This window comes from Mesoplodon densirostris, chromosome 16, assembly GCF_025265405.1.
Source record: "Mesoplodon densirostris isolate mMesDen1 chromosome 16, mMesDen1 primary haplotype, whole genome shotgun sequence".
Classification (NCBI taxonomy): domain Eukaryota; kingdom Metazoa; phylum Chordata; class Mammalia; order Artiodactyla; family Ziphiidae; genus Mesoplodon; species Mesoplodon densirostris.
In genome coordinates, this window is record NC_082676.1 from 86,769,834 (window position 1) to 86,837,138 (window position 67,305).

The 67,305-nt window shown below is 63.8% G+C and overlaps 2 protein-coding genes across 4 annotated transcripts; one reads left to right on the forward strand and one right to left on the reverse strand.

Moving 5' to 3' along the window:
- Positions 1–4,989: 4,989 nt before the first annotated feature.
- TTYH3 (tweety family member 3) lies at positions 4,990–33,995 on the forward strand. Of its 3 annotated transcripts, XM_060120119.1 has the most exons (15): positions 4,990–5,303; positions 20,797–20,966; positions 21,178–21,289; positions 21,432–21,652; positions 21,950–22,045; positions 22,208–22,280; positions 22,554–22,629; positions 23,708–23,763; positions 24,491–24,583; positions 25,273–25,365; positions 25,786–25,922; positions 27,576–27,749; positions 28,337–28,412; positions 29,115–29,215; positions 30,846–30,932. In XM_060120119.1, exons 1-14 carry the CDS (start codon positions 5,181–5,183, stop codon positions 29,181–29,183), a joined length of 1,569 nt encoding a protein of 522 aa, XP_059976102.1. In that variant the 5' UTR covers positions 4,990–5,180; the 3' UTR covers positions 29,184–29,215; positions 30,846–30,932. The 3 variants fall into 3 exon arrangements, with proteins under 3 accessions (XP_059976102.1, XP_059976101.1, XP_059976103.1); XM_060120118.1 differs by lacking the exon at positions 29,115–29,215 and having other exon boundaries at positions 4,991–5,303; positions 30,846–33,995; XM_060120120.1 differs by lacking the exons at positions 29,115–29,215; positions 30,846–30,932 and adding an exon at positions 31,816–33,995 and having other exon boundaries at positions 4,991–5,303.
- A 5,731-nt stretch (positions 33,996–39,726) lies between these two features.
- On the reverse strand, positions 39,727–47,990 carry LFNG (LFNG O-fucosylpeptide 3-beta-N-acetylglucosaminyltransferase). Its single transcript, XM_060120446.1, has 8 exons — positions 47,471–47,990; positions 42,897–42,945; positions 42,282–42,381; positions 42,025–42,178; positions 41,832–41,917; positions 41,236–41,401; positions 41,029–41,114; positions 39,727–40,847 (listed from the first exon to the last, which is right to left on the reverse strand). The coding sequence occupies exons 1-8, from the start codon at positions 47,897–47,899 to the stop codon at positions 40,781–40,783; spliced, it is 1,137 nt and encodes a 378-aa protein (XP_059976429.1). The 5' UTR covers positions 47,900–47,990; the 3' UTR covers positions 39,727–40,780.
- Between the last annotated feature and the right edge of the window lie 19,315 nt (positions 47,991–67,305).

Here is a 67,305-nt window from a genome sequence, read left to right on the forward strand (position 1 = left end):
GGGTGTCTCTGCGACTCCTTTTCATCCGGTGCCAGTCTCCCTTCATGTAACTTTGGGGCTACCTCCTCTGGGGCGCTGCTTTGGATCTGCCTTGGGCTTGGGATGCAGGGACCAGCCTTGTTAGTACTGAGTGTGAAGTAAGGGTAAGGAGGCTCTGAGAGAGACCACGGGTGCGTGCTGGTACTCAGCACAGCATCCTTGGCAGGCCAGAGGCCATCCCTACTGATTTCCTGGTTCCCAGGGTTGGGGGGCGCTCTCTGGATAAGCGAGGCAGCTGGATAGGTGATGCTAGGCAAGCCAGAGGTGTGCACGCCATTCTGGCTGGGTCTGTTAGGCTGGCTCCCATGGCCTGCTCAGGGACCACACTGGCTGGCATCTCTCCCAGCCTCCAGAGCCATGGGGCAGTTCCACCACGGCCAGCTTGAAAGCAGCACTCCTGTGGCTTTCCTGTGGCCAGGTGTCTGTGGGGACCGGGCGCTAGGCTGGCTGTGCGTCTCAGCGGGAGCTGGGGAAAGCCGGCATCCGGCTCTGCCTTCTCCCTGCCGGTTCTCACGAGCTCTGTCTCCATGGAAAATATGAATCTCGCTGGCCAGGGTCCAAACGCAGGGGATTCCATTGTTCTGGCTTCCGACCCACGGGCTGGCACCCATCCCCTGCCTGGCCTTTCTCCCAGCGCCTACAGGTCTTGGGACAAACCATTCAAGAGCCTCAACCCAGCCACCTTCCTGGCCTGGAGAACAGACCCTGGGGAGGTCCTGGCCTGGCTTGCCTCCTCCTTTGTTCCAGATGCTTCTACCAGATGCTTCCAAGCAGCTCAGTCCTCAGTGCTCACTCCTTGCAGACTTTTTCATCCCTGTCCTTCGCTCACAGACTCTACTTCACAGGAGGGAGGGGAGGGAGGGAAAGGAGGGAGGGGAGGGAGGGAGGGAAGGGGGGAGGGGAGGGGAGGGGAGGGGAGGGAGGGAAGGGAGGAGGGGAGGGGAGGGGAGGGAGGGAAGGGAGGAGGGGAGGGGAGGGAGGGAGGGAAGGGAGGAGGGGAGGGGAGGGGAGGGAGGGAAGGGAGGAGGGGAGGGGAGGAAGGGGAGGGGAGGGGAGGGAAGGGAGGAGGGGAGGGGAAGGAGGGGAGGGGAGGGGAGGGGAGGGAGGAGAGGGGAGGGAGGGGAGGGAGGAGAGGGGAGGGAGGGAGGGGAGGGAGGGGAGGGGAGGGAGGGAAGAAAGAAGAAGGAAGGTGGTCAGGGAGATACTGAATGAGGCCCTTGCACGTGTAATCGTTTGTACCTGTGACAAAATGTGCATAACCATTTCAACGTGGACAATTCGGTGGCATTAACTTTGTTCACAACGTGGTACAACCTTCACTACGTACTTCCAAAACTTTTCATCCCCCAGAAAAGAAACCCCTCACCCATTAAGCAGCCCCTCCCCTTTCCCCTCTCCCAGCCCCTGGCAACAACTAATCCATTTCCTTTCTCTATGGGTCTGCCTACTCTGGATATTTCAATGGATCATACAGTTTGTGGGGTTTCGTGTCTGGCTCCTTTCACTGAGTGTTGTGTTTTCAAGGTCCATCCATGTTGTACCAGGCGTTGGTGCTTCAGTGCTCTCTATGGCTGAATAGTATTCCACCGAGTGACGGTGCTGCATTCTGTCGATCCGTTCACCAGCTGATGGACACTTGGGGTGTTCGCACCTTCTGGCTGTTGTGAAAAGTGCTGCGGTGTCATGTCAGTTTACATAATGCTCGCGTTGCTATGAGCTAAGCAGGACTCTACCCATTTTAGCCATGAAAAGGCTGGGGCTCAGAGGCCCTGTGACTTGGAGTAGGAGACAGTTAATTTAAAAAGAAAAGAAAGGAAAAGACCTGGGCTTTGGAGCTGAGAAGACCTGGGTGAGAGCAAGAAAAGAACAGTGTCCAAAGATGGAGCATCCCGGGAGCTGGGCATACGGCCTGGCTTTCCGCACATGGCCTGGACCTCATGACCTCCCCAGGAGGTGGGACTATTTTTAGTCCCATTTCAAATAAAGGAAACCAAGGCCCATCTGCCTGCTGCTTGAATGTGTCCATTGGGGGCAAGTTTCTTCACTTCTGAGCCTCGAAAACACCCTCATCACCCGCTCTGTGATGTGGGAACCTGGCTGAGGCCGGAGGAGAGCGTGGGTGTGGGCACTGAGGGTGACTCAGCTGGGCCTTCCTGCCCACGCAGGCCTGGCCCTGCTGGGCCTTCTGGGCTCCCCGGCTCTGGGTCCCCATGGTGGAGGCGATGGGAGGCTGTGGCTCCTTATCGCTGCCTGGGCTGCTTCCTTAGCTGGGGGAAGATTAGCCGTTTCTCCATCGGCCGCCTCCCCGAGTCACACTGCAAGGTCATTGAAGGCATGTCCCTTGGCGTGCTGGTCAGTGGCCAGCACTGCAGACCAAGTCCTCTCCGACTTCTCCAGCCACTGGAGCCCTATTTCAGGTCATGTAGTCTGCGGGCAACGGCATGAGGCTGAATCCTGGTTCCCTGACTGGGTGGTGATTCTTGTACCCCCTGAGCAACAGTGGGACCCGGGCTTCGGCTGCCCCATCTGTAGAGTGGGGCTAAAGTCAGTTTCCAGCTGCAGGGGACCCAGGACAGGCAGGAAGAACCACTGCAGCTCCAGCCAGTGAGTGCCAGGCAAAAGGAGGGGGGCGTGGGGTGGCGGCAGGCCTTCCTTGTGCCCCACCCCTGCCACCTGGCATTCTCTAATCCTCCGGGTGCCTGGCCGCAGGAACCCTGTTGTGCAGATCAAGGACAGGAGTAAAGATGCAGAGATCGCACCGCTGCAAGCGTCAGACCCCAGGGCCCCTGGGTCCTATTGACCCACAGGAAAGCACAATTCTCCAGGGGCTTTTCAGTTCCACGGGGATTTTCTCACCAACACTGGACCTCAAGCAGCAGTAGGTTTCAGGCTCAGGCTCCACCAGTAGAGGCTTTGGCGGTGCTTTTCCAGAACTGCATGTTGTGGGTCCCTCCTTTTCTCCACCCTGGACCTCCTTTATCATTCTTTCTCCATGGATCCCTGTGGGAAAATGTCTCACCCACCAAACACGTTGCAAATATTAATCAGTGACAAGCTCCTTTGCCATTTTGTGCAGTCAGAGACACAGAATGCCTGCCAACCGGAAGCTCTGAACAGCCTGATGTATGAGTTTCCTGTGGCTGCTATAACAGGACCACACACTGGGCAGCTTTATCAACCGAAGCGTCTTGTCTCTCAATTCTGGAGGCTGAAGTCTGAGATCAAGGTGTCAGCAGTGTTGGTTCCTTCTGAGGCTGTGAGGGAGGGTCTGCTCCAGGCCTCTTTCCCAGCTCCTGGTGGCAATCCTTGGGGTTCCTTGGCTTCTTGACACATCACTCCCATCTCTGCCTCTGCCTTCATATGGTGTTTTCTTCGTGTCTCTGTATCTCTGCAACGCATGTTCAAATTTCTCTCTTGTAAGGACGCCGTCATTGGATTAGGGCCCTCCATAATCTCCTATGACTTCATCGTACCTTGATCACACCTGCGATGACCCTATTTCGAAATAAGATCGCAGTCACAGGCACCAAGAGTTGGGACTTGTACATATTTTATGTGGGGACATAATTCAACCCCGTACACCCAAGTTACCATTTCATATAATGTTTGGGTCTGGTTTTCTGGCCCTACCAGAGGAAAACGCACAATTTTGTGAAGCTTCTTGGAACGTGGAAAGGAGCTCAGGGCTGTTAGTCCCCAGCCGGGTGGTGTCTGTGACTCATCGCAGAGTGGAAACCATAGCCTTGCAAAGGCCTCTTTCCCCACCTGTCCCGTGCTTGCCTGTCTGCAGGAGGCCCACTGGGGCTTCCCAGACTTATCACAGGAAAACGGGCAAGTCAGGGCAGTCAGGTGAGCAGACAGACGGGCCTCTTGGGAAGCCACTGCCCAGAGCTGTCCTTGCCTGCAGGAACCCAGCCCAGCCACAGAGCTGGTCGAGCCCAAGCATGGCAGACGGCAGAGTCCCGGGTGTGGAGACCTGTTTCTCAGAATGCAGGAGGTCCAGAAATGATGCCCCCAGGTGGTGACGAGCCAGAGCCAAGAGGATGCACCCATTGCCCCTGGGGTACACAGAGAGGGGTGTGCTGGGCCAAGCACCTAGAGCGTTTCCAGCCTCCTCTGTCTATTCATGGGGTCCCCATCTCAGTCACACACATGAAGATGCCCCATTAGGAAGTGTGGCTGTGTGGCTTCCAGGTCCATATTCAGCCCTCCCTGGCAGCTGCCTGAATTTCTAGGCTCAAGGATGCCAGGACAGGGCACTGTCTTTCTTCTAGGTCTTGATAAAAGACCCAACCTTCCCCAAAGGGAAGTGAGTTTATGCCCACCCCTCACACCGGCCACTTACTGGGACTGGGTCACACTCTGATGCTCTGAGCATTTTACAGTCATTGTATTCCCTATTTACAGACGAGGATATTGATGCACAGAGAGGTTAAGTGACTTGCCCAAGATCACACAGCTCTAGGTCACCAAGCCAGGCTTTGCCTCCAAATCATCCGTATTTTACAGACAGGCCACTGGGTCCCTTGCCCGGCGCCGCAGTCTGCGTGTGAGCCACGGCTGCTTGCTGAGGAGCCAGCCCAGCCCCTCCAGGCAGTCCCTGCAGAAGCTCAGTGAACGTGCAAAGGTCCAACCAACGAGCGAGCGCCCGGGTGAAGCGCAGCTCCACGTGCAGCGGACGGAGAGCCCGTTGCCGGGATTGCGGGTCCTCAGCACCTTCCCCGCCAGGCGCCCCTCGGCCTGGGGCAGGGGCCCTAGTGGGCGGAGCCTCGTCCAGCGTGCCAATGGCGGGGCGGGAGCAGGGAGGGGCGGGGCGCCCGGGCGGGGGGTGCGGGAGGCGGGGCCGGCGGGCGACAGGCCAATGGCGGCGCGGGGGCCGGGCGGCGGGCGGTGGGCGGGGGCGCGCGGAGGCGGCGGCGGCGGCGGCAGCGGCGGCGAACAAAGAGGCGGCGGGCGCGGGCGGCCGACCGGAGCCGAGTGCAGCCGAGCCGGGCCGAGCCGGGCCGAGCCGGGCCGGGCCGGACCCAGGAGCGCGCGGGCGATGCGGGAGGCCAGGCCGGGGTCGGCGGGCCCCTGATCCCTGCGCCCCAGGCCAGCCAGGGAGCCCCGCGGCGGCCGCGCGCTCCAGCCGCCGGCCCGCCATGGCCGGGGTCAGCTACGCGGCGCCCTGGTGGGTGAGCCTCCTGCACCGGCTGCCCCACTTTGACCTGCACTGGGAGACCACCAGCAGCCAGTTCCGGCCCGAGGACACCGACTACCAGCAGGTGACGCGGGCCCCCTGGGTCGGGGGTCAGATCTCGGGTCACGGCCCCTCCATTACGAGGGTCACGGCCCCCCTCCCTGCGGGTCACGATCCCCCTTCCCAGGGTCACGGCCCCTTCTTTCTTCAAGGTCTAAAGACTCCCTATCCCCCACCGACGGTCACGGCCTCCTCCTCCTCCGTGGGTCCTGAGCCTTCCTCCCTGAGGGTCATGGTCCCCTCCTCCTTGAGGGTCTAAAGGCTCCCCACCCTCCATGGAGGATTATGGCCCACTCCTTCTCGTGGGTCACAGCACCCGTTCTTCTGGAGAGCCTCCTCCTGGGTCACAGGTCTCCCCTGCTTGAGAGTCTAAGGACCACCCGCCCCCCCGGCCCAATTCCCCATAGAGGGTCCACAGCCCTGCAGATTCTAGCCTTCTCTTCTGGAGCCACTAAGAGCCTCCTTTCTGGGGTTGGGAGGAGCCACCTCCTTGCCCTCCACGAAGACCCCTCTGCCAGCTGTCAGTGCCTGCTAAGGCTCCTGACCAGGGATGGCCTGGGGGTGTTGCCAGGCAGAGCTCCCTACCCAGAGGACCCAGGGCCCTGAGACCACAGCCAATGCCTGAGAACATTGGGTGAAGCCAGGTGGGGATTCCTTACCCCTCACCCCCAGCTGGGGAATCCCACTCACTGCCAAGCGTTTGGTGGGTGAGTGGTCTGGGTAGGTGCCAGCCCTCCCTGGCTGGTAATGACCCCGTGCTGGGCGGCCAAGCTGTGGGATGTACACACAGTGCCTGCCCAGAGACCTGGCTGCCTGTAGCCCTGAGGGAGGGAGGCCTGGCCACAGGGACGCCGGATTGGCCTCAGTCTGGAAAGCTGGAAAAGGGGCTGCGCCTGGGCAGAGCTGGGGAGTGGCACGGACCCTTCACAGCCCTCTCCCCGAGTAACCAGGCTGTACCAGTGGAGCCCTAGGTCTGGGGTCATGCCAAGCCCAAGCGCCACCCCTGCCACTGAGCCACTGCTGTTTGAGTGCAGGGCAGGGGACCTGGCTGTGGACATTTCCTTCCTGCCTGGGGATCCGGATTCCACACACCCAGTGACTGGGGTGCCTGGTCACCCAGAACGCCTCTGAGTTCCTCTTTGGTGATGAATGCAGAGCCCCAGGGTGGGGTGGGAACGACTTTGCTCGTAAGATGGCCTGGGAGTCTGGTATCCGTGGACTGTGTCACCCCTCTCCAGTTCAGAGCTCTTTCCTCTTTGGTCTCCCTTGTCCAGAGGTGGAGAACCGGAAGCACCCCAGCTCTGCAGGGGAGCCTGCCGCCCCAGCCTCAGTGCTCACATGGTGCCCGGTCCCCCAGCCCTGCTCATCTGTCTCTAAGCAGACTAGAAAGGGGGCTAGGGATTGGCCCATGCACACCCAGGGACAGCAGGATTCTTATAAAACTGGACACCCGTGTTCTAGAAGCCCAGCCCTGGGGGGCTGACCAGTGTGAGGGCAACACCACTCCTCCGTGCACCCCAGGAACTTCACCTGGGGCGGCTCTGCCACACCTGTCCCCGGGGCCCTGCTTCCACAGAGCAGGACAATGTACCTCACTTTAGCAAGTTCTCTGCCACTTGTCAGTTCTGAAGCTCCAGGGGTACCCGGGGTGTCTGTGACCCACGTGGAGCTTTCCTGCTGGCCCGTGGGCTGCCACCTGCCCATGCTGCCCACCACGGTTGAACTGACTGCCATCCCTCCTGCCCTCCGAGGCGCCCGGACATGCGGTGGGAAGTGAGCGAGGGGCCGATGCCTGCGGCCTCCAGGCCCCTCTGCGCTCAGCCCGGCCTCCCGCAGGGCCCTTTGCTCCTGAGAGGGCCCTGGTTTCCGCCGCGGGGGAGGTTCTGACTCACTCTCTCCTCCTCTCCCCGCTGAGCAGAATTAGCTGCTGAATAATTCACGGTGTGGAAAGCAGCCTGGCTCCGTCCCCCGCCACCTCGCTGCTGGCTCAGGGCTGTGGCGCTAGCCGGACCTGGGAGGACCTGGGAGTCGCCCTGCTCCTGCCCTCCTGTGCTGGTGCTTTTGGGCAAGCACTTGACCTCTCTGAGCCTTCACTGTCTCATTCCTGAATCTGGGCTGGTGCACCTTCTTCGCAGGGCTGGTAGGGAAGTGAGGGCCCCGTGCTCCTGCTCTGTGTTGGGTGTGCAGCCTAAAGAGCTCCCTTTCTGGGTGGGTGGGCGATGATTTGGCGTGGGCCCTGGCCTAGGGCCTCTTCCTGCCTCCCCTGGGGGAGCATTCCTAGCTGTGGGGGGATGGCCGCCCTCATCCCGATGGTGGGTGGTGGGCCCCGTATCCTCCTGACTTGGGGCACCCCTCTTGGCCTGGGAGCCTGTCTGTGTCTGGCACCCACCTGGGCTGCAGGGGCCTGGCAGTCTTCTCCCCACATGTGGGCTGGGCCAGCTGGGGAGGGGCTTCTGCTTTTCAGGCCGCCCCGGGGAAAGGGGGGGCCTGACGCCGGAGTAGAGGGGTGGTATGGCCTGGGGAGACCAGCTGTTGACCTTCGCTGTTTCCTGCCCACACCATCCACTGCTGGGAGCCCGGTGAAACCCACTGGGAACCCCGTGGGCCAGACCCTGTTTGGGGCTATCGCTAGCCTTTTCTCACACAAATCTGGAAGATGAGGACAGTCGTCTCCATTGTACAGATTAGCAAACTGAGGCTTAAAGAGGAGATTGGCTGAGAATCACATAGCGAGTGGGTGGTAGGGCCGGAATCCTGCTTCAGGCCCCTTGCCCCTGCCCCTGCTAGGAGCCAGAGTCAGCCTTGGGGGACAGGGGCTTCCTGAGTCCCCAACGGCTGGCCCCCTGCAGGGGATGTGACTGGGGGGTTAGGTGCTGATTGAGGCTGTTCTGCGGCCTCTCAGAGCCCTGGCTGGCCCTAGGCTAGGGGCTTGGAGCCTCTGCAAGAGCAAGGATCGGGTTTTGCATCCTAAAGGCTTGTGATTTCTCTTGGCTCCGTATTCCTGAGGACCCCACCCTGGAGAGGAGGGGCTCCCTGGCCGTGACTTCTGTCTCCTGGGGGCTCGTGCTGTTTGCTGAATGGACAGACTGCAGGAGGGTGCTGCTGCGCGTCCTGTGGGGCCTGATGGGATCTGCGGGCTGGCAGGTGCTGGAAGGGGCAGGCGGCTTCTGGGGTCTGCTCGGTGCCGCCCCACCCCCGCACCTGCCTGCTTGGCTGCCGGTCCGGCTCCCCTGGGACTGGGCTATTGCCAGCATGCCAGGAGCTCCCCAAACCTGGGGCAGCTGATGGGCGGGACGTTCGTCTTACAGGGGAGGGGTCGCAGGCCCAGAGGAGGCAGGAGACTCCCTGGTGGTTGCACAGCCTGTGACCTGATGTGGCTTGAGGCCAATCTGTCCTCCATGGTGAAGGTCAGGGCTGTCATGGCTGCAGGCGGGGGGTGGGGGGAGAGTCTCAGAGCCCTCTCTGCAGACCGGCTGCGGGTGCCTGGCTGCGGGGTGCCCAGCCTGGGCTCGAGTTCTGTAGCTTCCCACCTGTGTGACCTTGGGTGGGTCCATCCACCTCTCTGGGCTTCACCTGGTGGGGATCTGCCCCCTTAACTCCTACCAGCCCTTTCCGACTCCCCCCTCCCAAGCCTCCCACACCCCTGGTGTCCGGAGGCAGAGGTCACACGCACTCTCCGCCCTCAGTCCCTCTCGTTGTCACTCACTGTCTCCACCAGTTAAGGGGAGACTGGAAGCTGTGAGCCGGAGAACAGTGCAGCCTGGTATGGTGGTGCTGTGATCAGGTCAGGCAGGACTAGGCCTGTGGAAGTCCAACAGTCAGGGAAGGCTTCTTGTAGGAGGCGCTACTTTGCCTGCCATGGAGGCGGTGAGCCAGCCTGTGAACGACCAGAAGGCGAGGACCTGCCTGGAGCTTGGCATGCAGTGGGCACACCAGCTCACCTTCCACATCGGCCCAGTGTGTGGGGCCCGTTTCCCATTAAAGCCCTGAGTGCTTGGATGTTCCCATCGAGACCCTAAAGATAAGACCTAGGTGGTTGTGCAGAGACCTTGGGGAAGAGCGTTCTAGGTGGTGGGAACTGCCTGTGCAAAGGCCCTGAGGCAGAGAGAAGCCTGGCCCTCAGCCCAAAATAAGGGAGTCCCTCTGATCTGAACATGCTGCTTCAGAGCTGGTGAGTGGTCTGTGCCCGGGGTTGTGTGAGGCTAGCCTGGAAGGCCACTTAGGCAGGACCCACAGGAGCCAGTAGTCTCCTAGCAGAGACCACAGCACCCTGGTGTAATGCTGTGACTCAAGCAGGGTCAGCGTGTGCCTGTGAGTGAGGCTGGCTCCGTTGGCACCATCTCCACCATCAGGAGGAAATTCACTTTGGTTAAAAACAGCATTTATCGCCTCTCTTCTTGTTTATGAAAGTAAGACACATTCGTGGAACACTTGGAAAATAGGAAAGAGTGTGGAGACAGGAAAAAAAGTCCCTCTAGCTGGAGTCTGTCCACGCGCTTGTACCTGGGGAGGGGTGCCACCTAAGACTAGAATTTGTCACCTGCTTTTAAACATCATGTCTTTTGGACCATGTCCTTGGTCCATGGTTCTTGGTGCTTGCCCAGCGTCCCACGACACCAGTCAGGATTCTGAGGCTGCAAGTGACAGAAACGTGCCAAATGTAACAGAGCACATTGAGGGGCTGCGTGGAAGCTTCTAGAGCACGCCCTGCGTGGACAGCAGCTGTGAGGGTGCAGGGCCTATGCATTGGTGGGGGGCGGCAGGGAAGCCCCTGCTAGGCAAAATCAACTTTGTCTGTTTCGCTCTTAGCCAGTGCCCCGGCGCTGGGGAGAACTGACTGTCACGTGGCCCTTTGGCTGGGAGGTGAGGCTGCTGGCTGCCTCTGCCACCAGGTCTACACCTGCTGAGGGGTAGGGGTTGGGGCCAAACTCTTGCCTGGCGCTGGTGTGGGCTCTGCGCCGCCAGGCCCCATCTTTGGGCCTTTCTGGGGCTCCTGGTTTTCTCGGGTCTGAAGATGCGATGACCAGCTCTGTCCCCAGCACTGTACTGCCCTGCCTGGGGGACAAAACAGCTGGGAGGGCGCCTGTTTTGGCTCTGACCAGGGACTCTTGGTCAGGCTCTGGGCTGGGTGCTCTGTGGCTCTGACCCCCAAGCTACAGCTGCTCTACCGAAGAGGCTCATGGCGTTTGTTTAGTACGCTGTTTGTTTCTGGGAAGCCAAACAGCAACACTACAGAAGTTAAACTGAGGCCCCTGCCCAGCCAGCATCAGTGGGCTGGGAGACACGGACAGGCTTCAGCTCCAGCCCAGCGCTGCCCTGCCTGCGGCCACAGCCCCTGTGCACTTTCCGAGTCTGGTCCCCCCAGCAGGTGCTAGTCCAGGAAGGCTCAGAGGGTGTTGGGACCAGACCCCCACTGGCCAAGGTAGCTCTGCTGAGTCCTTGGCTGGAGAGGAAGAACCGAATCTGATCCAGCCCAGGGACTGGATCACAGAGAGAGAAAGTGCCCCATGTGGCCCCTGAGGAACTGGGGCACGTGACAGAGGGCGGGTGCAGCAGGACCCAGGAGTGCTTGGCTGCGCCCATTGCTGCCTCCTGGGATCTGCGGGGAGCCCACCCTAAGCCCTGTGCTGGGCCGGGACACACACATGGCCCCCAGGCGGCTCTCAGGGGCTTCCCAGGATCTTGGGGAGGGTGAGGACCCAGACCCACGGTCGGGTTGCTGCAGCTCAGCGTGGCGAGGCTCTCAGGGCACACACCAGGCACCGTCGCCCAGAGCAGGGAGCCGCACGCTGCCAGAGGTGGGCGGTACTTTGCAGAGGACACCTGTGGCTAAGGTCCCAGGCCTGCCTGGGGGTCCCTGCTGCAGAGGGGATGCAGATGCCCCAGAACTGGGCCTGCACCTGCCCTGCTGGACTCCCGAGGGCCCGTGCGCCGCGGACACCTGCTGAGGCAGCGTGTGCCACGGACGGGGCTGCTGGAGGCTGCAGTGGGCCTCCAGGCCTCCAGCCCAGTGTCGGGCAGGACAGGGCCTGCGCCTGGTGCCAGCTGGCCCTGAGGCTGCTCGGGTTCTTGTCCAGAGTCGGGGCAGGCGCCCGGTGTGCCCTCAGGGAGCAGGGCCAGGGGAGGGTTAAGTGACTTCCTGGGCTGGGCCTGGCGGAGCTGAGGGGTGCCAGGGTCTGCACGTGGGCTGGGCAGGCTGCTGGGGGGGCGCCGCCTCCCTTCACACTGCCCCCCACTCAGGGCCTGGGCTCTTCATGTGCCGCTGGGCTCGTGCACACACGCAGGCTGCAGCCCCAGCTTGGTGCGCCCCTCCCCCTCCTGGGAGGTGGCTGGCTGAGGCTGGGTCCCCTCAGAGGGGCAGGTGGGCTCTGGACGGTAGGTGTGCCAAGGGCGCTTGGTTTTGTCCACAGCACCCTCTAGGGCCAGGCGTGTCCTGTGTTGGCCGAGGGCATGGGGTGAGGCCGGGCTGCCCAAAGCCTGAGTGGCCCCTTGCTTCTGCCTCTGAGAAGAGCGCCAGGCGCGGTGCCACTCTGCCCGGCTCCCCTGCTCCCCTGCTCTGGCCCCGTGCACCCTGGGCTGGGTTCCTGACCGTTGTGAGGGGCCCTCGAGACTGCTGACCCCCAAGTCGGGTTGGGCTGTGCCCCCGGGTGGAGACGAGCCCTGGGCTGGGCTCTGGTCTGGATGATGGATGTGACTGCCCGTCTGGTAGCTCCTGGCTACATCTGAGGCCTGTCGCGTGCGCCCCCAGGGGTGGCGGGTGGAGAGGCGCTTGCAGACGGGCTGGTGAAGAGCAGAGTTTTCTGGGTGTCAGGCTGGGGGACGTGTTAGGGCGCCGGGACCGAAATAGACATGCTCGCGGCTTCGAAGGCCGCACCGGCGCCGTGTTCTCTGGTGTCTGTTCCCTCCGCCAGCAGGCGGGGCGTGGGCGGCAGGAGAGGGGGCCTCGGTGTCCTTCCACGTGGCCCACAGGCCTGGAGGGCAGCAGGGAGTGCTGGGCCTGCGGGGTGACCGACCAGAGCTTCTCTCTGGGGCTTCACCCAAGTCCCGCCTCGCTGGGCCTGTGTCCCGGTGATTCCTGGCGGGGCAGGGTGGTGTGTGCCCGTGAGGATGGGAGGTGCAGCTGGAGTGTGTCTGTGTGCAGCCTGGTGGCCTGGACCTAGGACCTCAGGGTGAGGGGACTTAGACAGAGAGCTGGACCCTTCCCGGGCTGCTGCGTGCTGGCCGCTGGCTGTGCTTTCTCCAGGCATGGCCACGAGCTCACCATCATGGAATTCGTGAAACCCAAGCCTGGCTCGGTGGAAAATCTGTTTCTAATTTCTGGCCGGCATCTGGGAGCCACAGCCAAGTGTGTTCGGGCTGGGGAGCAGCGGGCTGCACACCCGGCTCAGCTCCACGGCCCTCAGCGCCCAGCCAGCCTGGCCCAGGGGGTGAGGGGGCCTCTTCTGGAACTTTCCTCAGGAGGCCTGTGCGGGCTCACACCCTGTCTCCATTACTCAAGTGTGGGGGCCCTGGGTGTCCCTTCTGGCCCCAGGCCCCTGGCCTGGGGGATGGGTGCCACCCCTGGCCTGGGGGATGGGTGCCACCCCTGGCCTGGAGGATGGGTGCCACCCCTGGCCTGGGGGATGGGTGCCACCCCTGGCCTGGAGGATGGGTGCCACCCCTGGCCTGGGGGATGGGTGCCACCCCTGGCCTGGAGGATGGGTGCCACCCCTGGCCTGGGGGATGGGTGCCACCCCTGCCCTGGGTGGTCTGGGGACCAACAAGGCCGTGTGTGTAGCTTGGCTCCAGTGGGTGCTGAGGCAGAGGGCCAGCGCTAGGGGAGGGGGCAGTGCCATGTGGGGCGCGTCCTTCCCAGCGGGAGACCCCAGACGTAGGAGCTGTAGCAGCAGCTCAGCCTGGTGCCCCTCCCCTTTCCTTTCCCAGGCCCAGGGCTCCAGCCAGGACATCTCTGGGTTCCTAGAGGGTGCCTTGGGGTGTGGGACACTGCCAGCCTCCTGGATGCCCTGACCTGGTCTCTTCCTCTGGAGAAGGGCCTTTGGCAGCCCCAGGGCTGGGGTGGACAAGCCCCAGAGGCACTGGAGGGGTCCATGGCTCCGCCTTCCCACTCCACCCCTATCTACTGGAGCCGCCGCTCCGCTGTCAGGGGCTGCAGGCTCAGGCCTGACCCCTGCCTTGCTCACAGCTGCCAGGGCCCCCCAGGACGTAGGTCTGCAGCCTGGACCTGGTGCTGGGCCCTCACTCACACTGTCCCTCTCTGGGAGTGCTCACCCCACACCTCACCGTGCCCTGCTGGCACCCGCTGACCCTGTGATGGCAGTTTAGGGCACCCCCTGAAGCTTCTGCACCCCTCCCCCGATCTCCCTGGTTCCCACAGTCTGTGCTTCCACGCCTGCACTGCTGGGGTCTTGGGAGATGCCAGCCCACCAGGAGCTGTGTCTGCGGGTCCCATGCCCCCCATTCCCAGGACCAGGCCTGGCACTGAGTATGGACACCATGTGTGCTAATGGTCCTCAGTCTGGGGCCAGCTCCGGGCCGGAGGCCCTGTGCGTGGTGAGTCCGGCCTACTACTCCAGAGAGGCCGGTGTGACCCACGTGAGGACACAGGAGTGCGGGCTGGTGAAGTCCCAGGTCCCTGGTGGAATTTGGACTTGCCTCCTCTTGGAGCCTTGCTCTTTACCAGCTGGCCAGGCCACCTCTCCCAGAGAGTTGGTACAGGGGGAGGGGGGCAGGGCCCGAGTGGTGTGGGGCAGCCCTTCTCCAGGGGCTCCCGCTCTGGCAGGCACACAGCCCTCCCGAGTCCCTCGAGTCCCTCTCATCCGCCCGGCAGCGGTGGGACCTCAGCCTGCGGTCACGCCCCCGGGCTGGGATTCCGGCCCCACCCCACTAGCACATGACCTGAAGGAAGAGCCTGATCTCCCGGAGCCTACCCGAGTCACCCCTGGACTGCTGGTCCCAAGTCTCCCTGCCAGCGCCGGCGCCTGGGTGCACGTGATTTCCCACAAGGAGGCCCCGCCACTGGGACGGCAGGGTGGCGGCGAAGCGGCCTCTGGCGCTGTGCTTGGGGCAGCCATAGGCCCATACTTCCCATCAGAACCTCCGTGAGGGTCTCCCCGTGGGGCGGTGTCTCCCCAGCCTGGCTGCGGGCTCGTGGTGGCCTGCAGAGGGGCTGAGTGGACAGGCCAGCTCTCGGGGTCAGTTGCTAGTGGCACGGCCGGGGTGCGTGTTCAGCAGGCAGTGTGTCCGTGCTGCTGATGTGCTCCCCGCGTGTGGCGTGCTCCCTCGCAGGCTTCCATGCCACGTGCTGCCAGGACGCCTAGCTGAGCTGCCTGTGCAGGTGACACATGGAGGTGCTGCCCCAGGGTCACGCGTGGCCCTGCCGGCCTGGTGGCCTGGGGCCTCCTGGTGCAGCCTGAGCCGGCACTGTGTGGTGCACGTACCCGTGCGCTGACGGCCCACATCTGGGCTGTGCCCACGAGCAGAGCGGGCGGGGCGGGGACAGGCCTGCAGCCTTGTGCTCTCTCACGCCGTGGCCTCCCGGCTGCGATGGGGCTCAGCCTCTGCCGCACGGGCTTTTATTAGTAAGATTTGGCGACACACCATGGCCCTCCCCTTCCAGGGCCGGCTGGATAGCCCCCTTGTAGCCCGACTGCCAGCAAGTCTGAGGCTGAGCTGGGGGTCCGCTCACCCTGTTGGGACCACCCACCTGCCCAGGGAGCCCGCTGAGCCTCACAGGGACCACCTCTGCCCTCGGGCCCCTGTCCCTTGTCCCCTCGCCGGGGCTGGGAGGACCTGCTGGAGGCCAGGGACTTGTTGGGTCCCCTGATAGGCCTCAGATGTGGGCCTGGGCCTGAACTGGGATGGGGTGAGGCTTCAGACCCTGAGCTCTGGCTCATCAGGTGTTTCCAGAGCCGGTGGGGACTTTCGGGGCCTTAGGGCCTGGGGGGAGCGCCTGGACACAGGGCCGGGCAGGGGCCTCCTCGGTGGATACATTCCACGTCAGGGGCTGCAGGGCCTTGGGAACGGTGGGGTGGTCTAGGGCTGAGAAACAGCAGCCGGAGGGCCGGGAGGGGTGGGTGGACAGGGCCCCCCCAGCCCAGTGCACGTGTGTCCACGCCAAGTCCTCACAGTGCAGTGCTTGAGGCGCGCTCAGGTGGCGGGCGGCCAGCGCTGTGGCCCGCGGTTGGGATACGGGCCCCAGCGCCTTGTCTCGCCTGACTGAGTGCTGACATCACTTCCATCACAGACGGAAAATTCCATTTGGTCAGAGCCCAGATGCTGATCAAACATTTCCCATTCAGAGGGGACGCCAGGCTGTTGAAAGGGAAGGCGGGGCCACCACGGGAATGCCAGGGGAAGGCTGTTCTCTGGACGAGGGCAGAGGTCAGGCCAGGCCCCCCGGGCTGGGCGGGAGGAAGCAGCTGCCTGCTGCCGTTCGCCCCAGGCCTGGCTCCTGCACCCACGTGGGCCCTGCTGGTCTGCAGCACTGGGCTGGGACCCTGTGTCATCCAGGAAGAGGGTGCTGTGACCTCTCCACAGGGCTGAGTGAGGCTGTCCTGGTGGAGGCCCCACAGCCTGCCTTCTGGGGCTGTGCCAGGGGCCCACAAGCAGCCCGGTGGGGTCCAGGTTTAAGGTTGGCCTCGTCCCGGAGGAAGCCGTCCTGTCAGAGAGAAGACTGCCCCAGCCTGTCAGAGCTTGGGGTAGGGGGCCCCGTGTTTCTGAGTGTCCACTGTGGGCCAGGCCTCAGGGCCAGAGGGGGCACCACCTCAGCTAAATTGATGAGCTTAGTGAGGCCTTTCCAGCACCCCCTAGGGGAGGTGTGGGCAGACAGACCCAGCGCTTAAATGGTGGAAACAGGGCCCTGTCCTCACAGTCAGGAAGGGCTTTCTGGAGCTGGGCAGACAGAACAGGAGGGCAGGGGGCGGAACCCCAGCTGCCCGGACGCCTGGCTTCCTGTGTGTTGGGCTAAAGAGGTGACATATAGCACCTGGGTCTCTGCCTGTCCTTGCCTTCAGGGAAGCCTCTGGAAGTCACTCCCCTGCCCTCAGGTACCCCTCCCGGAGCCCCGGGACACACTCTCACCCTCAAGGCCCTGGACCTGGGGCTCCCCAACGCTGGGCCTGCCTTGCCCCTGCCTGTCACTTGTTCAGCCCGTGAGGCAGGGGTGGGACAGGAGGCTTCTCCCCCAGGGCTGTGACTTTTAGGGCCCCCAGGTGGGTGGCTGTGCCTGTGCGTTAGGCTGCCCTCGGCTGGCTGACGCCTCTCGCCGCTCCCCGTCGCTGGCAGGGGTCCTATGCCCAGGTGCTTGGGAACCCCTCCCCGCCGGCCCCCCCAAGACCACAGAGCTTCCAGCCACAGGCTGCTGCTGGCACTACTGCTGGGAACTCAGGGGCGGCAGCTTCACGTGCGTGTGCGTGCGTGTCAGGATGTGTGTGTGAGTGTACATGTGTGGGTGTGAGTGAGCATGTGAACACATGTGGGCATGAATGCGCGTGGGTGGGCGTGAACGTGCACACGCTCACTTTGTTGGTGAGCAGCCTGGACTCCCCTCCAGCAGCTGGGACACCGGCTCCCTGTCCCCAGCCCCCCCGGCTGCGTGGGGAGAGCTGGCCTGGGAGCAGCACCCTGAGGGCTCCCCACGGAGGCACTGTTCTAAGTCTTTATGGGCATTAGCTCATTTCATCTCATAGCAGCCCTGCTAGGTAAGGGAGTGACGCCACTGTCCCTGTTCTATACGCGGGAAAACTGAGGCACAGGGCCACTGACTCACGGTCACATTCTAGAACCAGGCAAAGCAGCATTCGAACCCCAGCCCTCTGGTTCCCCTCGAGACCAGCCGCCCCTCTGGGCTGGGCAGGAGCCACTCCCCCACACCTCTGTCCAGCAGCAGGCGGTTCTGCCTCCTGGTGGCGACCCCCGGGGTGTCCCTCCCCTCGACCTCTGCTCCTGGGGGACTGGGCACCAGCAGGGACCGCAGCATCACCATAAGCCGGCCCTTCACCCACGTGACAGCTGGGAGGGACTGGGAAATGTCACATTCCCAGAAGAGGAAGCAGGGCCTGCGGGAGATGCACTGGCTCTCACGTGGCAGAGCTGGGAGCAGGCCAGGGGCCTCCCACGGCTGAGAAGAGCTACTGACAGGTTTCTGGGTTTGTGTTTTAATTATAAAGGTAGTACGGTTCGTGGTTTAGAAAAAAAAAAAAAAGATAACCAAGAAAAGAAAAAATAAGAACCTAACAAAAAGCAAACCAAATCAAAGCTGTAGGAGATCCAAGTGCGCCTCCCGGGTGCCCAGGCCTGGCACAGCGCCTTCTGGGCACTGTCAGCTGTGGTGGCCTCTGCCCAGAGTGCACTTCCCTGACCTGCTGGATGAGGATGTGCCCTTGCAGACTTGCCCTGCTACTCCTGCCTGTTCTGCTTTTTCTGTTTTTCATGGCCTGGCTCACATCCAGCAGGCCCCAGCCCCTGCCTCCTGCAGCAGCCAGGCAGCCCCGAGGACGGGGGCTATGCCTGTTGGGTGCCTACCAGGCCCTGGCACCTGACACGTTTCCCAGCAAAGCGGTGAGCTCAGCTGTGCCCCACCCCGGCCTTGCCCCAGGTGCTAGGATCCTGCTTGGCCAGTGACGCTTATCTTACCTTAGTTTTCTCATTTGGCAAACTGGAGTGGGGGTCCTGGCGCCCCCCGGGCGGTGGTCTAGGCCCGCGAGCTCTTTGACAAGCCCCGATGACCGTGTGAGCCCTGGCCTCACGCGCTGCCAGGCTGGGTGGACTCGGGGCCCCAGCGGGGGTGCCGCCTGCCCTGGGCCCAATTCCCTGGCTTCCTCACCCCAAGAGGGGTTTCCTTGAGGGAGTGTGTGTAGGTGCGCTGATTTCAGCATCAGCTCCAAGCGAGCTGTGTTCCGCACGTGGGGCGGGTGAGGGGATCAGGCGGGAGAGGAGGTGGCGCGAGGTGGAGGGTGGGCCTGCCGGCCTGAGGACCGTGGTAGGTGGGCTCCGGCTGGGGCAGGAGGGGCCGAGCTGGGGCTGGCGGACCGGCTTGCAGAGCCTCGGGGGCCAGGCTGGTGAATCAGGGCTCGTTGCTGGTGGAGATGTTTAGGCAGGCGTGTGGCGTGGTCTGACTGAGGATTTAGGGGAGCAGCCTGCAGGCAGGGGCGGCAGGGGCTCATCTGCCCTTTGCCTCTGACCTGTGCGGAAGGGAGCGGCAGGGCCTGCGGCCGCTGTGCTTAGTCGCTAGCTTGTGTGTGTGAAGACAGCCCAGGAGGCCATGCTGTTCCTTGCACCCTGATGTTTGCTGTGGGGTGGGGCGGGGCTTGTGGCTGACACTAGGCCCCTTAAGGTGAGTCCGCTCCCCCATGACTGGCGCCTGTCCCTCTGACGGCCCTTAATTTCCACCGGAGACCCCCTGCTGTGGCCTGGCTGGTGTCCCTGTGTGAACTTGGACCACCTCCCTCCCCCGCCCCCCCGCCACTGGCCTCGGAGTCCCCTCTGTGACGTGAGCACCCTGGGACCTTGACAAGGTGTGCTCTGGAGCCAGCACCCTGGGCCCGCTCCCTTCCCCCACCCAGCTGGTGGGCCAGGGTGGCCAGGTCCTGTCAGACCCTCCTGCCTGTGCTGCAGCTTCATGGCGGTGCCCCGGCCTTTCCCAAGAGGGTGCCCCACCCTGGGCCTCACACCGGAGGGCAGAGGCGCAGCCTCCAAACATAACATGTGCTCCCAGGGCACCCGCATGGCTTTGGATCATGGCTGGAGGTGCAGGCCCCGGTCAGGGGGAAGGTGGGAGAGCCCCGCCTTGGGTGTGGGAGTCAGCCAGGGATGGAGGGCTGGGCAGGCTGGCTGCTGGGAGGGCAGGGGGTGCCGTCCTGCATCTGCTGCCTGGCAGCTGTCTCCTGGGAGACAGCCGCTGGGCACCAGGGCTGTGATCCAACGGTCCCAGTGCCTCTGTGGCTGAGCCTCTGGTCCCAAGGGGGCCCCGCAGGGGGCAGGCAGGCCTGGGGCATTCCACCCCCCGGTGGCTCCCTAGGCTCACGGCCACATCGCTGGATGTCAAGACGCGAAGAGGGTGTTTCCAGGTCCCCCTGAGGCCTGCTTGTGTAGTAGTGCCAGCAGGGGCAGCTAAGGGGTGTCCATGGTCACACCACCGTGGGGTGGGCACCTCTCTGTGGTACTTACTTGGACCCCCCCCCCCATGAGGTGTACATGGTCAGGGCCAGCCTGCTGCCCTGCAGCCCTGTGTCAGCTGCCACTCTCAACCCAGCAAAGCACGTGTGGGCAGAAAGGCTGTGATGTGGGCACATGAGTTCTTCCTCCTTACCTCCTCTGAAGCTGGTTTTTTTTTTTTTTTCTGCGGTATGCGGGCCTCTCACTGTTGTGGCCTCCCCCGTTGCGGAGCACAGGCTCCGGACGCGCAGGCTCCAGACGCGCAGGCTCAGCGGCCATGGCTCACGGGCCCAGCCGCTCCGCGGCACATGGGATCCTCCCAGACCGGGGCACGAACCCGTATCCCCTGCATCGGCAAGCGGACTCTCAACCACTTGCGCCACCAGGGAGGCCCTGAAGCTGGTTTTTTAATTGGTGAAATGGTGGTGAAGCCCTGGGCCAGGCAAACTGAAGAGCGTGGTGCCCAGGCCAGGCCGGGCTGGTGCCTGTTGTGACAGATGAAGGCTCTGGGCTGTGTCCCTGTTACTCTGTCCACCCGAGGCCCCAGCCCAGGACTGAGCCCACAGCGCGGGTCACCGCTGGATCCAGTCAGTTGCTTTCCGTGGGGGACGGTGGCCTCAGTGACAGAAGGGTGCCGGGGGGCACTTCCTCGTCCCCTGGTGCCTCTGGGAGGTGGTTGGAGAGGGCTGGCCCTTCGGGCCGCCCGAGGCTCAGGGGCTCACGGAGGCGGTCAGATCCAGAGCAGTCTCGGCACGCAGGGTGAGGATGGTGACGCTGCTACCGGCCCCACACCCAGGGCCCTGCAGCAGGTGTGGGTGGCCTTCCCCGAGACTCTGTGCCTGCCTCTTGGGGGAAGGCAGCATCAACCCGTTTACAAAAGAGAAAACTGAGGCTCGGAGAGTAAGGGCCTTCCCTGGCCACGTGGCCAGTTAGCAACTGCGCTGGCCCTGCCCAGGGTCCCCCGCCAGCACCTCCTCACAGCGCCTGGGCCGGAACCCCTGTTCAAAGATACGTGCCTTGGGCTCTGGGGCCCAGGAGGTGGTGGGCTCCCATGGGGAGCACACAGGGCCTGGGCAGGGTTAGGAGAGGGGATCCTATGGTCTTGCCCACCCGGGCCCTCCAAGTGGGGCTTAAGAGTCTTGGTGTCTAGGAATGAACACGTGAGTCTGGGGTCCAGAGTCTGGGTGACCATAGGCACATCACCCAGGTGCTGGGAGCCTCTATCCCCAGTGCCGGGGGAGGGCTCAGTGGGAGAGCGTGCTGGTCCCTTGGCCCAGGCGCAGGTGGGACTCGCTGGTACTGCAGCTGGGGGCAGAGCCAGGGCAGGGGCCCCACCTCCAGCACCACTTCCCAACCTCCCGCAGGCGCTGCTGCTGCTGGGGGCGGCCGCGCTGGCCTGCCTCGCCCTGGACCTCCTCTTCCTGCTCGTCTACTCCTTCTGGCTGTGCTGCCGGCGGCGCAAGAGCGAGGAGCACCTGGATGCCGACTGCTGCTGCACCGCCTGGTGCGTCATCATCGCCACTCTGGTCTGCAGGTGAGCGCGCGGGGCGGGCCGGGTGGGGGCGTGGCCAGCGCGGGGCGTGGCCAGACTGGGCGGGGCGGCAGGACGGAGGGGCGACTGGGCCGAGAGGAGAGGGGCCGGGTGGACCGGCCGGGGCCGGGGCGGGGCAACTGGGGGTGGAGCGGGCCGGGGCTGCCGGGGCGCTCCCGGGCCTGTGCCCTCATGCGGCACCGCCCTGTCCCAGCGCCGGTATCGCCGTGGGGTTCTACGGCAACGGGGAGACCAGTGACGGCATCCATCGGGCCACCTACTCGCTCCGCCATGCCAACCGCACGGTGGCGGGGGTCCAGGACCGCGTGAGTGGCCGCATGGGACGGACCTCTTTTCCTGCTCCTAAACCGCGTGTGTGCGCGTGTGCCCCAGTGTGTGGGAGCGAGGCGTGGGCGTGTGTGGGAGCCGGCCGGTGCCCCAGCTCACACCACCCCGAACCTGGCGCAGGTGTGGGACACCGCAGCTGCCCTGAACCGCTCGGCGGAGCCCAGCCTGCAGAGCCTGGAGCGGCAGCTGGCCGCCCGGCCAGAGCCCCTGCGGGCGGTCCAGCGGCTGCAGGGCCTGCTCGGAACGCTGCTGGGCTACACGGCTGCCATCCCATTTTGGAGGAACCCAGCCGTGTCTCTGGAGGCGCTGGCCGAGCAGGTGGACCTCTATGACTGGTACAGGTGCGGCCCTCTTTCCTGCCTGCCCCGCTCGGCTACCACTAGTCTCTGTGGGGCAGTCGGCGCCCAGCTCCCAGCGCCTGAGGTCTTTGGGGGCGAGGGGCTGGGTCCACTGGTGGTCACTGTGGCAGGAATCCCCCATGGGGACATACGTTACAAGAATGAGGGCAGTCTCCATATCCCAGAACTGCCTGTGGACGCTCCTCTGGGCTGTTTGCCTGGCTCTGCCCCAGCTCCCCCTTTCTGCTGCCCTGGGATTGGGTCCCCTGTGCCCGGCCCATGTGTACGCTGTGCCCCCAGGTGGCTGGGCTACTTGGGCCTGCTGCTGCTCGACGTGGCCATCTGCCTCCTGGTACTGGTCGGCCTCATCCGCAGCTCCAAGGGGATCCTGGTCGGGTGAGTCTGTGGGCCCTCGGGGCAGGGGGAGGGGGTGGGGTACCTGCAGCGCCATGTCCCGAGTCAGCCCTGTCCCACCCTCCTGTCTGCGGGTCCAGCCTGGCGTGGGGTGCAGCCCTCACCCCGGCCTGGAGGGTGCTGACTGACTCTCTTTGCCCCAAGGGTCTGCCTGCTGGGGGTCCTGGCCCTGATCATCAGCTGGGGCGCACTGGGCTTGGAGCTGGCCGTGTCTGTGGTAGGTGATGGAGAGGACAGGTGATCCCCGTCTGCTGGCCGAGCACGGGGGTTGGGGTTGGGGGACGCCACACTCATCGCCCCTCCCCTCTTCCCCTGGGGACCCGTCACGGGCACACAGCACGTCAGTCCCCGCCACCCGCAGACTCACGCCACCTTCCTGAGCCAAACGCAGACCCTGGGGGACCAGGCTCCACCCCTGAGAGCTGAGGGGTCTGGGGCGGGGGGACGCCCAGCTCAGTCATCCCATCCTCCTTGCCTGCACCCACCCCAGGGCTCCAGCGACTTCTGCGTGGACCCTGACACCTACGTGACCAGGATGGTGGAGGAGCGCTCGGTGCTGAGCGGGGGTGAGTCTGTAGTTGTGTCCCAGCCACACGTGAGTGCCAGCTCCTGCCTGTGGGGCCACGGGCCATCTGGGTCAGGCCTTGCGCTGGCTCCGTTGACAGGTGGCGAAAGTCAAGTGTGGGGCTTTCTTATGTTTCCGACATAAGTTCCGTAGGAACCCAGATCTTGGCGGCCAAGTATGGGTGCGGCGCGGAGAGGCTGCCCTGGGCCGTGATGGACCTTACTCCTGGCTCCCATCATGCACTGGATCCCAGAGAGCCACCAAGAAGGGACCAGAGAGCACAGGGCGGGGGGCAGGTGTTAGGCAGTTGGGGTCCAAGGCTTCTTCCCCAGCTCTGGCTGGCCTTGAAATCTCTTAGGTTTTCAAAATCAGAATTATAAGTGAATCCCCATCTCTGAACGTTAGACACTGAATCAACAGCTGTTTTAATGGGGATGAGCAGGCCACCTGCACGCTCCGGCTTCGTGTCCCCTCTTTGGGGTGACATTCTGGCCTAAGAACTGTTCTGCCCAACTGGCCTGGGAGCAGATGCCTGCCCAGGTGACCTCTGACTCCTTGCCCACCCCCAGTGCCCTGTCTGCTGCTCCCCAGGGAGGGGAGATATGAGGCTGCCCCCCCAAGAGAGAATTGTGCACATTTCAGGGACATGGCTCAGAGCAGAAGGGCCTCGGCCCTGGCCCCAGGCTCCCTGGAGACCATGTCCCCCCTCACACCTGCACGCTCACAGATACAGACAGGTGCACACGTGTACACGCACACACATATGCAGACGTGCGCATAGACACCCGTGTGTGCAAACGTACAGGTGTTCACAGATATACCTACATACATGACATGCAGACACAGCCATACATGCAGATAGGTGTGGGCACACGTATATGTGCACACGTGCAGATACGTGCATACACGTAAAAAATATATACAAGCAAGCACACGTATGTTCAGCATACACGCAGGTGTGGAGACACCCATATACACGTATACGCAGACACGCATGTGTAGATATAGATCACATGCAGGCGCACACAGGCACACGCGGACGGCTGGAGTGGCTCAGCCGCCCTGACCTCTCTCCACAGACATCCTTCAGTACTACCTGGCCTGCTCGCCCCGTGCCGCCAACCCCTTCCAGCAGGTGAGAGCTCGGCTGCTCCGGCCCCGCAGAGCATCTGGTCCCCTGGCCCCCGCCCCCAGGTGCCCACTCTCACACCTCGTCAGGCCCCTGGGGCCCCAGGAGCTGTCGGGAGGCAGGTGGGCGAACGCCACGTTGACATTGCTACCTGCGCCCGGGGTTACCACCCTGACGGCCTCAGCACAAGCCTTTTGGGTGGCCTGCTTAACGCCCACAAATCCCTGGGACTCCTTTCATTTCTCAGGCTGCCCCAGCCATCCCTGTAGGGCAAAGCCGATTGCCTGGCGGGTGTGGGAGGAGCCCAGGGATGCCCCATGGAAGCAGGGGTCCTGTGCCTGCTCTGTGGAATAACTGGATGGATGTTGTCATGATGGAATTTGAAGGGAAGCCATGTAGCCCACTGCCTGTCATTCCATGTAACTGTGTGGCCCTCTGGGGTCCTCAGCACTGTTTATCTGCTCTAAAGACGCTGTATTTTCATTGTGTTGCCTCTGGGGTGTGTGGTCATCTGGGGGGCCAAGGAAAGGTGTCCCACAGGCCCACAGAGCAGACTGCCGGGCACAGCCATCCCACCCCATGAGCTCGTGGCCTCACAGGCTGGACGCCCCTTGGGCCGGCAGAAGCCAAAGGCACTGGAGCTGGCCTGCGCCGTGTGTGGGTGGGGACCTCGGGGAGGGAGAGATGGCTGCCCCCACCCCCGCTGGAATCAGCCGGCCTCTCTGTGGAGCAGAAGCTGTCGGGCAGCCACAAGGCTCTGGTGGAGATGCAGGACGTGGTGGCTGAGCTCCTGAAGACCGTCCCGCGGGAGCACCCGGCCACCAAGGTGAGGGGTTGTGGGTGTGGTCAGTGGAGCCAGTGGGATTCCTCTTCTCGTCACGAAAGGGAGGTGGGGTGCGGACACTGCTCAGGCTGCCTCCCGGGGGACCCTGCTGGGGGGTCTGGCCTTCTCTCCCACCTGCCATCCTTCCCTTCACATCCCCGAGGATTTTTGGTAGGTTTTACAATGCAGGCACATACACACACACTCACACACATGCGCGCACACACACTCACAAACATGCACACACACACATACACTATAGGGCCAGTCTCACTCTGCACAGAGTATCTTGGACAGTGTTTTGTCCCTTAAGATATTCTGAAAATTTCCATTGTCTTAAACTGTTCCTTAAAACGTGATCTTTAAAAGAACCAGGCCCGTGTCAGGGGACACGCAGGCGTTTGCTGTTTCTCCCGTTACAACGAAGGCCCCGCCCTGGTGGCCGCGTTGGGCAGGTGCTGTGCATCCCACTCTCCTCGCTGTCCTCCTCACGTCTTCAGCAGCCCCCTGAGACCAGGGCACAGACTTGGGGGTCCCCCTTTCTCAAAGCCAAGGGTCCTCAGGGCCTTTGCCGGGACTGGGGGGCGTCAAGGGGGTCTCGACGGCAGAGTGTGGGGCGGAGGGAGGCCTGTGGCTGGTTCAGGACCCTTTCCGGAATGTTGTGTCGACCTTGTGTGGTCCACGCCCTCCAGGACCCCCTGCTCCGAGTCCAGGAGGTGCTGAACGGCACGGAGGTGAACCTGCAGCACCTCACTGCCTTGGTGGACTGCCGCAGCCTGCACCTGGTGAGAGCCATCTCCTAGAGCCGGCCCAGCGCGGGGAGCGGCAGGGAGCAGTGGGGAGCAGCTAGGGGCAGAGGAGGGGGAGGGGGGGTGGCTAGGGGAGGGGTGGGGGAGGGGAGCAGCTAGGAGGGGTGGGGGAGGGCAGGGGAGGGGAGCAGCTGGGGGCAGAGGAGGGGGAGGGGGAGGGGTGGGGGAGGGGAGCAGTCACAGGGCCTCTGCCCAGCCTCGAGTCGGGGGCGGTGCAGGCTGCTGGGGGCTCCCTGTGCACACTCCATCTCACCCTGTGCTTCCCCGTCTCCCTCTCTCTCTCTGTCTCTGTCTGTCTGTCTGTCTGTCTGTCTCTCTCTCTCTCTCTCTCTCTCTCTCTCTCTCTCTCTCTCTCTCGGTGTCCGTGTCCCCGTCCCCATTCCCGCCTGCCCTCAGGACTACGTGCAGGCCCTCACAGGCTTCTGCTATGACGGCGTCGAGGGCCTCATCTACCTGGCCCTCTTCTCCTTTGTCACAGCCCTCATGTTCAGCTCCATCGTCTGCAGTGTCCCACACACCTGGCAGCAGAAGAGGTGAGGGGCTCAGGGAGGTCCTGGAACCTGCCCCAGGCCACCCAGCACCTGGGGCCGTGCCTTCTGGACACCCCATGTCGTAGCCAAGAGAGAAGGAGGAAGGCCTCCTCACCTCTTGACACTCCCGGGGCCTCTGTAGCAACAGCCCAGAGGCGCTCCTGGTCCGGGCGACACTCGAGTCCGGAGTAGACAGGGAGAACCGGGGTCCCCTGCCTGCTGCTGGCTCTGTGCCCACAGCCCTCCCCACTTCTGACTGGCTGGGCTCAGGATGTCTCATCCATCCCCCCACCCCTGGGTGCAGGTGTGCAGTGCCGTTGAGGGGGGAGACCAGCTGCCTGGGGAACTCGGAGCTTCTGCGGGAAGCGCCCCACATGGCCCTGGCCTCCGTGGCCCCCTCAGCTGGGTGACCAGGATGGCAGCTACCTCCCATGGGCCACTGTGTCTTGATCCTTGGAGTAGTGGTGCTGGTGGGCCCTGCCTCAGTCTCCCTTGTCAGTACTGGATTGAATGGTACACGGGTATGCCAGGCCCGCCTTCCTTGAGCCCCTGTGGTGTGTCTCCCATTTGGGCTGTGGCTGTTTCTTGGTGGCCCAGCTTGTTTGGCAAGTAGCCCAGTTCAGATCTCTTCCTCTTGTCTGGATTTCTACTCTATTATTTTCTGTTGGGATGGTGTTGCTGCTAGCGGTGGCAGTAATGGTGACGATGATGCTAGTCACGGTGGCGGTGGAGGTGTGGTGATTGTGATGCTGAAGAGGGTGAGAATGGTGATGGCAGTGGTCCTCATGGCCGTGGTGATGGGGGCGGTAGTAGAGATGGCGGCCGTAGGGGAGCGGCTAAGAGCACATCCCTGGAACCTCATGGCCTGGATTCAGATCCCAGCTGAACCTTTGCTTGTTGGGTGACCATAGGCAAGTCACTTAACCACTCTGGGCCTCAGTCTCCCTGCCTGTAGGATGGGGGTTGGAAGAGTACATCCTCTTAGCGTGACGTGAGCACTAGATGAACCACTGCATGCAAGCGCTCGGCCCTGGGCTTGGCTGGGGATTGGCACTTGGCCAGTTGCTGCGAGCCCACTTGTCTCACCACGAGGGGCACGGCGGAGGGACCCTCTGCTCAAGGCCGCCCAGCCGGTGGTGGGGAGGTGGGACGTGAGCCCAGGCCTGGCTGGCCTGTACCCTCAGCACCAGGCAGCCCAGTCCCAAGTCCCGTCCAGACCAGGCAGCGCGTGGGGCACCACATACCAGAGCACCAGAGGCCTGGCCCGCAGCTCCCTCGCCTCGCCCTGCAGCGGCCTGGCCGGAGTGGCGGGCGGGAGCCAGAGGGCAGCGGAGTCTGGAGGGCTGGGCTCAGGCCTCCCGGGGCGGGCTGCGACAGCAGAGCCCAAAGAGCACCCTGCCTTCCAGGCACCTGGCCCTCTGTGCTCCCCTAGGAGGGGTCCTGTCCCTTTTTTTTTAGACAGTCGATGTCCGTGTGTGCAGGCTGAGGTGCAGGTTCCTTGGTGTCCCCGGGTGACTTACCCACAGCCCCATTGTGGGTAGGTGACAGAACCAGGATTGGAACCAGCTACGTCTGCACAAGAGCTGAGCCCCTGCGGGTCTTGTAGCTGGCTGCCTCACGCCAGGGCCTGAAGCTGTGCTGGGTCCCTCCCTGCAGGGGCCCTGATGAGGATGGGGGCGAGGAGGCCGCCCCAGGGCCGAGGCCGGCACACGACAGCCTCTACCGCGTCCACATGCCCAGCTTGTACAGCTGCGGCAGCAGCTATGGCAGCGAGACCAGCATCCCGGCCGCAGCACACACTGTCAGCAACGCCCCGGTCACTGAGTACATGTGAGTGAGTCGTGCTGGGAGCGGGTGGGGTGGCCCAGGTTGGGACGGCAGACCCAAGCCCTGGGATAGGCTGCCTGGGACTCAGTGTGGCTGGCATGCACGGCTGCCGGGGCTTGGAGTGGGGATGCAGCCCCACGGCAGCGAGCAGGGACTTGAGCTCCTGCAGCGGGGAGAGGTGGGGCCTTGGATGGCGGAGGGGCCTCCCCGGGGGCTGTCCGGGCTCTGGGTGGGCTTGGCCTGCTGCTCCCACATGCCTGGGTCGAGGCCACAGGGAGGCCACTCTGTCAGATGGAGGGTCTGCGTTTCGTGCAGGGAATGACGTTGCCAAGGGCCCTGGGCCTGGCCGCGTGGTGGGCAGGCAGCCAGCGGGGCCGGGCCGAGGCTGGCAGGTGGCCACCACGGGCCTGCTCGGAGCCCTTCACTGTGTGCCAGGTTCCCAGGACCCCAGGCCCTTGCTGGCGGGCAGTATGCAGAGTGGTGGGGAAGATGCATGGAGTCGTCCTAGCTCCAGAACGGGCCCTGTTGGCCCAGGGCTGGGACTGCCGTGGCCAGTGGTCACTCACAGCCCCCTCTTCCTCTCACCTCAGGAGCCAGAATGCCAATTTCCAGAATCCCCGCTGTGAGAACACCCCTCTCATTGGGCGCGAGTCCCCGCCGCCTTCAGTAAGTCTTGGGGCCGGAGGGTGGGTAGGGGCCCCGCCCCACCGCCTTGTGTCCGCTGTGGCCTTCACAGGCAGTGCAGGCCCTGCAGGCGGCTCCGAGCCTTCAGTGCCAGGGCTGAGGGTGGATCCCAGCCAGGGCTCTCAGGCAGGCATCTGGCCTGTGTAGACGGGGCTGGGTGAGCTCACAAGCCCCTGTGAGGGCCCTTGCATCTCTTCCCACCCCAGCCCTGCTTCCTCTTCTTTTCCTTCCTCAACTTCCTGGACTCAACCCAGGTCTCGTCTCCTGGCTCTTCCATCTGTGCCTGGTGTCCCCTCTGGTCTTGGGAAGGAGATACAGAAAAGGGGACAGGGTGGGAAAGGAGCTTGTAGAGAGGCCGGGGCCCCTGGAGGGCTTCCTGGAGGTGGTGGGCCTCAAGGAACAGGGCTAGAGAGGCTGAGAGCCACCTTGCTTCAGAAATACCCGCCTGCACATGGGGCGGCCCCGTCATGCCCTGCAGCACAGAGCAGGCCTGGGGTGCCCTGGCCTCGGACCTGGCCCTGGCCCAGGCTGTGCGGGTTCTCAGGCCGTGTCATGCTCGGGGCACCCTCCTGTCGGCACTCTGGTCTGCACCCAAGGCCTGCTGTGGGCCGGCCCCCACCCTGGCGTTGAGGCCACCCTCTCTCTCTCTTTTTCCTGCACTCCTCCCACCCCGGGCCCTCCTAGCGCTATCTGGCTGCCCTGGACTCTGGCGGCCACACGGGCTGGCAGTTTAAGCCCATGAACAGTGCCTGAACGCTGTGGTGGCTGTGTCCTCAGAGTGACAGGTACTGACCCACCTGGGTCCCCTGCCCTGCACCGCCTGCGCACCCACACCTCCGTGCCTCACACCCTTTGCTCACTCCTAGCTCATCAGACAGGTCCCAGCGCTGTCTCGGCTCAGCGCCCACGGGGCCAGCTTGGGGCAGTGCAGGTGGGTGGGCTTTGTGGCCCCTAGCCCAGCCACAGAGACCCTGGCCCTGGGCTGTCACCCTCACGTCAGGGGCGGTGAGCCCCTGCACAGAGCCCCCTCTTCACCCCTGGCCCAGCTGCAGCTGGCCACTGCCCATCTGTCACCTCCCAGCGAGTCGGCCACCCAAACCCGTGTGTGCGTGCACGCCTGTGCCTGGCGCCCTGGGGTGCGGCCAGCAGGCCCGGCCCTCGAAGGGCCGCCCCACGTGTCCGGAAGTGCACGCAGGTGCGTGCAGAGGGGCACGCGAGCCACTGCGGCCCTCCTCACACGGCGCCGCACGCCTGCTCGGGCTCATCAGCGGTCTGGGCTGCTGCCCACCGTGCCCCACCCCGTGCTGCATGTCCCTGGAATGACATGGCTCCCAGTGCCCGCTCATCCTCCTCCCAGCTCGCCTTTGTGGCCGCTGACGGGCGCTCACAACCTTCTACCTTCCAGGAGTCCTGGGAGGGCTCTCGGGGCCCAGGGGAGATCGCCTGTCCTGATCTGCACAGTGTGGTGTGTGGCCTCGGGTTCGGAGCCCCCAGGGATTGCTGGGGGCATGTGGCTGCGGGGTCAGCCTGCCAGGCTCCTTCCCACTGGCAACCCTTGGCACGTGCCTTGGCTTTTGTCCCCCAGATGGGCGTGTGGCCCCTTGCACACTGCTTGGTTTTAGCACACGTCTCTTCCACGTGTGTTCGTTGTGAGCACACGTGCACATGCATGTGTATCAAGTGAGGCCTTCATGCTTCAGGTTGGACAAGAGTGGCCGAGATGTGCTGGCTGTCCCCGTCCCCAGCTGCCTTTGTCCCTGCGTCCGTGACCCACAAGGAACCCCAGTTTGGTTCCCATCTGAGTGGGTGGCACCATCACCCCAGCCTGAGGGGCCTGGGTGGCTTCAGGGTCCTCCTTCCCTGGGGCGACGGGGCAGAGCTGCTGTGGAGCCTTCTCACTCCCGTGACCTGTGGTGCCTGCCACTCTGGGCCGCTGGGGACTGTCTGTGCCTTGGACACAGCCTGAGCCCACACACTCCTTCTGGCCGCCCAGCCAGGATCCCGCAGCGGGCGGAGGCGGCATGCCGGGTGCAGCGGGGAGCCTCCAAGCTCTGGTTCTCACCGGGGCAGAGCGCTGCCCGGCCTCATGCCACATGCCCAGGTCGGGAGCAGGGGCTGCTCTGCTCATCTCCCTGGGAGAGGACGCTGGTCCCTGTCCGGAGCCTGGGGAGTGGCCGGCCAGACCTCTGACCACCGGGCCTGTCACTGCCCCCAGCCCCGGCCAGGGCTCAGGAGTCCAGGCCCTGGACCAGCTGGCCCCTCCCGGAGCCCCTTCTCCCAGGGCTCTGCCAGCTGTGCCACTGTGTGGTCCTGCCCCATCCCACCCCGGGGTGCTCCGGCTCACCCCATGGAGGCCCTGCCCTGCTGTGCCCAGTGCCCGCTGACCACCTGCCCCCTCCCCTTGTCTCCCCGCAGTACACTTCCAGCATGAGAGCCAAGTACCTCGCCACGAGCCAGCCTCGCCCCAACTCCAGCAGCAGCGGGCACTAGACCGCCCGACAGCCACCCGCCCCACGTGCCAACCGCCCTGCTCCTCCCCGGGCCGGCCTTGCTGCTTACACCCGCGGCTGCCTGCCGCACCCTCCGCGCCCACCCCGCGCCTGCTGCCGGTGCCTCTGTGGCCACTCGCCCCTCTCCTCCCCTTCCTGCAGGGGCGTGGAGATGCCCGGCAGGCTCCTGCTGGTGGTGACGCAGGGGCTCCGGGCCCACACCCTCTCCTTGGCTCACACACCTGGACACCTGGGGTTGCTGCTAGCGACGCCCGGGCCCTCCTGGCCCCCAGCCCCACGCCCCTCTTCCTCCGAGGCTTCGGGGGTTTGCAGAGCCCTGCCGTCTCCTCGGCTGGCAGCTGCCCCGACCCATCCCTCCCACAGCTCTGACGCTTCTCCTGCTCCTCGGATGCTTCTGTGCCTCACCTCTTAGTTCGTAGGCAGCACGGTGCTCCCGTGTGCTGGGCATCTGGACAGACGGCCGTGTGGACCCACCCGCCTGCTTGTCTCCCATGCGTGGAGACCCTCTTGTGGCGCCTTCACATGCCTCTGCCGCATCTGTAACTCCTTCCTTCCCTCGCCCCCCACCCCACCCCAGGCTCTCTACATCGGGTCCCCACTTTCTCTGCTTCCCTCCTAGCAGCGCTCTCTCCCTCAGCACCCACCCTGCTTGTGGCACCCAGCCCTCCCCGGCGGCAGGAGACAGCAGGTGCCATGCGGAGCCCAGGCTGCTCATCGAGTGCTGGCCGCCCTCTTGGTGCCAAGACCCCTCCCCCACCCCAGAGACTTGACAGCTTCATCCGGTTCATTTTTTGCACTAACCATATTTGTCATCTCTAGGGCAGGTGGGGTGGCGGGCCGAGTGGCACCCCCTTTTCGGTTCCTTTTCCATCCAGGACAGGCACAGCGTCCCAGAGCCGGCTGGGGGGCTGGACCCAAGCTGGCTGTGAATGTGCCCTCGGCCCCTGCCGCCCCTCTTGGGACTAACCACTGACCTCACTCCAGCCTCCGAGAGAGAGCACCCCTGGGCAACCCAAAGCCCGCGAGTGTGACGCCGAGTCCAGGCCAGAGTTGAGTCCCAGGATAGCCGGCTGGGAGTCGGGCTGGAGAAGGTGTTTCTTCTCGTGGTGCTGCTGGGGGTGTCGAAGACTGAGAGGCAGCCCAAGGGCCTGGAGACCCCTCCCTGGGCAGGCGCTGCACCAGGGGACTGTGTCCTCAGGAATGAATGTCCCTTGGGCTGTAGGACTGAGGTCCCTGTGGCCTCAGTCTCCCTACCTGTGAAGTGGGAACAAGGCTTCCCTAAGGTGCTTTTGGCTTAGTGTACAATGTTTGCTGTGTTTCCTGCCGCAGATGGGGGTGCTACCCCCAGATCAAGTTGGGAAGTCCCCTGCCAGTCCCAGCCCTGCCCAGCCAGCCTGAAGCAAGAGAGGCCAGGTGCAGGCTCTGCCCTGTGTCAGCCCAGGGGCAGCAGAGAGCCACTTGGCACCCACACGAGGGCCCAGGCCGGGGCAGACAGCAGCCGGCCGGGCAGTTTACAGACATGGTGGGCTCTTTCTCCCAGAGCGGCAGGGCACCCCTTCCCCAGGGTGGCCTGGAAGAGGCCACCTTCCTCTGTGATCCCTTCTTTGTGCTGGTATCTGGGACCAAAAGCATGGGTGGGCCTGGGACTAGGTCATGTCTCCCCCTCTCCTGGGGCAGCTTCTGCCCTGGACAGGGTTGGGGGAGTGAGCAGGCACACACGGGGGTGCTCCAGGTGGGCCTGAGGGCCCGCAGCCTTGCATCTGAGCCCTTGCACACGGCCAAACCTCACTGAAAGGCAACACACACACACACACACACACACACACACGCGCGGGCGCGCGCGCGGCGGTGCCACAGCCCAACCGACAAGTTTTTCTCTGGGCTCCGCCGCCTGGGCGGAGCATTCCTACTCGGCCTCGGATCAGAGGGGAGGCGCCAGCTGTGCTGCCTGGGGCGCCGCTCGGAAGCACAAACGGCCGCCCGGCCCGTGAGGCCGAAATGTGAATGTACATAGCGTGAAGGCCGGGCGCCGCGCACCCTCGCCGCTCGGAGCACCTCCGTGCGTGCGTCTTGTGCGTGCCTGCCCGCCCATCTGTGACTCCGCCCAGTTCCGAGGCGGAAGAAAGGAAAACGGGGAGGTTAAAAGGGGTGCAAGACCAAGCCTTGGTCCTGGACGGGGAGCGCGTCCCGCCCTTGGTTTTCTTTTTGCTGTTTAAGTTTTCAGGCCGTTTCCTAACCAGTCCCGTCCCGGTGACTTACCCGCATCCGCTCCCACCCCTGCACCTGTGGTTCTTGCCCCTCGCAGGCCCTGCAGCATCTTGGGCGGTGGTCCTCTTCCACGTGGATGGGAGGGAGACGCCCCGAGGCCCCTGACGGGCTAGGCGGGCAGGAGGGGCTCCAGTCCGGCCGCTCGCCGATGGGGCTCCTTGTGCAGGCCCACGCTCCCCCCAGCTCCCCTGGCCTGGTGTGGTAGGGCCTGATCGGAAGCCCTGATCCTATATGCCCCTCCACGCCCACCCCATCTCACTATGCAATCCCAGTCCAAGCTCCATTCCCTCCCTACCCCAAGACCCCCGCCCAGCCCGGGAGGGGTTCGTGGGTGACAGCCCCAAATGGGGGGACGAGCGGGGACCAGGGCCTCTTGTGCGGGCTTTTTTTTTTTTTTTTTTTTTAACCATAATGGTTGTGTGCCGCACCACTTTATATTTGTTACATATAATATATCTCTCGAAGTAATTTTGTTAGGACTCCCCCTCCCAGGTTTCTCTCCTGGCCCTTGCATCCCACCCACAAGGTGATTTAGCGTCCTGAGCGGGGAACTGAGGCCTGAACCGCTTGGTATTCTCCAACTTACGTAGGGCCATGGCTGTATGTGCTGTCGCTGTGTTTCTGGGTTTTTTTGTTTTTGTTTTTTTAACTGGGTTTGGGGTTTGATTTTTATTTCTCTGGGGGCTTTATTTTTCTTGGCAAATACTAAAAATCTCGTCAATGTAATTTCTGTGGTTTCTATTCAGCTTGGGTTTCATGTTTTAAAATAAACAAATTTTAAAAAACAGGCCTCTTTTCCTGAGTTGTTTTGGCCCCCGCCCAAGTCTGTGGGCAGGGCGGCCTCGTGCCGGGAGCCACTAGAGCCTGGTGGGCGGAGTCTCGCGGGAGAGGGTGCCTGACGGGGCGGGGCCTGGTGGGCGGGGCGGGGCGTCAGGTGTGCAGAGCGGTTGACGCTGGGAGCGGTGGTCTCGAAGGCTCGAAAGCCTCATTTGCAATCTGGGCTTGCGCTGGAGGGGCCTGAGGAGACCCGGATTGCGGTGAGGAGGGCCCAGGCTCCGACCAGCAGGAGAGGTGACAGACCTGGCCCTGGGCAGGGCTGCTGGAGCGGGTCAGAGAGGCCAAATGGGAGGATGGTGTGTCTCCAGGAGGAGCATCTCCTGAGTCCCCACTGTAACCTGAGGCGGGGTTCCCGGTGCTTCCCCGGGCGCCTCGCCGCCCACTGGCCTCGCTGGAGTCCTTACAGGTGGTCTGAGCAGCAACCCAATCCCCGCCCGCCGAGGTAGGAAGGATCATTCTTGTTCTCATTTGAGAAGCGGGCTGGGGAAGGCGCCGTGTCGTCGGAGGCCACATAACCCCAGCACATCACCTTGGGTGGCAGGAGACATACTGCCCACCTCGCAGAGAACCCTTAGGACCCGTGGAATTGGGGGAGGCACGTTTGCCCAGGAGAGTGTTTGTCTCGCATGCCAGGTGCACAGGTGGGCGAGGGAGCTGCGAGGCCCGGTGGAAGACAGCAGGCTCCCGTGGCATTGCTGGCGCCGAGGTTCCTGGCTCTCAGCACCATGGTGCCTGGGTTGGCGGGGGCACAGGGCGGAGCTTCTGCCTCCAGCACACACCAGCAGCCTGGTCCAGTGGTTTCTGTTTTGGTTTTTTTTTTTTTTTTTTTTTTTTTTTTTTTGCGGTAAACGGGCCTCTCACTGTTGTGGCCTCTCCCGCTGTGGAGCACAGGCTCCGGACGCGCAGGCTCAGCAGCCATGGCTCACGGGCCCAGCCGCTCCACAGCATGTGGGATCCTCCCGGACCGGGGCAGGAACCCGTGTCCTCTGCATCGGCAGGCGGACTCTCAACCACTGCGCCACCAGGCAAGCCCTGGTTTCTGTTTTGACTGGCTTCTGGGGAAGGGGGCCCAGGATACATAAGCCCTGATGGGGCGATGCTAAGCACCCAGGAGTGGAGGCATCTGGGGCTCCGTGCTTCTGCGATGCCATTTGGGGACAGCAAGAATTGTCTCTCCTCTTAGGTTTAGCTGCCAAGCAGAAAAATCGTGCTATAGCTGGAGGGGGCGTGGCCCAGAGAAGTGTGTGTGTGTGTGTGTGTGTGTGTGTGTGTGTGCGTGTGCGTGTGTGTGTGTTTAAGATGGGGAAATAACAGCATGCTGTGAAGGCTGATGGTAATGGTCCCGTAGGCAGAGGAAATGGCTGCAGCAGGGAAGATGAAGAGTTCGTTGAGGGAGTGATGTTCCTAAATCACCAGGAGGGGCTGGGACCTAGGTCCCAGTGGAGGGGCTGGCCATAAACAGGACTGCGGTCCCTCCTGCTGGCCCGGTGATGAGAGCATGTGGGCAGCTTGGGGCTGGGGTGGCAGAAGGTCTTATGAAGTAGGGGTGCCGTGGGAGAGCCAGGGGCGGGGCAGTGGGCCTCCCCAAGGGCCCCTGAGGCTCTTGGCCTGGAACTCAGGTGAGACTCACCAGGTGGGAAGGCAGTCCCTCCAGCCACCCAGGTGTGGGTGGTGAGCAGGCAGAGGGCCGGATGCAACAGGTCAGAGACTACGGGCTTGGCCAAGAGAAGATGTGGAAGCGAGAGAGGCCGAGGGAGGTGAAGGCGACTTCGAGGGCATGACCGGACCCTGGGATTTCAGCCAGGGGAGGACAAGCCCTTGAGGGGTGAGGGATCTGGGGTCCAGGGGGGTCAGGAAATCGGAGGGAGTGAGCTGGAAAGATAGGAGGTGGAGGCAGAGTGGGATGCCATGGGGTAGGCAAAGCGTGAGGAGTGACTGTGGAGGGGCGACCAAGGCGGGGGCGGGGCAGGTTGTTGGGAGGCGGGTTGAGGGGATGCCAAGGGTGTGGGAAGGGTCACTGACACCAAGTCACCAGGAACAGAGTGGGAGAAAGCATGTGGGATACCCACATGGGGGAAGGGGCAGCAGATGTTGTGATCCTGTTGGGGGAGGGGCAGGGGGCCGGGGAGAAGGGTCTGCAAGTGGCCGCGGGAGCACCTCCAGGAGTGAGGCGCGAGGACGGCAGATGCCCGGCAGGGGGCGCTGAGTCCTCGGAGGACGAGAGGCTAAGGGCAGGGCCGGACGGACCCTGTTGGAAGACCCACCTGGAGTCCTAGATGGGCTGGGGCGGCCCAGGAATCTGCATTCCAACAAGTTCTCAGTGACCGCCGGCTGCTGATCTGGGGCTCAGCTGTGACTACCACGTTCAAACGGGAAGTGAGCGCTCACTTGGCAAGGATCTGGGGATTTCACTGGGATGAGCCAGGAGGAGATGTGGCCAGCCCTGCATCAGAGCCAGGGGACAAGACAGTGACATGGGTGGCCTGGGGTGGCCTGCAGCAGCCGGCTCAGGCTTGCCTCTTGACATCACACATACCGCACCAACAAAATATTGGTAATAACCAGTAGATTCCAAATATTGGTAATATACCAACTATTGGTAATAACCAAAGATTCATGATGTGAACTTTTAAGAGCAAGCAAGGGGCTGCAGAGACGGTCTCCCCTCCCTGTCACTCGGGGGCTGCACCCCTAGATCCGTGTGGGGGTCCCGGGAAAGGTGGAATCGGGCTGGGAGCGGAACCACCAGCTCTGGCCACCAGGCGGCGCCCAGGGACTATGGTGGGTTATACATGGGGGGGTGGGCCCCAGAGGCCTGGGCAGGGGCAGGAGGGGGCATATGCGGGGGGAAGCAGCCACAGCTCTGAGCCCCCAAATTCAGCAACCTCCAGGGGCCAAGACGAGGAGCCCTCTAGTCCCTGGGCCCCTCCTAGCGCTGGACCACTTAAGTGCCTTCTGTGTGCCCAGCCCTAGGCTCAGAAAGGACTTGGGGAAGGGGTCACCTCCAAGAACATTTGGCAGGGTTGGGCCTGGGGTGGCGGCAGGACCGACCAGTTGGTCTGGCCGACGGAAAGGTGGGGCTGGCACTGGTTCCCCGCCCCCCTTCCGCTCTGACCCCAGACCCAGAGAGGGCAGGACTGGCTGAAGCCTCCAGCAGGTCAGGCCTCTCGAACCATGGATGGAACCTATGGAAAGCTCCACGGTGGCTGGAACAGGTGGAGGAGGGTCGTGGAGACCGAAGTCTGTAGGCCGTCCTGTCTCCCAGCCCCCCAGGCATCCTGACAGGTCCCACCTCTGCACCTTTGCCCAGGCTGTGCCAAGACCTGGAACATCTTCCTCTCCCCACTCTGCTTCCCACTCCAGCTCAGATGTGCCTCTTCGGGGGAAGTTGGCTGTGATGGCCTAGCTGAAGGGAAGTTTGTTTAAACTGAGCAGGGAGGGGCCCCACCGGGCCCCACCCTGGCACCCTTCTCAGCCCCTCCAAGACCTGGCTCAGCCTCTGCTCTGGCCAGCTACCCTGGCACTCACCCGCCGGCAGCAGGGAAGCTGGGGGGCTGGGGGGGAGCACCCAGCAGCCCCAGTGGTTGCGGTTTTACTTTTTATTTTTGAAAGCCCACAAGTGATGGGCAGTTTGGGAGGGCCAGAGTGGGGGATATGGAGCCCCTCAAGCCAGCCAGGACCCTCTCCAACCAGCCACTAGCCCAGCATGTGGTTGAGGGGCGCTGATGCCACCAGAGAGTGGGGCATGGCTGCCCCCAGTCGTGCCTGCAGGAGAAAGGAGGTCACCTCTTCTGCTCCATGACTCATCTTCGGGGCGGGGGGAGAGCCCCCCCTGCACACCCCTGAGGGCGGCGGATGGAAGACATCAGGCTGCCCGGTTCCTGTAAGGCCTCATGGACCTGCTTCCCCTTCTGAGGAGGGAGAACTTCCCTCCTCCCTCAGCTTCTTGTGTAAGAGGAGAGGGCGAGGTGCTGCTGTCTATGCCCCTCCACGACCCCTGCAGGCCCAGAGCACCGGGACTCAGCGGCGCTCACATTTATCCCCCTTTCTCAGGTGGAGGTCAAGGCTCCAGGAGGAGCGGGGCTTGCCCCCCAATCCTGCGCTCCTGCTCTGCTGTCCCCCTGCTCGGTGCCCCCAACCCACGCGGGGACAGCTTGGACCAGCTGTGACCTACCGATGGCCCCAACTCTGAGGCAGACTCCACCTGCCCCGGTCACACCTCTGCCCCGGGGTCCCGCCAGCTCTGTGCAGAGGCAATGCCAGCTGCTGGAGGAGGGGCGCTGGGGCCCGGGCTCCACACTCTGCCAGGGCAGCCGCTCCTGTGACTCACGCTGGCAGGGAGGAGGCCCACGGCCTCTGCCCACAGGTGGTAGCAGTGCTGTGACGCCCGCTCCCCGGCCGCGCCCCAACCCAGCCTGGCACAGTGGGTGCTGAGGGGAGTCGGGGGTGTCCCCCAGACAGGGCTCAGTGTGATGGTGGGGGGCCCTCTCCCCCTCCCACTGTCCCAGTCACTGCCACCCCCCAGGGCAGCTGCTCTGGAAACCATGCTGCTGACTCAGGGCCACACAAGGTCCAGCTGGGGTCAGGCCCTGGCCAGCTGCTCCCCAGGACAGGGCAGGCACCAGCAAGGGCTGTGAGGAAGGGGTCCTCTCCGGCCTGTTGGGGGCGCTGAGTATGTGACTGGACCAGGAGGTGACTGGACCGGGAGGGGCTGGCATTCTGCCCCCAGCTCAGGGGTGGGAAGTGAGGTGCTCTTCAAACCCCTCTGTCTGCTTTCCGATGTGTTGACAGGGCTAAGCGTGGAGCAGAAGGGAGCGAGGAGGTCATAGGGAACAAGGAGCCCCAGGTCCTAGCAAGTCCCCACGGGGGTGGGGCTGGGGCAGCTGGAGGCCGGGAGGTGCGGGGGGGGGGGGGGGGAGGGGAGGTGCGGGGGGGGGGAGGGGTGTGTGTGTCCAGGCTCAGTTTGAGGAAGAGGAACTGAGGGCTGCCCCAGGCTGCCTGGGAAGGTGGGAGGAGGGGATTCCCCAGCTGAGGCCCGAGCAGCCCCTCCCCGCTCCTGCCATCACAAAGCCTTGATTTGAGGAAGGGCCGGAGGAGCTGCTTTGTGTAGAAAACAGGGCAGGGACCCGTCCAGGGTCTACAGGCTCCTGGGACCCGTCCAGGGTCCACAGCATGGGGGGGCGGTGAGGCCAGGATCCAAGGTCAGCCTGATCTCGGAGTGTGAGCTCTTCACCAGCCCAGCTGCCTGACCTTGGGCATCACATAACCTGCTCCAAGCCTCAGTTTCCCCATCTGCAAAATGGGGCAAGAATGTGGCCTCTGTGGGCTTGTGACAGAGATGAAGCTGGGTAAGGAGGTCCCAGGTCAAGCCACAGCCAGCCCCTGTCCTCCTGAAGGGGCAGGCCAGCACAGACCAGGGCTACAGAGTCTTAGAGCTGCTTGTCGGAGTGAGACTGTACATCCAGAGGTCTCCCCTATGTCCGAGGGTGCCCTGGGCTGGTCACGCCTCTCAGGTACCTGGAAGTTGCTATTTAGATCCCAAGTTCCCTTCCCACAATAGTTGGCTTGGAGGTCTCTACACACCTCCCCCACACGAGTGCAAACAAGCCCCCAGCCCCCCTGGTGCAGCTTCCATGAACCTGCAGCTCAGGCCCAACTTCCAGCCGAGACCAGGATGCCCAGGTTGCCCCAAAGAGCATCTTTATTCGCAGCAAAGGACGTCACCATAGCAACACACTTCAATTCCCTGAGAACTTTTCCCTTATCATTCACTTTCCTAGCTATGTCTTTGCAGAAGGAAGAACAGAAGACAAAACACACCTCACTGGTCAGGTGCGCCGAGCTGGGCTGGTAGGAGACAGGTTCTATGCAGAAGGTGGGCAGGGAGAGGCCAGATACCATGACATATAAATACATAGAGTGTTAGACATTTCCATCAGCTTTAACAACAAAGATTACCCCAAGTTTGGCTTCTGCTTTTTCTGATCCACAGAAAAGATAAAATAGCACCCTCCCCGACCCCCCGAAAACACAGACAAAAACACCCTACTTTGTACCCACCCCCTTTCGAAAAACAAGCACAGTAAAAAATACTGTCACAATATTTACAGACACACCCACTATGGGCGACTTTCTCTCTACTTTGGAGAGGAGGTAAGATCCTCAGCTGACTCCCCGTCACACAGGGAAGATGGCTAAGAGAGCGGGGGAGACCCCTGCCCGGGATGGTGCTGCTGCTACCCAGGTACCCAGGCCAGAGCTCAGTGGGAGAAGCGGACTCGGGCCACACCCCCCAAACCCAGCTTCCTCACAGCACTGAGCATGGTGAGTTGTCCTGGGGGCTCTGAGGAGGAGCCGGGATCCCAGGGGGCAGGTGCCTGCAGCGCTGGGCCTGCGCTCAGCAGGAATGTAAAGGCACCTGCACATCGCTGCAGAGCAGCCCCTGGTCCCCATGCAGCCCAAAGACCCCAGAATAATAATAAACCTGCCCTCAGAGTGACCTCTGACTTACAAATCCTTCTGGGGTGGAGCATGGAAAGACAGACAGGTGGTGCCTTGCCTGCTCCTCGGCAGAGCAGAGCTGCCCAGCAGTCTGCTACACGGATGGGCACACAGTACACACACGCGCACGGCCCTGGGGGGAGCCTCGAATGCCAAGGCCAGGGCGGCACAACAGGGGTCCCCGGGCCCTTTGGATACCAGGGGTGCCCGGGGACAGGGTTTCAGCCGTAGCTGCTAGAAGATGGCAGTGTGGGGACACCAGGGTGTGTCCGGGTACAGGTGGCAGTGGATGGAGCGGAACCTGTGGGGACAGAGTGGGGGGCTCGTCCGTGTGGGGTGCGGGTACTGAGCTCACAGCACCGGGGGCCCTCTTCCACCCAAGCAGGCTCCTGGGGGTACTCTTTCGTCATGCTGCTTAGCTGCAGCAGACCCCAAGGGACCCTAGGTGAGCCCCGCCCCCATCTGGGCCTCAGTTTCCTCACCTGGATGGGTCGGCCTCCACTGAGAAGGGGCCCTTAATGTGGACAGCATTCCGCTTGTTTTCAAACATGCCGTAGCTCAAGGTCACCTGCAGGGGGAGGGACAGTGACGCTGGGAAGGGTGCCAATGCCACCCCACCCTGCCCCTTCCCTCCTCTCCCAGCTGCTCTCCTCCGTCCCCATCCCTTCCTGGGCTGCTAGGCAGCTCACCTGCTCATGGAGCTCGGAGGTGGGGACCTGCTGCAGGTTCTCCAGGTGGGAGTGGAAGAGGCCGCTGCGGATGAGGGGCACGCCCAGCAGAGCCTCCACGATGTAGCCGATGGTGCAGTCGTCCGGCAGCCGGATCCGCTCGGCCGTGCTCATGAAGTGGCCTCCGCTGTGGGAGGGCCGGAGGGCCGGAGTGAGCCGAGGCGGGAGCTGGGCAGGAGCCCACCAGGCAGAGCGTCAACCTGGCCGGGCCCAAGGAGGAGGTGCACATGCCCGGTGGAGCAGGGCGCAGCCCGGCCTGTATCCCTCATGGGCTCTCACGCTGGCAGCTCCCCACCTCCCTGAGCCCCAGGACAGCCCCCTCCTCCATACCAGCCAGATGATTCTCTGAGTTGGGGGTTACCGGACGCAGGAAGGGGTCCTGCCCAACCTGGGTGCTGACCACCCTGGTGGCCGTGGGCAGTGGTGGGACGACTCACCCTGCCAGTACACGTGAGGTTGGGGACACTGGTGCTGGGAAGATGAGTCAAGCCAGGCCCCCAGTGGGGGGACCTTGGGATCTGGGGCAGCCTCGCCTGTGCCCCAAGGCACTCACTCACCTGGCCCAAGGGCTCATCTTCAGGGCCAGCCCTCGGCTGATGCAGAAGCCAGCCCCACCGGTGGCAAACCAGAAGTGGACGGGACGCTGCGGGAGGGGCACACGGTGAGACTCCCAGACCCTCCCCCCTGGCCACAAGGACACCTCCAGCCTCCGCCCCGCTCGGCGCAGGCCTGTGTAGGCGGGACACTCACCACCTTGCTCTGGCTGACCCTCTCTGTGGCCTGGATGGGCCTGTCCAGGCTGGGCTTGCCGAGGTAGATGTCCTGCGTGTGCGGGTAGCTGGCCAGCAGCCTCAGCAAGGCCCGCACGTTCACGTAGTTGTCGTCATCCACGTGGCAGAACCACCTGGGGCGAGGCAGGGCTGTCAGGGGGGCGTGGGGGGGGGCACTGCCAGGGCCGGAGCCTGAGGGGGGACGCCCCCGGGCCCCAGCCAAAGGCCGGCACTCACTTCCTCCCCGACTCGATGAAGCGGTCATACTCCACGGCCATCTTGCAGGACAGCGCCTGGCGGCTGTGGGCAGCTGAGCAGTTAGTATTGACCACGTTGCCTGCGGACAAGGGGAGGGGCTGTGAGTGGGTCCAAGATGGTTCAGCGAGGGCGGCCTGGCCCGGGGTCACACAGCAGGCCCCGCGAGAGCAGAGCGAGAGAGGGTGGGGGGCAGTCTGTCTCGGGGCGCCCTGGGTTCAAGCCGTGCCCACAGTGGCCTCCCCCTCAACCCCTCCCTCGAGCAGGACCCAGGCCCGGCGATCTCACCCCCCAGCCCAACCCCCTCCTGGGGGCCCCGCCCCGCCCCGCCCCGCCCCTGCCCATTCAGGCGGCTTTTTCCCAGCACCAGCCACCTGTTGCCGCCACACCAGCTCAAAGGGCCCCGGGTGCTGAAAGGGCCTCATTTGCATGAGAATTGGGCGGGGGGGGGCGAGTGGTGGGGCGGAGCGTTGAGCAAACCCCTTGAGTAAACTGCCCTCCCAGGCCCGTGGCCTCGGTGACCTCTCCAGAGGGGAGAGTTTCCTCTGGGTGGGAGCCCCCCTTGCCTCCCCATGCCTCCCCACGTCCAGGGCTCACCCGTGCGCCTGGCCAGGGCTTCATCTTCCCCGTCCGTGAAAATATACGTCTGCAGGGAGAAATACGGCCTTGAACAGGCAACTCTGTGCCCCGGCCCCCGGCCACCGTGGGGTCCAGGGCTGGGCACCCTGCGGCTTCACAGGGATCCTTCAGTCACACCCATGCCCCACCTTTGAGCCTCAACTTCCCCATATGCAGAGTGGGGCTCAAGTGCCTACCCTGAGTGGAAGTGGGCTGGGGGCCCAGGAAGACCCCACCCCCTACCACCCACCCCCTACCTCGACAGCTGGGCCCAAGGTCAGCCGGCAGCTGCGCCGGCACGAGCCAGGTGCGGTGCCCCGCCCACCCGCCAGGTAACCGGCTCCAGCCCGTCCTGCACACCTGGCGGGGCACACACCCTTATTGACACAGTGCCCAGCCTGTGGGAGGGGCGGAGGGTGGGGGGGGAGGCGGAGGAGGTCCGCTTTGGGAAGCCAAGTCTCAATCAGTCGGGGACAAAGGCCTCTGCTGGGCGGCCGCCAAGCACTGGCGGACAAAAGGCCCGGAGGGAGGATGAATCACCAGGCATCGTCCGCCAGCTTTGTCCTGGGCCGCGCTGTGAGGGGAACTCGGCCGCGTTAAGCGGGAGTGGCCGCACAGCCCATTACCATACAGCTGGCCTGGTTAACTGGGCCGGGCTGGGCACAAGGTCCGGCGGGCTGGGGTGTGGCCACAGCCCTGCAGTCCTCCGGGCTGGGCCCTCAACACCGGGGCCTCCCTCGCACCCCGGGCTGCGTGACCAGCCAGTGCAGCGGTCACCTTCTCTGAGCCAAAGCAGCCTCCAGGGTCCTGAGGAGACACGGTCCGCAGGGTTTTGAGGCGGGAAACCTCTCGTGCCCCAGCGCAGGAATCAGTGCCCCCAGCATCCATGCAGCCTAGCAGCCCCGCCTGCTGCTCGCCTTGCTCAAGGCCACATCAGGGCTCCACCTGTGCCAGCACAGGGCCACCCCTGCCAGGATCGCTCCGCGGAAGACGGGGGTGGGGGGGACCAACGGGGAGGGGCCAGGAGCTGCCAGCGCCCGCCTGGGCCCGTCGGCACACGGGGAGGAATGTTCCTTTTCCTCTGCCTGGCCCGCCCAGCGCGTGCCGCCCAGCACACCCAGGCGTGGCTGAGTGCAAAGCCCAGGCCCGGTGGAGGGTGCTGGGAGCACAGGCAGCCGGAGACCCCCCACCTCCGTGCCCAACAGGCCTCAGTTTCCTTCTGTGTACAAACGGGTGGAAGGGAGGGGCCGGCGTGTGCAGGCCTGGCATACAGCACAAACCCAGCGACCTGGGAGGACTCACCTGCGGTGCCCACCCTCAACTGGCAGCCCCAGCTCCTTGCCCAGCCTGAGCCCAGACCCGAGCACACTCTCAGTGAGGTCACAAGCTGGCGGGGCCTAGAGAGAGCTAAGGGGGGCGGCAGGCTCCTTCTACACCCTCTCCACGCACGCACCCCCCTTCCAGAGCAGACACCCCAGGGCAGCCCGCACGCACAGACTCGCATCCAGCGCCCCCACCCCGCCATCATCTCAGCCCAGGAATGCCGTGGGAGGACGAGGCCGGCCCGTGCAGACGCGCCGTTGCCGCCACTGGATTAAAAGGAAAATGCTTTCTTAATGAGATCAAGGGAGGCCTGTTCTCCCGCGCGCTTGGTGGTGCCCTAAAAACCCAGCCCAAGGCTACGGAGATTAAAGTCACCTTTGTTCAGAGGGGAGTGCTTGGAGGCGTGGGGTGTGGGGTGTGCGGGTGCCGGGCCTCCGGTCTCCCCACATCAGAGCAATCAGGAGGGGAGGGGAGGGGACAGGCTGCCCGGCCGCGGGCCTCACCCACTGCTCAGAGCCTCAGTTTCCGCCCTCTGTGCAATGGGTGGAACCAGAGCTCACGGGTGCCCAGAGCAGAGTGCTCTGACGCCTTCTCTTCTTTCATCTCCCTAATGGCCCTGAGAGGAGAGCACCATTACGACCCGAGTGTACAAGTGGGGAAACTGAGGCCCAGAGAGGGGCAGCCCCCCCAAGTCTGCAGTTACACCCCGGGGCAGAGGCGGTGCTGGTCCACCCCAGCCATGCCTTCCAGGGACCAAGACACACACATCCCTCCCCCCCCAGACCCCTCCCCACTTCCCCAAAAACGACAGGGCTGGAGGAGGAAGAGCAGGGCAGCAAGGCCGCAAGGCTGGCTGTGGGTGGGCGGGGGGGACACCCACAGGAAGCGGCATTGTTCCTGGAGCTGCGATTCAAAGAAACACAGGATGCCAAGCTCCCCCCCCCAACAATTGTGGCTGCCGCGGTGGCAGCCGCTGCAGCCTGGCCCACTCCGGGAGGGATGGGGGAGGAAAGTGCGGGCCAAAGGCCCAGCCCCTCATCCTGGACTCCAAGGCCCGTCACAGTGTGGTCTCTACTGACCACCCCCACCCAAGTCACTCCAATTGCTGGAAGTTTCTTGCACACCCCCCCATGTTTGTGCTCAAGATGCCCAATTGCCCTTTCGGGGCATTTTCTTCTCTCAGTCTAGCTCACATGGCACCTCCTCCAGGAAGTCCCTCCCTCCCCAACACGGGTCAGATGCCCACTTTCAGCTCACACAGCCTCTCTGGGTTTCCCCCGCTGCGGCCCTGACTTCCTTGAGTCTCCCCCATCAGACTGGGTCTGAATCACCCCTCACAGGGCTGGGAGAGGAGGTCTCCCTGCTGAAACAGTTTCAAGGACCCCTCCCCCACAGGACACCGTAAGAGGGGTTCCTGCTTGCTGTGACACATGAACCCATTGTTGGGGACAGATTCGGCCTCTCCTGGGTGGGGGCCCTGGGGTGAGAAGGAAACCCAAGTGGCCCCTCAATGGGGGGGGAGCAAAGGGTCCAGGGGAGGGATGGCCTCCACCCCGACTCCAGTGCTCCCCGGGCTCATTCCCTACATCTCTAGGCTTTACCAGTCCTCTTTTACGACAACCTACTGGAAGGGCAATGCTTTCCCTGTTTCAGAGATGAGGAGACTGAGGGTCAGAGAGGCCCTTGGTCTTGCCCAAGGTCACCTAGCTTGGCTGGGACTGGTACCTGAGACCCCCCTGACGCTATTCCCTCTGCTGGAGAAAGCCCCCAAGGTCCAAGACGAGGGGTGCTCAGAGCTGGTGGCAGCCCAGAGGGGGCTGAACCCTGCCAAAGGTCACACAGCAGGGAGCAGAGTCCTGGGGGATGGTGCCCGGCTCAGGGATGGTGCCCCACAAGGGCTGTCACTCAGGGACGTGGGGGACCCCACAGGCCCTCATCGCCAGGCAACCTGAGTGGCCAGCATGCCGGCGGCGGTTCCCATGGAGCACATAGCTGTACACAAGAGGCCGGACGCCTTTCTCCACTGGAGAAAGGGGCTTTGTTACCTTGCCCAAGCGGCCGGCGTGAGAGCCGCCCGGCGCTGGGAATCCTAACGGCCCAGCAGCCAAACAAAACCCGCAGCCCCCACTGCCCCCTCCTGCCGGCCTGCTGAGCCCCTGGGAAAGGGACGCTGTGTTCCCAGGAGGCTGCCATGGGGTTCCCAGGGCCCCCTCCCCATGCTTGGACCAGATAGGACCCTGCCGCCCCAGGCCCCATCAGGACCCCACCATGGCCCTGCCCCCAAACAGGGCTCAGCCAGGCCAGAAGGCCCCCAGACCTCGAGGGCTGAAACAGGGAGGAAGCAGTGTGGGCTCTTCTCTGAGCCCCCAGCCCGGTCCAGGGTCCTTCACCCTCATCCCAGATACCCAGTTTGTCCCTTGAGTTTCCCAGCTCAGGGATATCCACCCCCCACCCCCGCAGGGCTCACATTCTGCCCTCGTCCTGCCCCAACCCAGCCGTCCTGCTGCAGCCCGGAGGGAGATTTTCAAAGTGGGGTGTATCTTTATTATGTGTGTGGAGGAAGTCGATGCTCAGCTGGGATGCACTGAGCACAAGGCTCCAGGCTCCAGAGGCTTCTGCACTGTGGAGAGAGGACCGCCGAACAGACTCTGAGACCCAGTGCTCTCTTTCTTTTGAGACGGACTCCCCAGGGCCCACTAACGCCCACCCCCAACTTCAGAATATTTTCTACAGTGACTTGTCCCATTGCAAAGACTGGGATGGGGATGGGACTGGCTCTGTGCCCAGGGGTCCTAACCCCCCACTCCAACTCTAAGGAAAGAGTCTTCTTCCCAGGGAGGGAATGAGCCCAGGGTGACGCTCCATGCAGAATCTGCCTTGGGGAGGTTTGGGGACAGTAATGCCCCGTTAATGAGTTCCAGCGTTTGAGGGGCAAGAAGCATCACAGGGCACCAACCCCAGGCACTGGTGGCTGGTGTAGGGTCAGTGCAGGCCACCCAGGGCCCTGGAAGTTGGCTGGGGATGGGTCCCCAGCACGCACTTCCACAACCATATGGGGAGAGTGGCCCCACCAGGAAAACTGGGCTGGAAGGGGGTGGACTAGCATCACTGCCCCCTGATATTCCCAGTGGCTGTACAGAGATGCAGCCTGGCGCCCATCGGATGCTGCCACCAGCTGGACAAGAGGGCACCTTCTCCCCTGCCCACTTGCCCAGGCTGCGGGGGCTCACCATCTCCTTGTGGCGCGAGATCCACGTCTCCAGCAGCAAGTCGAGGCGCGCACGGTGAAACTTTTTGGTGGTCTTGACCGCGATGAAGACGTCGTGCGGCGTGAGTGGCTCAGCCGGGGGCCGCGGATGGCCGTCTGCGGGGCGGGGGACGCTGCCGGGAGGTGGGCCCGCGTCTCTACGAGAGCGGGTCAGCAGGCTGAAGTACTCGGACAGACTGTGCACCTCGCGGACTAGCACCCCGGGTGCCGCCGCCGCCTCCAGCCCGGGAGCTGGGGCCGCCCCCGAGGGGCCCGCCAGGCTGCGCAGCGCGCGCCGACCGCGCTCAGCGGGCACCGGGGGCGGCGGCGGGTCGGCCGTGAGCACCAACAGGCAGGCGAGCAGCGCGCCCGCCAGCGCCAGCAGCAGGCGGCGGCCGCAGGGGTTGAGCATGGTGGGGTGGCGGCCGCGCGGTGCGCCCAGCCCCACGCGCCCTGCCCGGTGCGCCCTGCCGCTCACTCCGGCGCCGAGGATCTGGGGTCCCGCGGCAGGTCCAGCAGTGCACCGCCCGCGCCCTGCGCTCTTAAACCTCCCCAGCATGGCTCCGCCCCCCGAGGGCGGGGCCCTCCGTGAGGCCCCGCCTTCAGCACGAGCTCACTGGCTCCCGGGCCCTGGGGCGGGGCCTCTCCAGGTTGCCCCAGATGCTCTGCAGAGCCCACGTGGGGCCGCGGCGGGGGTCTGGGAACTGCCGAGCTGGCGTCGTGGGCTCCCGCCCCCGGTCCGCACGTGCACGCCCCGGCCCGCCCCGCCCCGCCCGGATCGCCCCCCCGGGCAGCGGGGCGGCGTGGGGATGTAGGTCCGCCCCGCCCCAGTGGCCCTGAAGGGGAAACCCAGGCTGACCAGCGCCGGCTGGAGCTATACCCGGCGTCTGACATGCGGAGGGGCGCGCTCTCGGCGCTGTGAGGGGGATTCTGGGACAGGGACTTCGGGCTCAATCGTCCCGCGGGGGACGTCCTTCCTTCCTCGCTCCACACTTCCCCTCCCCGAGCCCGGCTTCCTGCCCTAGGGACGGCGCAGGCCTTGTAACAGGGCTGGCGCCTGGGTGGACCTGACCGCTCGGTCCAGAGTACCCTTTATTAATATCGAGGAGGTGCTTAGCCACCTGAGCCACAGGTAGGGACACGAGGTTCCAGCGAGAAAGCACCTTACCAAATTCCATCCCTAGCCCCCGAGCTAATGTCCTCGTCTCTGCCCAACGTCGGAGGGCAGAGGATTGGTTCCCCGAAATCCTCAGGCGCCCCGTGGAGCCCCAAGAAGAAACCGAGATCGCCCCTCCCCGCGCGGGATGAAAGGCCGCCTTCTGTCCCATTTGGTCCCTCTGCTCTCGGGCCAGATGTGGCCCAGCTGTGCCCCCGCCCCGCCTCCCCGGCACACGGCGGCTCCCACCCCCGGCCCTTCCCACGGGCTGGGCCAGCCCACCGCACGAGCAGGGGCGGCAGGAATGTGCGCCGACAGCCTGGGTTGAGGGTTAGGGACGAGGGGCGAGGAAGTGGCCAAGGGCTCCCCGTGGCGAAATCCAAGTCTGAGTCTCCCGCCCGCAGCATCTTCCGGAAGCGCGGCTGGGGGCGGCTCTGCGCTCGGCTGCCTCCTTCCCCTCCGCCCTCAGCTCCTCCGCATCCCCCCCTAAGGAGGCCCTAGGCAACCACCGCGGATAACTGGTCCCCCCTTAGCGCTCACTCTGCCCGCTGGCCCGTTTTCTTCATAGCGCTTACCTCTGCCCGATGGGACCCCTTCGTGGTCCCTTTCCCTCCACTTGAATGTCAACTGCGGAGAACAGGGTCTGGAACGTAGTAGGTGCTCTATAAAGATTTACTGTGTAAATGTCTGGCCCGGGTTCCAGACTCTCGCCTGGCGCATTTGTTCTCAGGGCCCTGGGGCCCTACCCCTTGCCCCTCTGGGATGGGGTGCGGTGGAGGATGGGAGTTCCCAGGCCTCTTCCTGTACCCACCCCCAAGGTAATTAGCAGGCGCCACCTCAGGCAGGCAGATGCCTGAGCAGATGGTGCTAGCTGTGCCCAAGTGACAAGACTCCCATAGAGTCACCTCCTGCCATAAACCCCTCCCCCATCAGCCAGAGCCCAGCCTTGGAGCCTCTAGTCAGCTGGAGAGGTGGGGGTGGGCAGGGGGGAAATGGACCCGATGGCGGGGTGGCCACCCCCAAACAGTCAGCTGAGTCCCAGCACAGCTCCAGCCTCCTGTCTGAAGGGTCTCTGTACCCCATTTCCCTCGCCCCACCACCGATGCTTATCTATCCCATTTCTGGGCTATTTTGAGAGGGGGCCTCCTCCACCACCTTCTTCTCCCCGCTGGACCTCTTGAGCAGCCTCCACCCTGGTCTCCCTGCCCCCAGTCTACCTGCTCTATTGATTCTCCACTCAGAAACCACACAGCTTAATCAGACCCACACGCCCCTCACACACACACACACACACACACACACACACACACACACTCACAGGTCAAAATCTTTGATGGTTTCCCATGGCCCCTGAGTTCAAGTCCTAGCCTCGTGTCCACGTACCTCCCAAATGGGTCTCAGCTCCATTTCTTGCTACTCCCTGCAATGCCTCCCCATTCTCTAACAGCCCCCAAACCATCAAGCCCCCAAATCTTTGCATGAACTGTGCCCTTTACCTGGGATTCCGTCAGTGGCACCCACATTAAGTGGTACCCACTAGGTGCTGAGTGTCCTGCAAGAGGTAGGAGGGACAGCAGCGTGAAGCCATGCCACCCCATACCCCCACCTGATGAGGTCCTGTGAGCCAACCCCTCCGTGGCCCCTACCCAAGGGGCAGGACCCCCTGCTCCGCACCCCAGAGCATCCCTGCTTCCTCCGACTCATGCTCCCCGGTTCGTGCTACATAGTCCTGGCTGCTGTGCCTTTGACGCACCAGACAGCAGGCGTGATGTGCCCATTGTACAGAAAGAAAGTTGAGGCTCAAGAAGCACTGCTGCATTTTACTCGGGGAGCGAGGAGGAGGAGCAACTGTAGAGAGGGGCAGTGGCCCAGCCTGGCAGGGGCACGGTGTAGAGGCCAGCAGGGGGTTTTCTGCACCTCTCTGCAGCCAGGCTTGGTGAGAGTGGGGGGACCTGGGTGTGAGTTCCTGTCTGGGAACAGCAGGACAAAGCTTTGCAGCATTCTTGTGGGGGCCACGGGCTTTGGCAAGAGTGATTCAATTTCTTTGCTGTCAGGAGAATGGAATTTCGTGGTGACTCCTTGAGGTCTGAAAACTGTAGGGGGGGGTGGCCTAGCCACCCCCGCCCCCTTCCCTAGGCTCAGCTCCAGCCTGAGGCACTCCCCTCCCCTGCCCTCACCCTAGGCCCAAAGGCTCCCTCCAGGGACCCCCTGGGCCAAACAGCTCTGATTGGGGGGTGGTGAGAGAAGGAGGTGCTGGGCCCAGGACAGGAAATGGGGACCCAGGGAAGGGATGGGGAGGGCTGACCAGGTTGCCAGGAAACCCCTTGAGGCCTTAGGGTCCTTGGGAAGGGGGATGGGGGAGAGGCTGTGTCAGGGTCCTCCCCAGGTATGGGACACAGCCCCGGGGCTGGGGCCTTCTGGAGCCAGACTACTTGCTTTCCAATCCCAGAGGGGCCACTTCTCAGCTTTATGACCTTGGACCTGGGACATTCCTCCTCTGAGTCTCAGTTTCGCCACCATAACACGAGGATGCCATTGTTGTTCATCTTATGAGGTGCCGATGGGCAGTAAGTCAGACGAGCAGGTGGACTGGCCCTCTGGCTCAGGGACATGGGTGTGTGCGCCTCTTGGGCGGCTGACCTCCGCTCAGCATGGCATGGCCCCTCCACCAGCCCCCGAGTGGGGCTCCTGGGCAGCCGGGTGGCAGAATGGCTTGAGAACTGCCGAACGAGGCTGAGTGGAGAGGTGGCCGAGGACAGGAGGCCCACATGACCAGCGAGGCCCCAGGGGACTCTCCTTGCCTCCCTGTCAGCTCAGAGGAGGTGTTGTGTGCCCATCTGAGCTCAGGCCCCCTTTCTGGGCTGGGGCTCATCCTGGGGCCTCCTGCAAATGGAATCAGCCCCAGCGGGTTCTAGAAGCCCCTTCCCCACCAGCTCCTGGAGCCTTGGGGCTGGCCTCCCCTGAGTGTCTCTTTCCCGGGAAGATCCAGGAGACATAATGGGTGACCCATTAACTTGAAGGGGGTCATCCAAGGCAGTCCTGCTCGGTGTCCCGGGAACAGCCTTTCCCAACCCAGCAGCAGAGCCCAGAGAGGGAAGGAAGGCATGGTCCCCACCTCCACGAGGTGGGGGCCGGCAGGTGGAGCCCCATCTGACACAGACATGAGAAGCCTGTCCTCAAGGCTGCCGTCAGGGCGTGTGAGGAAAAGTGACAGCGTGGGAGCCCCAGATGCCAGGGTGCCCACAGGCTTCCTGAGGGGCAGTGAGTGGCATGCCCGCGGTGGCCCAGAAGCTTCTGGACGAAGAGTCAGTGCTGGCAGGAGGGGAGGTAATGGAGAGGGTTTGGCTTAGAAGCTCGGTGCAGAAGGGAGGGGGCACAGCAGGCGAAGGCAGCTGATCCGCATTACTGATGGTCTGGGTGGCAGTGCACCCGTGAGAACAGACAGCCTACAGCTGCAAATGAGCCCCCGGCCCAGTTCCGCCTGCCTGCCGGCTCGCTCTGCCTGGAGCCCCTCACCCCCGGCCCACGCTCTGTGTGGTCTTGGGCCAGTTCCCTTCTCTCTGTAGGTCTCAGGATTTTACAATCCTGAGATATCTGTAATAAGGATATAGCTGGTACCTGCCCCGCCCTGCCAACCCTGGGCTGGCTAGGGGCTGGTACTCTGCAGATGTAAAGCACCAATGAGCACTGGTGGCCTGGCCCTTTGGCCTGAACCTTGGGGCCTGGTGTGGTCAGAGCAGCCAGGCCGACTTGGCCTGGATGGCTGAACAAGGCTTCGGGGAGTGTGGATGGATGGATGGATGGATGGATGGATGGATGGATGAGGACATACAGAGATTCAAGGGAGCAATTCCCCCCCAGCCCCCTCCCGCTCAGGGGAACATGGGTCTCAGGGTAAAAGGAGGCCTGGCAGGGCTGCCCACTGAACTCTGAGCTGGCAGTGGGGATGGGGCCTCAGGGCAGAGCTGACCCCCATGGAAATGACCGCATGCTATGTGTCTGCCCTGCACTGGGACATGGGCATTTCCCACTGTGCCGCCTCAGGAAGGCCTCAAAAGGTCCCACTCAAACCATTGGTCCTACACGTGGGACACAGGGGTCCAGAAAGGGGAAAAAGGATGCCCTTGACCCCACGGGAAAGTCCGGGTGTCTCAGCCCCGGGACCAGGGTTTGCGCACACAGTGAGGGCGGCGGGCCTAGAGCTGGCAGCTGTGTTTCTTCCTGGTGGCTACGCTGGGGCCATCTGGGCCGTGGGGCTGGGTGGAGCTAATCTGATTTGGAGGCCCCAGTGGCAGAGCCCCACCGCCAGACCCCATTACGGACGTCCTGCAGGGGCCAGACTCCCACCAGGGAGACACCAGAGCCCCTCTGCCCCAGCTGGCCTTTGTCTTCCCAAGAATGGCTAGCTTGTGCTGGGCAGGGGTGAGCCGTGGCTGTGCTGGTGCCTGCCAGGCTCCAGGCATGATCCCCTGCCCCAGTCATGACCCTGTGCCCAAGTGGATGGGACCAGACCCCAGGAACAGTGGGAGGAGGGGCTCTGGGCCGGATGGGGTGGCTGGGCTCAGGGTCTTGGCTCCCAGGGAGCCCTGCTTCCTGCGTGATCCTGAACTTGCCTGCCTCTCCCTGACCTCAGGCCCCTCCTCCGTCTGGAACACGGGATGGCGTTGTCCTCCCTCTTGCTCACCGGCATGGGGGAGCACGTGGCATCCCTTGATATTCTGGGCTGCCCTGGAAGCTTGCGGTGGGGTACGCGCCCAGGAGCGGCAGTCCCAGTCCCAGAGAGATAAGCCGCCACCATGGACCCATCCACCCGTCTGTCTGTCTGTCCATCCAGCTGTCCGTTCACCCACCCATCCAGTAGCATCCCTGGGCGCTTTCTCCATTCCCAGCTCTGGCTCCAGGGGAGTGTAGGAAGTGACTCAGACACAGCCCCTGGTTCCAGGGGGCTCACAGTCTCCTGGGGAGGATTCTTCCAGCACCCAGATGTTCCCCAAACAGGCAGAGGGTGGTAGGGGCTGGAAGATGGGTCAAGTCCAAGTGTGCCAGGGGCCTGGGCAAGGGAGAATCCACCTTGTGCCAGGGCTGGGGGTACAAGGCTTCAGGAGAGCCTTCCAGGAAAAGATGGTGACTGTCCCCCTGTAGCTTGAAGGCTTGGGCGGGCAGAGGTGGATGGGAAGGCCGTCGGGGGTGACTGGAGTGTTTCCATGGGGGTGTGGGGAGAGCAGTAGTGGGAGATGAGGCTGGAGAGGGGTGAGCAGGAGCCTCAGGACCCAGGCTCAGGAGGTCGGGCTGGGGAGGAGCTGGGGAGTCGCTGGGGAGGGGCTGGGGAGTCATTGGGGAGGGGCTGGGGAGCCTCAGAAGTTTTGTGAGCAAGAGGGGTGTGGTCTAGGTTGCTTTATCAAAGGAGGAGAAGCAATCGCGGTTCAGCTCAGACACCAGGAGTCAACCCTGAGCCTCCCTATCTGTCTGTCTGTCCCTCCGGACCTTGTGTCCTTGCGGCCAGAGAGGGAGGAAGCCGGGAGGGGTCTGGGGGCAACGTCGGCCTTTGTGCTCCCTCCTCCCTTCCTTGGGAGCCTGTGCCAACAGTAAAGCTGAGTCTGGGGAGGATTTTCGGAAGAGGGCAGGGCCAGGTTGCTCGGAGGTGGGTGGACCCTGGTGGGAAGGGAGGCGGGAGGCTGGGGGGACTGGACAAAGACTGGGCTGAGGCCAGCATCAGAGGGAGGCCCAGGCCTCTACGGCTCTGCCCTCCCTCTGCAACCCCAGGTTAGCTGTCTGTACACTGTCTGCAGGGCTTGCCCCTGGCTTCTCAACTAGGGGTGATCTTGGCCCCCGGGGGAGTTGACGATGCCTGGAGACATTCTTGGTTGTCACACCCCTGGGCTCAGGCAGTGCTACGGGATCTCGTCAGTAGAAGCCAGGGATGACACTAAACGTCCTGCTACATGCCAGACAGGCCCTAAACAAAGAATTTTCCAACCCACAGTGCCAAGAGGCTGAGGGGGAGCGATCACCGGTGAAATGACAGGTCTCCCTCCAGGCTCGGGCCTCCGTGGGGCGCTCGGGGCTGGCTCTCCTGCCAGGCCCGGGGTCCGCCCCAGGTGGGCATGTGCCGGGCAGTGAGGCTTCAAGGAGCGGCTTACTCCCCCTTTGCCTGCAGGAGGTTATACGAGGGCAGAGGGTGCGGCAGGCAGGCCGCTGGGACAGTGCGCCCGCCCCGGAGCGGAAGGATTACACAGGGGGCTTCCGGTGGAGGCCTGGGCAGGGGTCAGTGGGAGCGGGGGGGGCTGGGGGCGGCCTGGGCTGTGGTGCAGGGCCTGGCGCGGGGAAGGGGGCTCCCTCCCAGCCTTGCCACCCCTCACAGCCTCCAGGTGGCTCCAGCCTCCGGACAGGCCGGGGATGGGGAGCTGGCCCGGAGGGGCCTCCTTGCAAGCTGTTTGCTCAGCCGAGGTTTAATCTCCAAAACAGGAAGGCTCGTATTGACAGAAGCAGCAGGCGGAACTGCTGATGTGTCTGCCAGGTTAAGCTCCTGGGGCCCCGGCTCCTGCCTCCAGGCCCCCGGGGGGTTCTCAGGGACCCTGCCCTCAAATGCAAGTGCTCCCACCCCCTCCCACAGCCCCTCGGCTGTGCCGCTTGCTGCCAACCAGGCCCTGAGGAGAGGGCACCTTGGTCCACTCTGCCAGCTGCAGCGGGGGTGGGAGCCGGCGGAGGGGGGCAGGCAGGAAAGTGGAGGGGCCGCAGGGTCACAGGCTTAGTAGGGCGTGTCTCCCGGTCTCATTTTGCAAATGAGGAAGCTGAGGCTCAGAGAGGGAAGTGAGCTGACCTGCGTCACACAGTGCTGGGGTGCGGTGGTCTGCCCCGGGGCCCCCACCCCAGTTCTAGAACACGCTCGGGTGTGGTGCTGTGTACCACTGCCATCTGACAAGCAGGAAAGCAGGGCCCGATCAGCGCCCTGGAGCGCCCTCCTGTCCAACACCCCCTCCCTGGTGCACCCGGAGAGGAGGGTCTGGCTCCCGGCTTGGCACGGCCGCAGTGACCATGAATGTTTGCCAAGCAACCACTGCGAACCTCAGGACTCTCCCCACTGCCAGAGGAAGCTGCAGGAAGGAGCGAGACCGCAGGTGGCCCACGGGCAACCTCTGGGGTCTGTTGGAGGGCCACTTAGCTTGACAGTGATGTCAGCCCTGCAAAGGCCCCGTGGCCCCTTTCTCCTCTCAAGCACCTGACTCGGTTGGACCAAGGTTCGGGGTCAGGGCTGAAGCCAGCCCGCCCTGTGGACCACGTTGCAGAGCCCACACACCTCTCTGGCCCAGTTTCCCTGGCCACCTGGGGTGGGAGGTGGATCATAATTCCAGGCCAGTTCCAAGCCCCAGATGCTTGAGTCCTCGCCCGGAGCTGGAGCAGAGTGCGGAGCTGGCAGTGTGGTCTTGGATGGCCCCTGAACCCTAGAAATGGCGTTCTGGCCCGACACCCTCCTTGGTTCCCCATTCACTACCCTCTCGGGAGGGCTGGCCTGCCCCCATCCCGGCATCTCTGCCTGCCCCCTACACACCCCGGGGCTCAGCCAGCCCACGTTCCTCCCGCCTTCCCAGCCGGCACCTCTGCCTGTGTCCCCCCCAACCTCCCGCTCAACCTCCCTGCTCCGCTGCCCCCTCCTCGGGGAAGTCTTCCAGGTTTACTCCCTTCTTGTCGATCCTGGGTCCCCTCCAGCCCCAGCACACATCCTGGCACCCACAGAGTACGTGACAGCGCCAAGCCAACAGAGCTTGCCTGGGCAGTGAACTGACAGGTTTGCTGGGTGCACCAGGAGCTAGAAGAGCCTGAAAGAGCTAAGTCTCATTTCACAGGTGGGGAGACGGAGGCCCTGAGAGTCACAGAGCAGTCAGCTCGCATCTGCAGCCACCCTTAGAGTGAGCATCTGTGGGCTTCCCTTCCTGTGTGTCTCCTGCACCCCAGGAAATCCTGCAGTCCTGGGGGGCTGAGGCTCCAGGACCCCCTCCCCTGCACGGGTCTCCAAGAGGGCCCAGTACTCAGAGCGCAGACAGGGTGGCAGTGGTGAACAGACCTTGGTCAGAGACGGTTTGAGACGCTGCTCCCAGAAGGAGCTCCTGGCCAGGCCTGACTCTCCCTGGCTGCCCCTGGGTAGTTCTGTCCTGCCAGGAAACCCAATAGGAGGTGGACATACCCAGACCTGTGCTGCTGGCTGGCCTGGCCCAGGAGGTGCGGGGGTATGGCCTGAGCTATGCCCAGACCCAGGCCCCAGAACCCCAGCCTGCAGCATAGCCTAGGGGCACCCCTCTAGGTGGGACAAGGGAGGGTCCCCAGCCTTGGCTCTGTCCCCAACCCAATGTGTGGGGTCTTAGGCAGGTGGCTTCTCGCTCTTCTCAGCTGGCTGCCGAACTTGAACCCCTCCTTGGTGATCTGAGGCCAGTCCCCTGCCCCGGCAGGGCTGGGTGCCCTGGGGCAGATCTTCTTCAGGCCTGGAGCATCCTCAGGGACTGGCTGCGCCCGGGGGTGGCGGACCCCCCCCCCGCCCTGTCCCTGCCTTCCATTGCTGTCACTCTATCCCAGCGACCCAGTTTTTCTCCCCGTCTATCCCGGTGGGGCGGGGGACACTGGCGGGGGCAGTGTCCCCCTTAGAGACGAGGGCAGCGGTGGATCAGGTGTCCCGGGCGGGGCTGTCTGCTGGCTCAGGGCAGGGGCCACGGCTTTCAGGTCTTCAATAGGCTGAGATTAGGTTCCGTCCCCTGGGGGGTGGGTACCCGGTTGTGTGGCCGCTGTGACAGCGTGGGGACTGCAGCATCCTGGGCCAGACAGGGGGGTGCCGCCCTGCCCATGGGAGCCCGGCCTGGGGGCGGACGGGGCATCCTCCAGGGTAGGAGCACACGCCGGCACATATACACACGTACACACAGCCCTGCGTCAACACGGGGTCTTGGGGAAACACGGACCCGGCCATGCAGGCTGAGAGGTGTACACACTGGGTCCTTAGAACCTTAGGGCCACGGCATGGGGAAAGGTGCTTCTTCTCTGCAGCTTGGTGAGCAGAGCATGAGCTGGATTTCAGTCGTTTATCCCTGCTCAGTGCACGACCTGCACACACGTGCACAGCAGCCGTGGCACGTCCCCAGGCCCTCCCTACCTCTCCCAAGGCTTTCTTCAGCCTCTTCTCACCCGATGTCCTCCCCCAGCCCCCTGCTCAGACTGCAAGGCTCATCCGTGGCTGACACAGTCACAGGTCAGTCCCTGCTGGTGGTGAGGAGGAAGCAGGGGACCACAGGCTGACAACTTCAGGTCCTAACTGCAAGGTCTCGTGTTTCCTCCTTGAGGAATCCAGTGTGGGAATGAGTAGGGCCGAAACGAGTGGGATGCCTCGGCCGCGGGGCCCAAACACGCCCCATCTCCGTCACCGTCACCCTTCCCCAGCTGTGGTCCTGAGGACCTGCTTTTCAGGGCCACGGTGCACAGTCTGGCAGAGAGAGGAGAGGCCCAGCTGTTCTCCTCTGAGTGTCCCAGACACACGTGAGCCGATGTGTGCGTGCCTTCACACGTGCGGTGGGCCTATGTGCACTGGCCGGGGGTGGGGGCCGTGGAGGCTCCAGGTTTGCACGTGCCAGCTGGCCAGCGTATGGCCAGGCACGGGGGACACGTGTGTCCGCGTGTACACGCGCCCAGAGCTGGCCCCGGCAGCCTGCGTGGCCTCCTTCCTCCGGCACAGCTGCAGACTCGGGAAGGAGGAGACGGGCTGGGCCGGCCTCAGCCGTGTTCCCCAGAGAGGTGGCCAGGCCAAGGTGGGAGGCCGAGGCCAGGGCAGAGTGCCGGGCAGGGGCCGAGGCTAGGGTGTGGCCTGTGCCACGTGCTTCCTGTCCTGCCGGTGGCGATGGCTTTGGACGGAAGGTTGGCCCCCACCAGGAAGGCGCTGCCTGGAGAAGTGGGGCTTCTGGAGGCTGAGTCAGCTTCCCCCAGAGTTCATCCTAATCCTCTACCATTTCTTCCTCCAGGCTGTCACCCAGCTGCCTTATCCCCAGGGTGAGTGGGGAGACTCCTTCATCGGCCCTGGGTGCCTGAGTGCGCTACCTCAGGGCAGGCGGACACTCGGCCCTCTCGTCGTCCCCCCACCACCTCCTGGGCTGAACCGCTGCTTCCCTGAGAGCCCGGGGACCCCAGGAGACATACTCCCCGAGTTTTTATTGCCCTAAGGAGTGGTTGGGGACCCCGAGATGGGCAGAATTTGCTTACGGGCACACAGCAGCTCTGGAAGGATGCAGCTGGACCCTGGGGAGCCCACCTCCCAGCTCAGGACCCTTGGGACGGTGGCAGTCACACTTGTACCTGGACGGCTGACCCCAGATCACCCTCCAGCTCACCTGAGCTGAAAACCCAAGCCAGGGTTCAGGGGTCTGTGGAGCAGCCCTTCATGTCCATGGAAGGTGTCAGGGAGGGCTTGCCCAAGCGGTCCCCCGGCCAGGCCTTCTCCCAGGCCCTTACCACTGTCCGCGCCCACCCAGGTTCTGGGAGATAAGCCTTTTCAGACCCCCCTTTCTCCTGTATTAGTGTCCTAGGGCTGCTGTAATAAATGACCATGAACTTGGCTTAAAACAACAAGTACTTATTGTCTCCCAGTTCTGGAGGCCAGAAGTCCGAGGTCAAGGTGTGGCAGGGTTGGTTCCCTCTGGAGGCTCAGAGCGGGCTCTGCTCCGGGCCTCTCTCCCGCTACGGGGCATGCTCACGGGCCTTGGCGTCCCGCGGCTTGTGGCTGCCTCGCTCCGGTCTCTGCCTCTGTCATCACGCGGGCCGTCTTCCCTCTGTGTTTCTGTGTTCTCTCCTCTTCTTTGAACGATGCTTGTCATTGGATTTAGGACCCACTAAATCCAGGATGACCTCGTCCCAATGTCCTTCACTTCATTACGTCTGCAAAGACCCTTTCTCCAAGTAAGGTCACCTTCACAGGTTCCGCGGGTTAGCAGTTGGACCTATCTTTTTGAGGGGCTACCATTCAACCCCGTATACCCTTAAATGCCGAGGATCTGGGAGGCTGCATCTTCCCTCACTGCCACGCCAGTGCCCCTGCACTTCTTCACGGCAGCCTTGGGGCCATGGAGGGCACCCTTGGACATGTGTGAGTCAGTAGGGACAGAGATCCCAGCTGACAGAAGCGGGGATGGTGGCTTGGAGAGTGGGCAGTGCCAGGCCTGCCCACCGGGAATGTGGCCTGCGGTCCCCACCTCCACACAGGATCGGTGGACAGACAGGTGCCTTGCCCCTGTGCCCCCGGCTGGTTCTGGGGGCCCCGGGCACCTGCCCCACATAAGGACAGAGGGGCACATGCAGATGGGCCGACAACCCCTTAACAGCCGGCGCTCTGCTGGGCCTCCCCCTAGCAGGACGTTTCTCTTTCAGCCTCAGGTCTGGGCATGAGCGCTGGGTGAGTGGCCACCAGGCCCTGGGCCACTGAGGCCCAGAGCTTGCCCCCTGCGATCGCCCCACCAGCGGAAGGCGCCTTCCACCTGTAACCACCATGCCGAGACACAGGCTCAGCTGATCTTCCAATGTGCCTTTTACAACAAGTGGACGCTTGGCTCTGAGCTCACCCAGCCGGGACTGAAGCTGGGTCTGTGGGCCCCCATGCCGAGGGTGGCTTCCTTGGCCCTGGGCGCTGGCCCTGCAGCAGCAGAGCTGGGAGCTCCACGGGGCCCCCCTGGAGACGCCCTGCTCCGGTCTCAGCCTCCCAAGTGTAACACGGGGTAAGGATCCTGCACATCTGTATTGCTCCCAGGGACCTGGGAGGGACAGGACAATGTCCCTGGTCACAGATACAGAAACTGAGGCCAGGAGGGGCCTGGCCTGGTCTCTCCTGACCCGCAGAAGTGGGTCGAGGCAGGCCTAGGTCCCAGCTGGCCCACCACCTGCTGACCTGCTTCCTCCCAGGCGCTCTGGGGGCAGGCGGTGGGAACGGGCCACGTCTCAGCCTCCCAGCCCCCCGGCGGCCGCCCCCTGGGAGGCCTGGTCAACGGGCTCAGGTGTCCCGCACAGCCGGTTCCTCTGCCTCGTCCCATCCTCGCCTCTGTGGAGCCAGGGGGAGGGTCACTCCCCAGGGGCGCCAGCAAGGACGGCGGGCGGGGGGGCCGTCTGGCTTCGGGGGGGCCAGGCCGGCTCTGATGCCATCTTCCATGTCCCCCCGGAGGCTGGGCCGCCCAGGTGTGTCCACAGGGACCTCCCTCGCCGCCCCTTCCCACGACCTCTGTGCCGTCCCCCAGGGCACAGTCCACGCCCGCTGCTGGCTCTGCAGCCCTAGCCTGCTCTGGTTGGAGGTGCAGGGCCCATCTGGGGTTCAGCGGCTCAGGGGAGTGGGGTGGGCTGCCGGCTACAGATGGCCCGATGGAGCGCTGGAAACCTCCCCTGATGAAGGGCTTACACTCCTCAGCCGCCTGGTCCTTCCTGGGGGGTCAGGGTCACGATCTCATCTGATAGGTACTGAAAGGGAGGCTCGGGGCGGAGGGGGCCCCACAGCCTGAGAGCCATCCGAGCCTGCGTCCAGGACGCCCTGCCTGCCACTTCCTGCTTCTGACTGTGCCAGACCTGCCCTGGGTTTGATGGGTGGGACCTCACCTCAAGCCAGGGAGTTTGGGAAAACTGAGGCTGAGGGGGGACTAGGTGGTCTGCGCCAGGTCACCCAGCTTACCTGTCTCTTGGAGTCACGCTGCTGGGCTTTAAATCTTGGCTCTGCTAATTATTAGCTGGGTGACCTCAGGCGAGCCCCTCAACTTCTCCGTGCCTCGGTTTCCTCAGCTTGTAAAATGGGAGCAATGAGGAAGCCCGCTTCAAAGGGTGTTGTGAGGATCCCGTGAGCTGACCACAAGGCCTGGCACGCGGTGGGGCAGGAACAGGCCCACGTTGCTATTGCCACTGTCACCACGGTCATTGACAGGCCGGCCCTGCTGCACCGTGGACTTCAGAGCCTGATCTTGTCTTGGTCACTGTGGAATCGCTGGGCCCAGGCCAGAGGTTATGCTCAGGGAATGTTTTTAAGCTGCGAGCAGCAATGTGACCCCCAATCCGCCTCACTCCAGAGACCGCGGCCTCCCCTGTTCCGCCTGGCTCTCCAAGGAGACCCCGTCTGCCCGAGCCCTCGTGGGGTTTCTCTGGGCCCTGCACAGCGGCTGCCTTTACGTACGGGCTGCAAGTCAGGAGACTGAGGCCAGAGAAGGCGGACCCTCTCAACCAGGGCACCCCAGTTTTGGATGGTGCCGAGGATCCGCTGGGTGGCCTGAGCTGGGGGCTTGGCCCGGGGTTGGGGGGATGGAGGAAAGCAGAGCTGGCGGGCGGGGGTCTCGGGCCCCTGCAGGCACAAAGCTGGGCGGGTTCCCAGGCGGCTGGGCCCGCTCCGGCTTGCCGACCAGCACTGCTCCAGGCTGCGGGCGCCCACACAGCAGAAGACCCATGTGCCCCCGCGCCCCCCACCGGGGCCTGTGACATCCTGTGTGAGCGCCCGCGTCCGGGGGGACTGCCGGCTCTGCCACCTCCACCCCAAGGCTGGACGTGGCGGGGGGGTGGGGAGAGGCCACTGAAGCTGGAGTTTGCCCCCAGGTGCAGCCCAAGCCCGCGCCCCGTGCCTCCTCCAGGGCTATCCCTCTGCCCTGCACCCCGCTGGGACCTTCGTTCACTCATGTGTCCCCCCGGACAGTCCCGGTTCTTGCCTGTGAGCCTCTGGTCCTCTCCGGGCTCAGCCGTCTCCCGCACGGCTGGAGGTGCTGACCCCCACGACCTGTCCGCCGAGGGCCTCCGGGAGGCGTGCGGGGCAGGAAGTGCAGCGTGGGGAAGCCCCGGCCCCGGCAGCTCGGCCAATGGCTGCCGCAGAGCTGGGGCTTCCTCAGTCTCCCTGGGGAGTTCTGGAATCCGGCTCCCGCCTACACGCTGAAGACAGAGGCTCCCCAGCCCGTGCTCCCCCCTCCTTCTCTTGGGGCCCCGACCCCCGCTCCCACCTTTGGGGGAGGGGGGGGAGTTTTCCCCTCTGCAGTCCCTGCGACAGGTGAGGAAACTGAGTCAGACGGGGCATCTCTCACGTGGGCCAGAGGCTCTCGAGGCCCCCAAGCCTTCCAGCAGCTGGCTTTCCTCACTGAACCCCTTGACCAACTACACGCTCCGAGCTTCGGCCTCTGTCGCTACTGCCCGTCTTCCTGGGGGCCCTGCCCAACTGACACCCTCACCCCCGCCTTTGCACAGCGGTCCTCTCAGCCCCAGCGCCGCCTGGGCCTCCTACGGACGGCTTCCACCTTTGCGGCTGCCCCCAGTCAGGCTGGTGCGGGGCAGGAATCTGGGAAGGCAGCCCCCTAGTCAGCCCTGTGGCCCCTGTGAGCCGAGAGCCCTGCAGGGGTGGGAGTGGGAGTAGGGCCCAGGCCTGGGTCGCACGCATCTCACACTCAGTCAGTACGCAGGGGATCAGGAAGCTGTCTTGTCCCGTGAGGTCCCTCAGCAAGAGACGCTGAGACTGGGCTGTCGCCCCCTTTTGCCACATGACCTAGGGAGAGGCCCTGGGGTCAGAAGGCAGGCTCTGCCTCCCCACAGGAGGCTCCAGACCTTTCCTCCTAAGACTCAGTTTTCTCAACTGTCAGATGGAGCCATTTCCAGTCCTTCCTGCCTCACGTGATTGTCGTGAGGTTCAGAGAGCGACAGGCCCAGGGCCCGGCTGCGGAAGGAAGGGTGACGAGACATGGGCCAATTTCAGTGGATGCTCAGGACCTATCAGGCCTGAATCCTTGCTGATAGCCACTCAGCCACGGCCCAGCCAGGGAGCGGTCACCCATGTGCCACAAGACAGGAGCCCCTGGCAAGGTCCATCCAAGATGAGCTTCCCTGCCATCTGAGCTGGAACCCAGAACTGGAAGCATACCTGTGCAAAGAGGCACCTTCTCCCCAGCTGCACCGTCCAGGTGGTGAGCTTCCCATCGCTGGATGCATGCAAGCAGAAGCGAGGCAGGAGAGGGGCCGTGAGGAGACAAGCAAGGGGCTGGCGGCCAGGCTAATTGAATCCTGGAATTGCAGGACTCCAGGGTTCTGTCTGCTGGGGACAGAGGATGCTGCAGGGAGGTCTCTGTGGAGAGGTTCTGCATCCAGAAGGTAGATGGGACAACGAAGACCTCCAGTGTGCCGTCAGACCAGCCCAGACTTGGGACCTCGTCCACCTCCTGAGCTGTGCATCCCTGGGGCTCAGACTCCCCCTCTCTGAGCTGAGAGCTCCCCATCCTTTCATGCAGAGCATCCACCCCCTGCCATGAGCCAGGCACGTCCGTGGTGCTGGGTTGCTGCCCTCACGGGGCTGGCATTCTGGAAGGGGGAGGACCCAGTGCTGCTCAAGGTCTGTTGGAAGGGACGAGGCTCCAGGAAAAACAGAGCTGGTGCGGGAATCGGGAGGGGCAGGGCCTGTGGCCTCACGGAGAAGGTGAGCGGGCAGAGGGAGCATCGCAGACATCTAGGGAAGGACGTTCCAGACAAGAAAACAAACAGCCGGAGCAAAGGGCCTGAGGCAGGAGCAGCACGGAGGCCAGGCTGAAGGTGAGGGAACCCAGGGGAAGGGAGCACAGAGATGAGGATGCTGGGGAGAGGCTGGACAAGCAGAGGACAGGGCCAAGGATGGGCCTGGGGACCCTCCACTCCCCCAGACAGGAGCTGACCACTTGGCACACACTCCCTTCCCGCCACTGGAGTTCCCAGAGGGGGAGGGCTGGGGACTTAGAGACAATGCCAGGGACACAGGGACGGGGCCAGGGGGCTGGATTTATGGCCTCCTCTGACCCCGGCAGAGAAACCAGCCTTGTTGGGCATGGCCGAGTCACCAGCGACCAGCCTGGGGGTGGGACGGCCAGGATGAAAGGCCCAGAGAAAGGATTAGCCGTGGCCCAAAAGGCCACGCAGGGCGCCATGGCAACCACAGGGCCACGGAGCCCCGGAGAATGGAGCTTGTGTTAACACCTCCCCGCAGACTCCTCAATGGGGCTGGGGGCTTGTTAACCAGCTTACCAGGCAGCCCATTGACATGGAAATCCAGACCTGCCATCAGTCAGGCCTGAAAAGGCCTGTCGGACCCTTAAAGGAGGCAGCCAGGGAGGAGGGGGGCCCCTTGAGCTGGTGGGGTGGGCAGGCGGGGGCAGGTGCTGGGCCAGCGCAAGGATGAGCTCCCACCTTCCTGCCCTGCTTCCTCCACAGCTGAGCCCTGACGTGTGCACAGTCCTGGCAGGAACGCCCGGGCTTGGGAGGGCTAAGAGTTCCCTAGCCAGACACCCACTGGACAGGGCCTGTTGGGCCTTGGCTGATGGGAGTCAGAGGGGGCCACGTGGTCTGAGGTGCTGGCCTGAGCCTCAGACTTTGGGGCTGAAGGGGACACCGGACGGAGCAGTGGGGACAGGTGTGGGCCATGGCCGCCTGACCCCCACCCTGGGCCAGCCCTCGTCCCAGCTCTGCCTCTAGCTCAGAAGTGACCTGTCCCCTCGCTGGGAGGCCGTCTCAGGGCTGGCCTTGGCCACTGGGAGCACTGTGCCCTCCCGTCACCCTGGCCCTTTCCCCTGGGGCACCCCCTGCCCTGGCCCCTCGGCAGGGTTCTGTCCTCTGTCTCCCAGACTCTCCCGCACCCTATCCCAGGCTGCCGGCTCCAAACACCAGGGCATCTCCAGCCCTGAGCCAGTCCAGAAAATGCACTCGAGTGACCTGCCACGGCCCCCAGCCTGTTCCCAGGACGGCCCTCGGCAGTGCGGAGACCGTCTATGAGGTTGGACTGGAGGAAGTCTGGCGGGAACCATGTGGGGGGCGGGGGAGAAACCGCCCTCCCCCCACTCACTGAGCGGGGAAAGCCCCTTGCACGTGGAGATGTGCAGAAATGCTGGGGCGGCCCGCGCGGAGCGGGGCGGGGGCTGGACAGGTGTCTAAGCCCCTGTCGACGGGGGAGTACAGGCATCTGGCGGCCCGTCCCCTCTCGGCCCCCTCCCTCCAGGCTCTGGGCAGGACCCAGGGCACTGGGGCAGGGTGGCTCTGGGCAGCAGGCGCCTTGGGGCCTCAGTCTCCCTGTCTGCAAAGTGGGCTGGTGGTGGGCAAGGGCACTGGGGGTGTGGGGAGCCTGAGGGCGGGGCTCAGGAAAAGGCCGGCTCTCTGCATTGGCCTCTGCAGGCCAAGCCCGCTTCCCCAGCACTGGGTGTGTCCCAAGCCTCAGCCCCGCATCCCAGCATGGGGAGAGGGTCGAGGGCTTCGCCCTGTCCCCTCAGGGAGGTGGTGAGGTGCCCTCGGGGGGGAAAGGAGCTGGAGGTACAATCGCGGGGAAACTGAGGCTCAGGGCCTTGCTCCGCTGGACCCAAGCCTCAGCCCTGGGCTTGGCTCACAGGTCACCCCTTTTACTGATGACAGACACAATAGGTCACAAATGGCCCGAGGCCCTGGTGGGGAAGCCCGTGTGCAGCCCTGGGTCCCCCGCCCCCCCACCAGCATTGGCTTTCTCCGGGCGAGGCCTCAGCTGCACACAGCTGGCAAAGGGCGGGGGGCCGGGAACTTGAGAAGGCTGCGTCCCCCATAGATCCCAAGGAGGGGCCATAGGAGCCCATCAGAGACTCAGGCCGGGCTGGCCGGGCCTCCCCCTCCTTTCTCAGGCCCCCAGCTGCCATCTGCCTCTGTCCCTCCTCGGGGGAACCAGGAGGGGCCAGCTCACATTCCTCCACACGGGCCCCTCCCCACATCTGCCTTCCCAAACCTCCCTTGTTCCCTAGCAGGCCCTGGGGCCCGCACCCCACCGCGGACCTGCGGCAGGGACCCCTCCCTTGGCAGTACTAGGGGTCCCCATGAGGAAGTGCTCAGAGGGGCAGCACCCCCTTCCCCCACCCGGTCCCCCTGTGTGTGTGTGTCCACCCGCGTCCCCCAGCAGCTCCACGTGCAGCCTACGCACTGTGCTCCCGGCTCAGGTGGGCACCTCTCCACCCGCCACGCAGGGCTCAGGGAGGCCCTGGCACTGAGCGGGGAGCAGGAGGGAGGCAGAAGGGGCAGAAGGGAGAAGTCCAGCTGGACAGTGGCGACAGGGGTGCCAGGATGAGGGGCCACCCCGCCCCCATCGTGCACTCTGGTGACGTTGGAGGCCTGCCATGAAGGGCTACCTGGGTGGGTAAAGGGAGACTGTGGGCCAGAGACAAGGAATAGTGGGTCCCAGGCTGAGGGCTAAGATGCGATGCTCCTTCTTGTTGATCCTCAGAGCACTCTGGACATCCTGGAGGAGGGGGTCCTGGAAGCCAGGCCGTAGCAGGGTGCCTAGGAGTTCGCCAGCAGAGACGGGTGTGTCTGCTGCAGGACTCACTGTTTTCTAAACTCCTGTGTGGGCCTGGTACTTCATTCACTCAGCCGACATTACGTGAGCACCTGCTGTGTGCTAGGCCCCATGCTGAGCACCAGGACAGAGAAAGATCCAAACAGGACTGCTCCTCACTCCCTTGCAGAGGGAGACTTTTGGCTGCTTGCTGTGAAGCCAGGGATGATGGGAGAGTGAAAAGGACTGACCCACACTGGGGCAAGCTTCTTGCAGGAGAGGCTTGCCAGGCATGGGAGGATGGTATGTGCAAAGGCCCTGTGGCTAAGAGGCTAGAGCATATGAGGACAGGACAAGAGGTCAGTGTGGAGATGGAAGTGGGGGCACACCA

What these genes read in the sequence shown, in the direction of transcription:
- LFNG (XM_060120446.1), bottom strand. Translation starts at nt 47,899, where the DNA reads ATGCTCAACCCCTGCGGCCGCCGCCTGCTGCTGGCGCTGGCGGGCGCG. An exon ending in AGCCCTGGCCAGGCGCACGG is followed by an intron (nt 42,382 to 42,896) that starts GTGAGCCCTGGA and finishes CCTTGTCCGCAG; the next exon opens with GCAACGTGGTCAATACTAAC. An exon ending in GTGGAGGCCGACCCATCCAG is followed by an intron (nt 40,848 to 41,028) that starts GTGAGGAAACTG and finishes CTGTCCCCACAG; the next exon opens with GTTCCGCTCCATCCACTGCC.
- TTYH3 (XM_060120118.1), top strand. Translation starts at nt 5,181, where the DNA reads ATGGCCGGGGTCAGCTACGCGGCGCCCTGGTGGGTGAGCCTCCTGCAC. An exon ending in TGGAGCTGGCCGTGTCTGTG is followed by an intron (nt 22,281 to 22,553) that starts GTAGGTGATGGA and finishes CACCCACCCCAG; the next exon opens with GGCTCCAGCGACTTCTGCGT. An exon ending in GCGCTCGGTGCTGAGCGGGG is followed by an intron (nt 22,630 to 23,707) that starts GTGAGTCTGTAG and finishes CTCTCTCCACAG; the next exon opens with ACATCCTTCAGTACTACCTG.